We start from the raw sequence: 71706 nt of genomic DNA on the forward strand, positions 1-71706 counted from the left end.
GATAGCGATTACTGATAAGGCGCAAGAAATGCAAAAACCTGAAACGTATCACTTAAATTTAACTACTAAAAATTAATTATACAAATTTATGAGAAATTAAATACGCTTTAAGATAAGGAGTAATGGAAAAATTATGCATGGCGATGAAACTAACATACTTATATCCAACAAAAACAAACAGCAGCAGTAGTAGAAGCATTTCATATACCATATATACTTATAGGTATGTATGTATGTATGTGTATATTCATGTGAGGTAGCATTTAGCCACCTGCTGGGTGGTATTTGCTTTCGCTGAAAAAGTAGCGCTCATTATGCCGTCACACATTTACCATACCATACGAGTGAATAGAAGAAACACTTACCAGTTTGAATAAAGCAACGCAAAACCAACAGATTTTACCCCATATACACATACAAATACCTATGTATGTATGTAATGCGCACTTGCATGTAGCGAACAAATGACCACGAAATTATGAATGACCTACAGTTAGTTAGTGGGGCGAAAATTAATTAAAACATAATGGTCGTTACACACGCACCAACAACAATGACAGAGGTGGCACCTCAAAGGACTGGTTGTTTATATTATGAAGGGTGGATAATAGCAACATTTGATTTGTGGGCGGCCACGGTCAAATCGTCCTATATTTAGTTTGCTTTAAATACTTACATATGTATACTATATGTATGTAGGTATACCAAAGCTAGAAAAAATTCCCTTCACAAATAAAAAAAAGTTTCTATACAAGAGCTTTAATTTGATGGTACAGTTTCTATGGCAGATATTTGTATGGTCCGAACATTTTTGTTCAGAGATTCTATCATTGCCTGGGACAATAATTCTTACCCAAGTTTGTGAAGATATTTTTCAACTAGAAAAGCTTACTATTATGAACAAAAAATAATAATTTTAAATTCTTAATTTATTCTTCCAAATCTCTCTCAAAATATTCCCCCTTGGACTCAAATAGTCTTCCTTGTTGACAATTTGGCCGGTCGAATGGAACTCGTAGTGCACCACAGCTCGGTACTAAAAGAAAATTGTGTACATAACCTTGATTTTTGACCTGTTTTGAGATGATTTTTCAGTTTCGGCTCACCTTTGCCACGATATTCGGCCGATTGATCATTATAATATGTATGTATATAATGTATGTATATAATAATTCTTTATTATATGGACGTGTTGATCAGTAGTTGATGGCCGTTCTGTACGTGTTTTGTCGTCACCGCGTTCTTGACCCTCTTCGAATAATCTGATCCAATCAAAAACCGAAGATCTTTTCCAACGTTTTGAACATTTCTGCACCAGAAATTTGATTTCGCACACCAAATTTAGCGAAACTTGTTTCTTGAATAATTTAACTCATTGTAAATATCGCCGAAGGCACTTTATGTACTTCAGAAAGGTAAACGTATACTAACCACTAATGATTATTTTGATGTGACATTTGGCATAGATCTTCGGTGGTTCCAACAAATGAGCAGCTTTTTGAAGAGAAAAGGAGGTTAGCAAAATTTCAGATCAATATCTCTAAAACTAAGAGACTAGTTCTCTATATACAGATGGTGAGACGGATGGACAGACAAACAGAGAAGCTAAATAGGCTCAGCTCATCAAGACTTACAATATATGTACATATATAATCTTCATGGCATATTTATATTATATTTTTGTTGAAAATAAATTAACACTAAAGAAATGGTTTATTCCTTAAGTTAATGCTAGGGAGAACACTTTAAGCAAATATAAAAGCACTAATAGCGTCATATAATATTTATAAAAATAATTTGTGGAAACACTGCACTTTATATGATTTTAAAAGTAGCCACTTTAATATCTACATATACATATACTTTTCTTATTGACTTATACTATTTGAACTTGTTTATTACAAATTCTGCGGAATTAAATACTTAGTCATCAACTCGAACTTAACAAATATTGTGAAAACTAATGTTAAGCGCATAAAATATTGGTAATATAGCTCTAATTGGTCAATACGGTTCAACAGTATGCAGCTTAGGAGGCGTTACCTTCCCAGCAATCACCAAATACTTAATTACAAGGTTAACAATCTGAAGTGCATTCATAAGACAATTAGAAAATGCGGCAAAAATTAGTTAAAGATAATATGAAAGAAACTGCTTGGCATTTAAATTTGGTATAAAAGCACAAGTCACCAGCGCAGTAAGCACAGTTCACCTAGATCTATCACAGCTGCTAATTTGAATTGAAACAATGGGCTCCAAGGTGAGTGCGATTGATATATGTATTTATCATACATATATTAGAATGGAAAATTTTCAAACTCTCGTTGTTTGATAGATTTTCACTGCACTAGTATGTTGCTTCGCGCTGGTGGTGGTCAGTGCCTTACCGCATGGGCATCATGGACATGGTCATGGGGGTCACGGTGCTTCCAGTCACGCTTCGGTGCATTTAGTCTCACACGACGATCATCACGATGATCACGGTCACCATGGACACGGACATGGACACGACGATGGACATGACTCGCATGCTGAGTATCACTTCAATTATGGCGTTAAGGATACGAAGACGGGTGATATTAAAGAGCAGAGTGAACACCGTGATGGTGATAAGGTATCCGGACATTATGAACTGATTGAAGCGGACGGCCACAAGAGAACTGTGCACTATACGGCTGACAAGCACAGTGGTTTCCATGCGGTGGTACACCGTGAGCCCACACACCATCATGTAGCTGAACATGGACACACCAGCTACCATGGTGGACACGCCGAGGTTGAATCGCACGATGGTGGGGATGGTGGTCATGGCCACGGTCATGATTATGGACATGGTTATGGACATGGTCATGATCATGGTCACGGTCATTCCAGTGGCTTCTCAATCAAACAAGAACATGGTGTTGCGGTTCATCATCATGGTGGACACGATTTCGGCGGACATGGTGGTCACTAAATAATTTAGATAGACATAACGAATGCTTGTTGTTTATATATAAAAAAAATTGTAATCGAATTTAATTACTTTTTGAAATTTTATGTCAAATTAATAAAGTTAGTTGAAATTTAAAAGGTAGTTGTTGAGAAATTATTTGGATTCGGATATATGTATGTATAAAAAAAAAACAAAGGCATAACGCAAATATTTATCAAATATTCAACAAAAAGTGAACTTTGCTTGCGCTGAAGACTGTTAAGACAATACGAGTATGCAAGTGTTCCCGTAAGATTACTAGAAATATCCAAATATTATAAGACTTAAAACAACACTTTCTTCTTCTTAATTGGCGTAAACACCGCTTACGCGATTATAGCCGAGTCAACAACAGCGCGCCAGCCGTTTCTTCTCTTCGCTACGTGGCGCCAATTGGATATTCCAAGCGAGGCCAGGTCCTTCTCCACTTAGTCCTTCCAACGGAGTGGAGGTCTTCCTCTTCCTCTGCTTCCCGCGGCGGGTACAGCGTCGAATACTTCCAGAGCTGGAGTGTTTTCGTCCATTCGGACAACATGACCTAGCCAGCGTAGCCGCTATATTTTAATTAGCTGAACTATGTCAATGTCGTCGTATATCTCGTACAGTTCATCGTTCCATCGAATGCGATATTCGCCGTGGCCAACGCGCAAAGGACCATAAATCTTTCGCAGAACTTTTCTCTCGAAAACTCGCAACGTCGACTCATCAGATGTTGTCATCGTCCAAGTCTCTGCACCATATAGCAGGACGGGTATGACATCAATATCATCGGCATACGCCAGCAGCTGTACACTCTTATAAAAGATTGTACCTGCTCGATTAAGTTCTGCAGCTCGAACTATTTTCTCCAGCAGCAGATTGAAGAAATCGCACGATAGGGAGTCGCCTTGTCTGAAACCTCGTTTGGTATCGAACGGCTCGGAGAGGTCCTTCCCGATCCTGACGGAGCTTTTGGTCCCGCTCAACGTCAGTTTACACAGCCGTGTTAGTTTTGCGGGGATACCAAATTCAGACTCTCGGTATCTATCCCATCCCACACGTGTTGTGGTCGATCGTAACGTTGCGAGGTAGACAGCCTGTTTTCTCTCCGCTGCGACACGGCGCTCCTCGTCGTACAGAACAGCTGTTCTTTTGCACTTTCCGAAAACGAATGGTTTCGGTTGCAGCTGTACGTAAGGAGTTTGAAATGCCGTCCCACAGTTCCCTTATACCGAGTTGTTGACTAGTGCTCTCAGAGGACAGGAGTGCAAGCCGAGCAGAAAATCGATCGGCTGTCTGTTGTGATTGCAGCTTCTCGGCGTCGAACCTTCCTTGTGTTTGTTGGCGTGCGTTTTTTGCTGCACAGAGGCGGGTGCGAATCTTAGCTGCAACAAGATAGTGATCCGAGTCGATGTTAGGACCTCGGAGCGCACGTACATTTAAAATACTGGAGACGTGTCTTCCGTCTATCACAACATGATCGATCTGGTTGGTGGTTTTTCGCTCCGGAGACAGCCAGGTAGCTTGATGAATCTTCTTATGTTGGAATCTAGTACTACAGATAACCATATTTCGGGCCCCGGCGAAGTCGATCAGCCTCAACCCATTTGGAGATGTTTCCTCGTGGAGGCTGAATTTACCGACCGTAGTGCCAAAGATACCTTTTTTGATCACCCTGGCGTTGAAGTCGCCAAGCACGATTTTGACATCGTGGCGGGGGCAGCTCTCATAAGCGAACCCCAAGTGCTCATAAAAGTCATCTTTGGTCACATCGTCCTTCTCTTCCGTCGGGGCGTGGGCGCAAATCAGCGATATGTTGAAGAACCTCGCTTTGATGCGGATTGTGGCTAGACGTTCATTCACCAGTGTGAATGCTAGTGCTCGGCGACGGAGTTTCACTCCCACTGGGAATCCCATAACGAATTTTCACTCCTTTACATGGCCACTGTAGTAAATGCAACAAGGACCTAATCACCTCAATCCTTGTCCCGTTCATCACAATTTTTGGACGGCGGTGATGTCAGCCTTTATTTTCACGAGGACATCAACCAGCTGGGCAGCAGCACCTTCCCAATTAAGTGACCGGACATTCCAGGTGCATGCCCTCAATTCGTAGTCCTTATTTCGTTTTCCATGGTCGTCATCAAAAGGGGGTCTCTCATCCGAGGCTGGTTGTTACTATTCACTGGGGTTGTTTTTTTACGTGGCGGGTCTCAAACCCAGCGCACAACCCTATGTAGGGGATATTTCGCCTTCTCACTTTAGCTCGCCTTCAAACGGATGTTCTTAGGCTACCCAGAGGATACTTGGTCAAAGACCGGAAGTCGTGAGCTGCTTGAGTCATATGTAAAAGAATCGTTTCTGGCCACTCCCAAGTGAATGGCGATCAGAGAACTTTCCTCACTTGCGTGAACTTCTACACATGACTCCAACCTCCACAACACTTTAGGTTTGGCTTTTCCAGTTCCTCAAACAAAATCTTTATTACTAGTTCCAGAAACACCTGAACATATAGTAAATTCTCAACTGAACCGTATCATTATATTGTGGCTTGTTTAAGAAACCTTCGAACTATCTTTGTAAAGACATTCTAGTGTTTGCCGATTTTTGGATGTATAAAATATTGGAATAATTAATTCTATAGTGGATACGAATAAATCTCTGAATACCTTCGATTGGCTTTCGGTAAGGATTTAAAAATCATAGATTATGGAATAGTATTTTAGGACAATGGCAATATGTGGCATAGAGATTAATTTACCATAAATAGAGTACATAATATGTGCTAACTCTAAACTAAAATTGGTCGAAATAATTTATGAATTCTCAAGCCGTCAGATACCAAGTACTCTTATGAGAACCTCAGCGTCTATAGCTGGATTCAGCATCGTATTTTTTTCCTGTTGCTAAGGATAGGTAATTTCGGTTTGGTACTCATTCCAAATTCCATACATCGAATATTATGAATTTCGACCATTGGGTAAATTCTTTGTCGAGTACGTAGGTTAATATGTGATACTATCTATTGGAAATAAAATTACGCTAAATTTCCCTCGCAATATATTCCACATAAAATCTATAAATCGTACGCGAAATAAGAGAGTCACACACCTCCCCAACGACTTCATTTCTAAGGAAGGCCAAATCATTTAAAACACTTTTTCGCATTAATGGCTTTATTTGCTCCAAAGGCACACATACGAGTATACATACGTACTTCAACACACGCGCACGTTCCTATTAAACCCTCCCATTCCATCCACACGATTTATGCACACATGTGAACACCCACGTAGACAACGTGTAAATCCTCTCAGAAGAGAGTGTGTAAACCGCCTGCCAACCAATTTGGCTGTTTGAGTTCGATTGTTTTTATCGGCTTACATTTAAAAATAAAAGCGCAGAGATTAAGCTGTGATTTAGCTTTCATGATGTTGGTGAGGGTATTGGGTGGTGGAAGCAGAGGCAAACACAAAAAGTATGTTAAAATAAGAAATGAAAACAAAAAGAAAGAAAAAAGTTAAAAATAAAATGTTGTTTCCTGGAAATCGAAGACGTATGCATCTTGTGCCCCGGGACGTGGGCCTAAATGTGCGAAAATGTAAGTCGTAAGTAAACGACAACAAACAAAATACCGTGTAGCTTCCTCTACTCCTCGCTATTTAATTTCATTTCTCTTACACAATACAACAACAACTTTTATTGCGCTATGGTTCCCTTTCAGCTTTTGCTTTTATGGCTGTTGGTATATATCCAGCTGTTTTTTAAGCTCTCGCAATATGTTGAAAGAGATTATAATCGTTTTGTTAATCTAAAAGTTATTTGTAATACCTTACGGGGTTCATAGATATCGATGTAAAAATTGAAAATGGACCGCCCACTTTTAGGTGAAATCCTACTCAGCAAATTCTGTATCAATTAGTACGACAACCACGCCTCAAATATTAGATTAATTATGTATTTGATTAATTCACTTTAATGTATATAAATTAATGACAAATTAAGATATCGAAATAAAGGTTGGCACAAATATGGCAGCTATTTCATCTCACGCCTAAAAATTTAAAAACTCGTCTGTGTGTTCCAAACAAATTAACTCAATTTCTTCCCTTAAGCATACGAGTAATATGCTTAGATCTGAATAATGGTTAAATCAGTAGAACCCCAGTCTATGCACAATGTTTCTAATACCTTGTTTCCTTCTGTGGTTGAGCATTTGCATATCTCAAGCTTCATCTAACAATATTATGTCTATCGGTAGTAATAATTATGCTAGAACTTCGCACAGAACTATGTAGTAAGCTGGATATAATCATTCTTCTTAGTTAGATTGATGTATTTCTGAGACACGATGTTCAGAGCATACTGAAGTTATGGAGGGAACACTTCTCCGGCCTGCTAAATGGAAGTGAAAATGTAACAACCGGAGATGGCGAGCCCGATTCACCAATCGATGACAATGCAATAGATGTTCCATGGCCCGACTATGATTGTCGGATAAAAGCATGCCGGACGATTGGAACCTAAGAGTGGTCTGGATAAGGAAGCAAAGCAAATGGGTCTGGCAGTGAAGAAGGGCAAGACGAAATAACTCCTGTCATCAAATAAACAGTCGTTGCATTCGCTACTTAGCTCGCAATCACTGTTGACATTCATAACTTTGAAGTCGTAGATAATTTCGGCCAGAATCAGCAACAACAACTATCAGCATTGAAATCCAACGCATAACCAATCTTGCCAACACATACTACTTTGGACTGAGTAAACAATTGAGAAGTAAAGTTCTCTCTCGACGAACAAAAATGAAACTCTATATGTCCCTCATCATTACCGTCCTGTTATATGGTAGGGAGGTATCCTCGTCTGATGATTCGGCCTTAGGAGTGTTCGAGAAAAAAGTTTTGCATATTAAGATTTATGGTCCTCTTCGTAATGGCATCGGCGGGTACCGCAATCGATTGGAACGATGACTTGTAAGAGATATACGATGACATTGACATAGTCAGCCAATCAACAGACAGGGGTTGCGCTAACAAGGTCGTGCTGCCTGGATGAAGGTTTTCGATTCCATTCCGACCGATAGAATCGGAGGTCGAGGAAGACCTCCTACTTCCTTAAAAAAATAACAAGACGACGATGTGTTTTTTAAGAAAACCTTATTTAAATTTTCTGAATGCATTCTTGATGCCAACTCCCGTTTGCCCACTCCTGGCGTAATGCTTTTACTGCCATTCAGCAGGCTGAAGAAGTGTACCCTGCACAATTTTAGTATGATCTGGGCATCGGTTACTTTATCACCTCTGGGAATTCTACAAAAGTATGCTTCAGTCTACAAACCTTCAGTTAGCCGTCGCATTTTTTCGAAGAGTTTTCAAGCCTTACTTGGCCAGCGTGCCAATCTTCTCATACTCACGCATTTCGGCTTCTCTCTTTTTCAGTAAGCAACTACGTCCCGTACGTGTTATTGTCGATCATAATGTTGCGAGGTAGGCAGTCTGTGTTCTCTCCGTTGCGACACTGCACTTCTCATCGGACCAGCTATTATTTTCTTTCTTTTGCATGGTGAGTATCATGGTAGCAACGAGATAGTGATCCGAGTCGATGTTAGGATCTCTATGATATACTTTGAAAAAGGTTCTCCACCCTACCTTATTTATGACGTGATGTTAAGGAAGTACATATTATCAATTAACTCTGCGAATTAAGCCAAGAGTACGTATTTTTATGAATATTGAGAACCTCAAGAAAACACTTAAGAATAACTAACCTTGGATAAATTGAACCCTCCAAATTTCTCTGACCTAAAAAATGTAGAGAAGGATTGAAGTTACTTCTGAGTTTGAAATGTAGCTCTATGTATTGGCAAAGATTTCAACCAATTTATTTACAGTAAAATTCTATTCGAAACAATCAATTTGCATTTTATAAACAATTCCAAATAAAACATAATCGGGATATGTTAACTTTTAAGTAATTTTAATAATATCAGATCAGTTTTCAACAATCATTTAACTTCGACTAAAGTAAAAATATTCTCTTCATAACAACAATAAAAATCTTTCATAAATTGGTACAGATAAATCATCTAATGTCCACCGTGTCCACCGAAATCATGTCCGCCATGATGATGAACCGCAACACCATGTTCTTGTTTAATTGAGAAGCCGCTGGAATGACCGTGACCATGATCATGACCGTGTCCATAACCATGTCCATAATCATGACCGTAGCCATGACCACCATCCCCACCATCTCCACCATCGTGCGATTCAACCTCGGCGTGTCCACCATGGTAGCTGGTGTGTCCATGATCAGCTACATGATGGTGTGTGGGCTCACGGTGCACGACGGCATGGAAACCACTATGCTTGTCAGCCGTATAGTGTACAGTTCTCTTGTGGCCGTCCGCTTCAATCAGTTCATAATGTCCGGACACCTTATCGCCATCACGGTGTTCACTCTGCTCTTTGATATCACCCGTCTTCGTATCCTTAACGCCATAATTGAATTTGTACTCAGCGTGTGAATCATGACCATCATCGTGTCCATGTCCGTGTCCATGATGACCGTGGTGATCGTGATGATCGTCGTGTGAGACTAAATGCACCGAAGCATGACTGGAAGCACTGTGACCGCCATGACCATGTCCATGATGTCCGTATGGTAAGGCACTGACTACCACCAGTACAAAGCAACATACGAGTGCAGCGAATATCTACCGAAAAGACAGAAAATTTGAGAGTTTTCAGTTCTAATATACATAAGTATAAGATAAATATTTCAATCGAACTCACCTTGGATCCCATAGTTTCAAACTAAATTAACAGCTGTGATAGATCTATGTGAACTGTGATTGGTTTGCTGTTAACCTGCGTCTTTATACTAAATGCGAGTGCTAAGCATTTTCCTTCACATTATCTTTCGCTCAATTCTGCAGTATTTTCGAATTGCCCTACGAACGCACTTCAGATCGCTGACCGTGAAATTGTTTGGTAATTATTAGTAAAGTGACGCCTTCAGATCTAATGTGCGCAGTTGTGTGACTAGCAACTTGCCACATTTATGAGATATATTTGTCTCATTTGCACTGTTTTCATTCGTTTCAGCTTCGTTTTTGTATAGTGTTAATGCGTGGGGTTCCTGGTTTCGAGAGAATAAAACCTCTGTAATGATTGCCATGTGGTCACTACACTGGTCAGGTCTATTATAGAGCCTTTATTTCCTTATTGGTAAGTATTTTTCGTGCCGCTATTCAATATTGTGAGGTTGGCTTGGCTTAGGAATTCTAGAACTAGGCGCGCACGATGGTCTGAACTTCTGCATCTTTTCAAGGTGTCCGAGTATTGGTTAAACCAATACCCGCTCTTAAGCGGGTATCGAAGTGCTGTAACACAACAAACAAATGGACTTTGCGAATTTAACACTGGCTAAAACACGTTATTTTTCATCGATGCTCATTTCATTTGCTCTTTCCCGAACAGCATTCCGACAATGCTTTGGAAAATCTTTTTTAGCCAGTGTTGAATACAGATACGAAAATTATAGACTCTTAAAGACTTTTAAAAAATTTTCCTAAAAATCCACCAAACCATTACTTAAAAGCGGCAACATTCCGACCGATGTTCCGATGGATCAGATTATGCCAATCAAAACTTTTCAGTGATAACCAGGCTTCAACTTACTGAACGGAAAACGTCAAAACTTCGATTGATGACATAAAAATAAATTTCCTAATATACATAATACTCAAATCGACCAGATAAAAGGAATGAAAACAGTGCAAATGAGACAAATATATCATAAATGTGGCAAGTTGCTAGTCACACAACTGCGCACATTAGATTTGAAGGCGTCACTTTGCTAATAATTACCAAACAATTTCACGGTCAGCGATCTGAAGTGCGTTCGTAAGGCAATGCAGAATTGAACGAAAGATAATGTGAAAGAAAATGCTTAGCACTCACATTTAGTATAAAAGCGCAGGTTAACAGCAAACCAATCACAGTTCACATAGATCTATCACAGCTGTTAATTTAGTTTGAAACGTTTGAAACAATGGGATCCAAGGTGAGTTCGATTGATATATTTATCTTATACGATACTTATGTATATTAGAATTGAAAACTCTCAAACTCTCTGTCTTTTCGGTAGATATTCGCTGCACTCGTATGTTGCTTCGCTCTGGTGGTGGTCAGTGCCTTACCGTACGGACATCATGGACATGGTCATGGGGGTCACAGTGCTTCCAGTCATGCTTCGGTGCATTTAGTCTCACACGACGATCATCAAGATCATCACGGTCACCACGGTCATCATGGACACGGACATGGACACGATGATGGTCATGATTCACACGCTGAGTACAAATTCAATTATGGTGTTAAGGATACGAAGACGGGTGATATCAAAGAGCAGAGTGAACACCGTGATGGTGATAAGGTGTCCGGACATTATGAACTGATTGAAGCGGACGGCCACAAGAGAACTGTACACTATACGGCTGACAAGCATAGTGGTTTCCATGCCGTCGTGCACCGTGAGCCCACGCACCATCATGTAGCTGATCATGGACACACCAGCTACCATGGTGGACACGCCGAGGTTGAATCGCACGATGGTGGAGATGGTGGGGATGGTGGTCATGGCTACGGTCATGATTATGGACATGGTCATGGTCATGGTCACGGTCATTCCAGCGGCTTTTCAATCAAACAAGAACATGGTGTTGCGGTTCATCATCATGGCGGACATGATTTCGGTGGACATGGAGGCCATTAGATGATTTATCGATGCAGATTTATGATGGATTTTTATTGTCGTTATGTAGAGAATACTTTTACTTTAGTCGAAATTAAATGATTGTTGAAAACTGCTCTGATATTATTAAAGTTACTTAAAAGTTAACAAGACCCGATTATGTTTTATTTGGAAATGTTTTTAGAATGCAAATTGATTGTCTCGAATAGAATTTTCCTTTAATTAAATGGTGAAGGGATATCAGCTCTTTTCAAATTCTGAAGTAACCGCAATCCTTCTCATCAATTTTTATGTCAGAGAAATAAATCAATCATAAAAATACGTAATCTCGGCTTAACTGGTAGAGTTAAATTAAAATGCGTAGTTCCTTCGTATCATAATAATATTCAAAAAAACAATAAAGATGTGTTGAAAAAAGAGTTGGTTTTGTGTTCCTGCTAGAAGATTCAAACTGCTGATCTAATCATGCCATCCATTTAACCAGTTTTCTCCTTCTTTTAATAATATGAAGATCTTAGAATAAAACGTATGTATGTATACCGGATGTGAGAACTTCTGTGCCTGTCACACATATGAGAAATGGAATCGGCATCTTTTCTTCCGACAATATTGTGATGAGATACTGATAGTTGACAAGAACCGTTCAGTATTTTCCGAAGCCCCATATAGCAATATAATAATTTCTGTTATTATATTTGACTTTATACCACATACCATATCGGTCAGCACCTAATATATTTTACTACAATTCAAACATACATAAGTTAATGGCTAATAGTTCCCAGCGGGATATGGTAGACATTTGTAAACGAGCGAAGTAAACGTTGCAGCATGATAGTATCGCTTACTCCGATCAAAGAAAACTTACATGACGATGTCTTAGGAAAAGTAACACTTCACCCCTTTCGCTTACCATAGCGAGGAAGGGTTCTTCGATGCCAAAGTCAATAGCAGAATAGAAAAAATTGCTTATTAAAAAAATCGACTGCTACAATTTTATGGAGTGATTTTTCGATTCCATTGTGACCAGGTTTTGAATTATGGATAACTGCAATAAAAAAATGCTTGATCGTGGTAACTGATCTTATAGATCCTTCCTGTGAATAATCGGCAGAGTAATACAAATTGGTTATTGTAAGGCAGGCACATTAATTTGTACAAAATAAGTTGAACATCATAAATTTGCCCGGTTCTTCGGTGTCAATGTTAGCAATGAAAACGCTCCGGTCTACCATCGATTTCAAAGGTTCCGTAAATAGACTACAGCAGTCTTTCATAACTTTTCCATGCGTATAAACATCATCCTCTTTTTCGAGAAATGTTTCTCGTCGAAAAACTGCGAAATGTAATTTTCACAGGCTTCTCTTGAAGCAAACTTTACTCAATCAAAGGAGTTCTGCATTGACCGAAACAAATGGTAGTTCGATGGTCAGGGATATATGTTGCATTCATCACAACTTCCCAGCCAAGCTCTCCCTATTTTTGCCGAGTCATCAAAGATATGTGCGGTTTAGCGTTTTCTTGATGGAAAACGAAGCCCCTTCTGTTGATCACTTCTAGTGGTTTTTTTCGATTCCTTGCTTCAATCTCATTAGTGGTTGACGGTAAAATGAAAACTCATTCATTCGACTAGGCTGGAGTAGCTGATAACGAAAGATTTCTTTACCATTACATCTAACACTCGGCGTAACCTTTCGAGACGTCAATCCTGGCTTTGTGACCATTTGTTGAGTTTCACCACCCTTGGTCCATGCTCTCTTTCGCACATTATTGTCCTATTTGATCCATTTTTCGAACTGATACAGCATCGTCTTCGTAAACTTCACATTCGAGTATTTCATTGATGGCTTGTATACAAAAATTTCAAAAATAAGGGACTCTCTTCATTATTTTTACTAATTTTTGAACAGCTCTAACTTTTTTTCAATTTCCCCGAATTTAATTTTTTGGTAAGCGCCTTTCTAACATTATATGATATGACACAATGTAATTGGTAACACTGGAGATATACGACTGCAACGACATCTACTTGTATTGACGAAGTACGAAAAGACTTTTTCGACTACCCAATACATCGTATAAAATGTACTGGAAGTTTGAAATCTTTGATATTTGTCTCCACTTTAACTATTCTCGGCACATATATGGACAGTTCTTATGGAAAGACCCGCTCTGACTTCCATTAATATAACTTTATAGTCCGCCATTTTTAGGTAAGAAATGGCACCGTACTGTACAGTGAAGAATCAGATCAGTCTGGAATTAGGTGGGTTGATGAACATTTTCACAGAGTAACTTACGATTCTTCAGTCTTATGCACCAAATTCAATTAATATTCTTCTATTAGCTCATGAGGTATTAAATTTCTCTTAAAAGTGACAAAACTAGAAGAAATCGGTTTTAAGTATATAACGTCTTTCATCTTACCGATTGATTTTCGTTGAATATGACAATATGACAGATGTTATACAAGTATACTGAATTAAAAACAAACACATTTTTTTGATCTCAATCGGAGGTAATAGAATTAAATTCTCCAAATATTCTTAACATCATTGAATTATCAAGAAGTCGATAAATCGAACAAGATACCGCACACCACGTTAACGCGTGTCAAGAAGCAGAACTAGAGCCCTTCGTATTGATAAAAAGATCGAAGCCATGAGCATAACGTTCTTCGACAACTGACCAGTCATTGTAATGTAACATTAGTTGCGAATAACTTTTTTCATCGTTAGACCCTTGCATTACGAACAATATCGTATCGTCGGGTTTAGAATACGTGGATAGGGTAAATAAAAAAAATGTTTTTTTCTGAAACTCAAACGTGTTTTTCAAATTCGAAAAATCCGAGTTTTTTATTACGAAGCCTCATAGCAAAAGCACTTTAACGAGAAGATTCAACAACCACAATTTTCACTTCAGAATAAGCATCCAATGTTTTCGGTCATTTGATAAAATAACGTAATGAACCCTGGGCTCCTCAGTATGGGAGGAGTTCAGCAACGTTTTGATTCTGGTAAGTTTCATCCTAAAAAATAGCAAACCAAAAAATTAGATAGCCCTTTTTTACCACAAAATCCAGTATTGGATCACGTAACAGTGAAAACCTTCTGATTGAAGTGACGATAAAGTAGAGCAGACTGTTTACAGATCCATATCTGTGATCAGCCACCAGCGTATTGATAAATGCTTCGAAAAAATAAAAATTCATAAGCAAAATGAAAATTGAGAATGTAAGAATAGTCTAACCGAGTAGACATAGAAAATTTTTGGCAATAGTTAGTTCATCAATTAAATACTTGTACATTAGATTTGAAACCGTTATCACATTTGTTAATACGGATTATAACAAGGTCAGCGATTTGCGCTGCATTCATAAGGCAATTCGAAAATACTGCAGAATTTAACGAAAGATAGTGTGAAATAAAATGTGTGGCACTCAAATTTGGTATAAAAGCGTAGATTAACAGCAAACTAAGCACAGTTCACCCAGATCCATCACAGCTGCTAATTTGAATAGAAACAATGGGCTCTAAGGTGAGTTCAATTGATATACTTATCCTACACATATATATATTATAATGAAAATTCTCAAATTCTATCTTTTTTCGGTAGATTTTTGCTGCACTCGTATATTGTGTCGCACTGGTGTTAGTCAGTGCCTCACCATACGGCCATCATGGACATGATCATGAGGGTCACAGTGCTTCCAGTCACGCTTCAGTGCATTTAGTCTCACATGACGATCATCACGGTCACGACGGACATGGACATGGACATGATGATGGTCATGACTCACACGCTGAGTATTACTTTAGTTACGGTGTTAAGGATACGAAGACGGGTGATATCAAAGAGCAGAGTGAACACCGTAAAGGTGATAAGGTATCCGGACATTATGAACTGATTGAAGCGGACGGCCACAAGAGAACTGTGCACTACACGGCTGACAAGCACAGTGGTTTCCATGCGGTGGTACACCGTGAACCCACACACCATCATGTAGCTGATCATGGACACACCAGCTACCATGGTGGACACGCTGAGGTTGAATCCCACGATGGTGGGGATGCTGGTCATGGCCACGGTCATGATTCTGGACATGGTTATAAACATGGGCACGAAGGACACACTAGCTACCATGGTGGGCATGCCGAGGTTGAATCGCATGATGGTGGGGATGCTGGCCACGGTCATGGTTATGGACATGGTCATGATTATGAATATGGTCATGATCACGATCATTCTAGTGGCTTTTCAATCAAACAAGAACATGGTGTTGCAGTTCATCATCATGGTGGACATGATTTCGGTGGACACAGTGGACATTAGATGATTTATCTGTACAAACTAATAATGGATGTTTATTTTTGTTATGTAGAAAATACTTTTATTTTAGTCGAATTGAAATGATTGTTAAACATTTATCTGATATTATTAAAGTTACTTAAGAGTTAAAAAAACCGAAAATGTCTTGTTTTGAAAATGTTCATAGAATGCAAATTGATTGTCTCAAGGGATCGAGATCTAGTATTAATAGTTGAAAACAACCACCAACTACTTTCCGAAGCCCCGTATACCAATATAATGATTTCTGTTATTACATTTGTACCATATACATCGGGCAGTAAGATAACTCAATTTAATTCAAAATGACAATTTAGTATAGATTTAGTTTCTATATTTAACTTCATGTTCGGAGTAATTGTACTGAGTTGAACCTATTTTACTCGAATAGAGTACGTATATAGATACTATTGTAATATAAATTGAACCAAAGCGACGAAATATCTAATACTGTTGAATTATGGGTTGGCATTTAGACCAAGTTCATTTATATTCGACCACTGATTAGGAAAAAACATCAATTTCCTTAAAATATCGCACATTTTGATCTAAATAAGATGTTTAAGGTCAACAGGAAAGTTTGAAATCACAATACTAGTTTTATGGGGGCTAGGGATAACATTGACCAGAGTTTATTTATTCTTAGTAGTAAAAAAAACCGTTTAGTTTCATTAAGATATCTCGCAACTTGTGCAACATACATATATTGTATAAGATGTACTGGAAGTATGAAAACTTTTATATTTCTTCCGACTATGGCCATTTGCGGTATAAATGTGAACAGTTATCATGGAAAGACGACCTCTGAATTTCATTAATATTATATAACTTTATAGTCGGTGAATTTTAGATAAAAAAATTACATATCTAGAAGAGCACTGTCTGTGCAAAGTATTGTTCCTGTAACTTCATTGGACCTAGATCCTAGGTAGTGTCTATTTCTGATACTGTATATTATTCAGTTTTGTAAAAATATATACTTTAAGGGGTTATGTACAGTTAGAATTTTCAACAAAACGATTTTTTATTTTATTTCATTTTATTAATGTGCATATATTTTAGAATACATACAGAAATTTCATATCGCTGCGGTGAATATTTTCGAAGCTACACGCAAATTTGAAAAGGCGTTTCAGAGTGTTTGAAAGTATAAGGCCAGACTTTAAACGCATTTTTCCCAAAATGGTATTTTCAATGTCAGTGACAAACACTACTCCAAAGCAACTTAATCGATTAGTCTCAAATTTTATCACGAGCTTCTAAAATATATTGTTAAGTAATCGCAGATTTTTTCTGACCAATACATATTTTTTTAAAAACAATTTGAGGCCGAAATTTTTCATTTGAAAAAGTATGGGCACTAGCTGTCTGCTATAATATTATTGATTATTCAGGTGTCGAAAAATATTGAGCACTTAGTTTATTTTTTACGATCGGGAATACAAAAAGTCATTCGGTGCCAAGTCAGGACTATACGGATGATGACTCATCAAATCGATGTTTTGAGTCTATACCAATTAAAATTTTTTTTTTTTTATTCAAATGTGCGTGTCACCAGCCACTTGCTTCTCATATTCCTATATTTTAAATTCGACTTTCTTCTTTCACCTTGAATTATACAAATCAAAAAGTAATTAATACAACGAGATACAATTTTGCACTAATAATTCCTCTGAAGAATGCCACCATAGTTTACTTTTGACCAATAATATCTGTCAAAGAGAATTCTTTCCTGACAATAGCAATTATGTGTCTCAAAAGTTGTTTGAATCAGGGCAATACTTTCTTGAGCCCCCGTAAACCTAATATAAATACTTCCAACTTTCAAGTGACTTGGTGCTGGATATAGCTTCCAATATTTGAGTTATCTCAACGAAAATTACAGAAAGAAATGTTTTATTCATAACAATATATCTTTGTGCTTCAAAAAATAGACACAATTGGGAAGAAAACTCAAGGGGGAGTAAGGTATTTTGTTTTTTTTTTACATTTTTTTAATTTTATATTTTATCCAATATCTTAAGATTGTTCTGTGAAAATTTGAGAGCAATTAAAGCAAAATTGACGGAGATATACACTTGTAAGCTTCGCCCCCCTCCGATTTGATTGTGAGTGTCTGTGAAACTTTAACGTGTTTTTCCTACAACTCACGTTTTCAAAGTCGGTGCCCTCATAACTTCAAAAACTACTGCACCGATCCTATTACACTATTTCTGTACATATTTTACGAGGTTAACGCTGGAGAGTTTGTTTGTTCATAATTTTTTATTTCGCAATAACAACCAACTAGCGATTTTGAATTTTTTTTAATTATTTTTTTCCCAAAAAATTGTGTGTTTTCACTTCAAATTCTCGAAAAAATTCAAAAATTGGAATTTCAAAAAAACCCTTACATATTGATAGCACCAAATTTGTAGAAACAAAACTAAAAGTTTTGAAGAAATTTAGATTTTCGGCACTTTGAGATTTTTAATGAATTTAGCTCAAAGATATAGGATCACGTAACAGTGGCAATCTTCCGATTAAAGTGCCGATAAAGTAGAGCAGACTGTTTACAAATCCATATCTGTGATCAGCCACCAGCTCTTTGATAAATGCTTCGAAAAAAGAAAAATTCAATTCAACACACAGGCAAAATTAAAATTAAGAATGTAAGAATAGTCTAACCGAGTAGACATAGAAAATTCGTGGCAATTGTTAGTTCGTCAATTAAATACATTAGATTTAAAACCGTTACCTTATTTATAACATAATTACGAAATAATAACAAGGTCAGCGATCTGAAGTGCGTTCGTAAGGCAATTAGAAAATATATGCAGAATTGAACGAAAGATAGTGTGAAAGAAAATGTGTGGCACTCAAATTTGGTATAAAAGGGCAGATTAGCAGCATACTAAGCATAGTTCCCCCAGATCCATCACAGCTATCATTGAATTGAAACAATGGGCTCGAAGGTGAGTTCGATTAATAAACTTATATTACACTTATGTATATTAGTATGGAAATGTTCAAATTCTCTGTTTTTCGGTAGGTTTTCGCTGCACTCGTATGTTGTATCGCACTGGTGTTGGTCAGTGCCTCACCGTATGGTCATCATGGACATGATCATGGGGGTCACAGTGCTTCCAGTCACGCTTCAGTGCATTTAGTCTCACACGACGATCAACACGATCATCATGGTCACCATGGAGACGGACATGGCCACGACGATGGACATGACTCACACGCTGAGTATCACTTTAGTTACGGCGTTAAGGATACGAAGACGGGTGATATCAAAGAGCAGAGTGAACACCGTGATGGTGATAAGGTGTCCGGACATTATGAACTGATTGAAGCGGATGGTCACAAGAGAACTGTGCACTATACGGCTGACAAGCATAGTGGTTTCCACGCGGTGGTACATCGTGAACCCACACACCATCACGTACCAGATCATGGACACACCAGCTACCATGGTGGACACGCCGAGGTTGAATCGCACGATGGTGGAGATGGTGGAGATGATGCTCATGGCTACGGTCATGATTATGGACATGGTTATGGACATGGTCATGATCATGGTCACGGTCATTCCAGCGGCTTTTCAATCAAACAAGAACATGGTGTCGCGGTTCATCATCATGGTGGTCATGATTTCGGTGGACATGGTGGTCATTAGATGATTTTTCTGTACAAATTTATGATAGATGCTGCTTGTTTTTATGTAAAATTATTATATTATTATAATCGAAATTAAAATACTTGTTGAAAATTGATCTGATATTAATAAAGTTACCTGAAAATTAACAAAAACAGATAATGTAGAATTGTCCTTCAAAAAACTTGATTGAAATCCGCACTTTAAATTCAAAACTAACCTCAATCACTCTACTAATTCTTCTGAGGGGAAAACCAAATGCAATTTGATGAGACTTATGTTTAAAATTCTTCACCATGTACGAATAAATGAACAGAATGCTTTAACAAATTCTCATTTGCATCTATCGAAATAGAGCTGTACTTACAGGAACTATACAATAAGGCTCAGTGGCAGTATGAAATCATATACATACTCCAGTAAATAAAGATATGGGGTTACATAAATATAATTCGTTAGCATAAAAAATTATCTTTTTCAGGCTCATAAATCAGTTATTTTTGTTTAGATCACTAGCAGAGACCAACTTTTTTGCTCATTACAATTTCCTTTCACTATGTTAATCCCCGGTCTATCGTATTAAAACACAATTTTTTGGCAAAATTCGTGTTTTTTTATTCAACATAGTTCCCTTCGAGCGTCCTTTGCTTAAAAGTAGGCCCAAGATTCGGCGATCAGCTCTTCATTCGTGGAAAATTTCTTTCCAGCGAGCATTCTTTTAAGATCCGAAAAATATGGTGGATGCGAAAGTGATTTGAAGCCCAATTCATGGCTCTTTGCAATGGTTTTCATTAACTTGTGACCACGGTGCCATTGTCTTGATGAAGCAGCACTTCAAATGCGATTTCAGTGTTTTTATCAGAAAAAAAAAAGTGAACTAGTGCGGCACCCACTTTGCGCAGAGCTTTCTCCTACCCAAACATTCGGGAAAGATATCACGTTCAGTTGATATGTTTAGAGTGCCTGCTAGCTCGAACAAAAATATTGTTTAGTCAACCCTTTTATAGGCGTCCACAACGTTCAAAGCCTGCGCTGCTCAATTCTCCACGTCTCATTTAGCATCCCAAACCTTGGTGATTGATTTTCCTTGACCAGTGTTCGGAACTCATCAGCGAACCAAATTTTTGCTTCAAGAGTATATTTGCCCTTCAAAAGTCAACACGCGAATTTTTTTTTATCCTTTTTATCTATTTTATAAAATTAAATTAACATATTTTCGGGTATTTTATTGTAGAAAATGAATCAAGAGATCACGGCCCCGACCTAGCCCCATTATACTAAATGTTGTAATTTTCTGTATTCTAGTTCACTTAATGCCAAATATATTGGACATTTTTTGGACTATTTTAATAAAATTGTGTTAAAATATTTTTTCAGCAAACTTTAATGCGCAAAATAGAAAACCGGTTAAGTCCCTCCCTTAATTCCATTAGAATACGAGTATATTGGATTCCATTAGAACACATTAGATGAATTTCTATAAAAAGCTCTTTTGGTCCACGGACGTTATTTGCCATTTCTTATTATCCCTCGCAACATGGCTTTCTCAGAAAGTCTATAAATCGTACGCGAAATAAGAGAGCCACACGCCACGCCAACGGCTTCATTTCTAAGAAACGCCAAATCATTTAAAATACTTTTTCGCATTAATGGCTTTATTTGCTCCAAAGACATACACACAAGTACATTTACCACACACGCGCACGTTCCTATTATGCCCTACCATTCCATCCACACGATTTATGCACACATGTGTACACCCACGTAGACAACGTGTAAATCCTCTCAGAAGAGAGTGTGTAAACCGCCTGCCAACCAATTTGGCTGTTTGAGTTCGATTGTTTTTATCGGCTTACATTTAAAAATAAAAGCGCAGAGATTTAGCTGTGATTTAGCTTCCGAGATGTTGGTGAGGGTATTGAGTGGTGGAAGCAAAGGCAAACACAAAATGTATGTTAAAATAAGAAATGAAAACAAAATGAAATGGAAAAGGTAAAAATAAAACGTTGTTTCCTGGAAATCGAAGTCTTATGCGTCTTATGCCCTGGGAGGAGGGCCTAAATGTGGCGAAAAAGTAAGTCGTAAGTAAACGTTGGAAAATACAACAAACAATATACTGTGAACTTTCCTCCTCCCTTCGGCACTTAGTATATGGTTTCATTTCTCTAACGCAATACAAAAACCACTGTTGTTGTGGCATTGTTACTTTTTAGCTTCGGTTTTTATTGCTTTTGTTTTATTTCAAATGTTTTCTTTCCCTTTTTTCTGAACATGCACAATAATCCATACAAAAACGCCTATTTGAGTGGCTTGTTTTCTTACAACAAAAGGTGGGAACTTAGTCTACGATAAATATCTTTAGAAAACTTTGCTCATTTAGGTGCTTAAGAGGCGCTATAAAACGAATATACCCCCCACTATTGGGCATTAGGCTCAGTTGTATTAAGTTCGTATTGTGGGCGACGCAAACTTCCGGCGAAGTCGGCGTCGATAATGTGCTCAGACACTTTGCTGAAGTACAGAAAATGGATATTATTTTAAGAATGCATAGTTCTCTAGGTAGTCAAACACCTTTTATCAGGATCTTTATAGTGAGAAGCATAGAATTTGTATTGGTGTAAATTGCTTAACACTTATGCAAAGTACTGTTTATATGCCCTTTGGATAATGTCGCGTGAAAGGAGTAGAATAGCACAGAAGAACTCTTGTTAGGGAGCAATGGAACAAAGCTGTGATGTTTGTTCAAAAGAACCCCCGATTTTGCCTTATCTGGTTTAGTCGGAGCTTTGTTGATGACCGCCTTCTGGGTTAGTTAATAATTGATCATTTGGTTAATCAGTTTCAGAGTTAAGCCCAACTAGTGAACTATCAGTTGCTCCTTATCAGTTCTTCGCGGCCGTATTTGAATATCTCTACTGACAATCCATCGGCCCCCGCTGCTTTGTTGTTCTTCAGACGGGAAATTATTATTCGAACAACTTTATGGTCGGGCAATGGAACGTCTGCTCCATCATCATCGGTGATGATGAATTTTCTTATGCTAGGATCTAGTACTATAGGAAATCATATTTCGGGCCACGGCGAAGTCGATCCGCCTCAACCCATTTTGGGATGTTACACCGCGGAGGCTAAATTTTTCAATTGTTGTGCCAAAGATACCTTCTTTGCTTACCCTGTCGTTAAAGTCGCCGAGTATGATTTTGACACCGTGGCGGGGCAGCTTTTCGTACTTTCTGGGGATTGCATTACCGATATGTTGCAGAACTTCGCTTTGATGCGGATTATGGCTAGACGTTCATCCACCGGGGTGAATGTGAAAGACTCGGCGACGGAGTTTCTCTCGTTTACATGTACACTTTATAGGATCTTCGACGTTTCTTTTACATGTTTGAAACATCATGGTAACTTAATATACCATGTTGAAGGTAAAAAAAAGCTCTGAAAATAACTGCGACCTTCAGAAGAGTTAGCAAAACCGGTTCAGAAATGTAACAAACGTCCTAATGTTTAAAACATCATTATCTCTGTAACTTAACTTCCACATATGCCTTCATCTTCCACCACTTAAAGAAACCCAGAGAGTATTTAATTACAATGTAGCATATTATTATCGATTGAGGATAATTTAATATAATTTTCGATTTTATCGAATAATGAAGTTGATCCATTCGAGTCCGAAGTTTTCGGTGTCATCCGCACTTACTCCATTTACTAGAAGATAAGAGTGGAGAAAATGGTGGCAATGTCACCTTATAAAAGGTAAACAGTTATATACTTTAATGAGAAGGTAGACTAAGACTTTGTCTTATCGAAATCATAATACATAGTCAACGTTCAACTCCGTATAAGTAACAGAATCAATGTTGCAAACGTTAGGTCGTAAATTATGTACATTAAGTCTAAAGGTGTTACCTTACTTATAAGTACACTACTTAACAAATCTGTAAGATAAATGTGCGACTGATGTGTTAAGAGATCTGCGGAGTATTTGAGGTGTTCTGATTACATATATTTTAGTTCAAAATATTTCCTTCACGTAAAGCTTTTGTCATTTAGTTAATGGTGGTGATTCATACCCAACACCCCTTGAGTGCAACACAAAAAAATCCCACGTTGGGAAATGTTAACATCAAGTCTGGTTTTAGCAACCCAAAATTAACAAGGAACAGCCTCTAATATCACAATCGCAAAATGACTGCAAACAAGTGTTACCAAATTATTTCAAGGTCAGCGGTCTGAAGTGCATTAGTGCGGCAATTAGAAAATGCTGCAGCAATGAGCGAAAGATAATGTGAAAGAAAAATTTCAAATTTGGTATAAAAGCGCTGGTTAACAGCAAACTAATCACAGTTCACCTAAATCCATCAAAGCAGCTAATTTAGCTAGAAACAATGGGCTCCAAGGTGAGTTCGATTGTTATTTATTTTATACATATATTATTATAGAATTTTACAAATTCTCTATCTTTTCGGTAGATTTTCGCTGCACTCGTATGTTGTTTCGCACTGGTGGTGGTCAGTGCCTTACCGTATGGACATCATGGAGATGGTCATGGGGGTCACAGTGCTTCCAGTCACGCTTCGGTGCATATAGTCTCACACGACAATCATCACGATCACCACGGTCATCATGGACACGGACATGGACACGATGATGGACATGACTCACACGCTGAGTATCACTTCAATTATGGCGTTAAGGATTCGAAGACGGGTGATATCAAAGAGCAGAGTGAACATCGTCATGGTGATAAGGTATCCGGACATTATGAACTGATTGAGGCGGATGGCCACAAGAGAACTGTGCACTATACGGCCGACAAGCATAGTGGTTTCCACGCGGTGGTACATCGTGAACCCACACACCATCATGTAGCTGATCAAGGACACACCAGCTACCATGGTGGATACGCCGAGGTTGAATCGCACGATGGCGGAGATGGTGGAAATGATGGTCATGGCCACGGTCATGATTATGGTCTCGGTCATTCCAGCGGCTTCTCAATCAAACAAGAACATGGTGTTGCGGTTCATCATCATGGTGGACATGATTTCGGTGGACATGCTGGTCATTAGATGATTTATCTGTAAAAACTAATAATGGATTTTTATTGTTGTTATGAAGGGAATATTTTTAGTTTAATTGAAAATGAAATGATTGTTGAAAACTGATCTAATATTATTAAAGTTACTTAAAAGTTAACAAAAACGGATAATGTCTTGTTTTGAAAATGTTTTTAGAATGCAAATTGATTATCTCGAATTGAATATCCAACTAAATTAATTTGCTTACGCTTATGCAAATACATAGAGCTACATTTCACACTCAGAAGTAACCGCAATCCTTTTCTAAAATGCAACCAGTTTTCCCCTTCTACCAAGAATATGAAGATCTTAGAATAAAACATATACCGTGAGGATTTCCGTGCCTGTCATACTTATGAGAAATATGTAGAATCAACATCTTTTCTTTTGGCAATATTGTGATCATATATGTATATACTAATTGTTGAAAACAAGTGTTTAGCACTTTCCGAAGCCCATATGTACCATTATAATGATTTCTGTTATTACATTTGACTTAATATCATATACCATATTACTGACCGATATGGTATGTGGCGTTAAGATGACTGAATACGAGTATAATTCAAAGTGACAAGTTAATGACTAATACTTATCGAATGGAGCCTAACATCTTTTACTCTTGCTATTTTCAAGTGTCAAAAGCGAGGGCATATATACAGTTCTTTTAGATAGATTAAGTATGTTTAAAATAATAAGCAACATACGTTAAAGGTTATAGACTGACCAATTTTCTACATTTTGCTTAATGTTCTCGAATAAGACTATATGTCTTCAAGGTATGGCACATTCACCGTTGCGCAGTAAAAATACAAAAGAAATGTAAATTATACTTTATTCTAATTCTGTATGTTCACACATTCGTCTAAATGTACATAATAATTGACAATAATTTATTTAACGAGTGGTCTATTGGACCCATTGATTATTTTCCTGTATCATTCAATGCGAGTAGGTCCTTGTGGCATTTACTACAGTGGTCATACAAAGGAGCGCAAATTCGGTGTGAGATTCATGGTGGGAGAGAGACTCCTTCTCCGAGTACTATCTTTCACCACGGTGGATGAACATCTAGCCACAATCCGCAACAAAGCGAAGTCTTCAACATATCGCTGATTTGCGCCCACGCCCCGACAGAAGAAAAGAACAATGTGACCAAAGATGCCTTCAAAATCGTACTTGGCGACTTTAGCGCCAGGGTTGGCAAGGAAGGTATCTTTGACACAACAGTCGGTAAATTCAGCCTCCACGAGAAAACATCCCTAAATGGATTGAGGCTGATCGACATTGCCGGGGCCCGAAATATGGTTGTCTGTAGTACTATATTCCTGCATGGAAAAATTCGGCAAGCTACCTGACTGGCGCTTAATCGAAATACCACCAACCAGATCGATCACATTGTAATAGACGGAAGACAGGTTTCCAGTGTTTCAGACGTGCGTACGCTCCGAGATTCTAACATCGACTCGGACCACTATATTGTTGCAGCCAAGACTCGCATCCGCCTCTGTGCAAGTTTGACGTCGAGAAGCTGAAATCACAACTCATTAAGGACTCGGTATAAGGAAACTGTGGTGCGGCATTTCAAGCTCGTTACGTACAGCAAACGAAACCATTGGTTTTCGGAAAATGCAAAAGAACAGCTGGCACGGCAAGAAATGCCATGACGGCTGATGGGATAGATACCGATAGTTCAAGAGGGGAGGGAGACGCATTTGCAGACAGAAAAAGAGAGATGCCGAATTGCGTGAGTAGGAAGAGTTTAAGGAGCTGGCCGACAAGGGTAATGAAGCGACTAACAGAAGATTTTAAGACCGGAGAATATTCGTGTAGAACCCTCAGAGGTGACTAATAAGGCTGTGTAAACTGACGTTCAGCAATACCAAAAGCTCCGTTAAGATCGTGAAGGACGCACCGAATCTTTTGATACCAAACGACTCCCTTTCGTGTGACTTCTTCAATCTGCTGCTGGAGAAAATGATTCGAGCTGCAGAACTTCATCAAGCAGGTACAATCTTCTACAAGAGTGTACAGCTGCTGACCTATGTCGATGATACTAATATCATTAGCCTCAACACCCGCGCCTTTAGTTCTGCTTTCTCCAAACTGGATAAGGCAGCGAAGCAAATGAGTCTGGTGGTGAACGAGGGCCAGACGAAATATCTCCTGTCATCAAACAAATAGTCGTCGCACTCATGACTAGGCTCCAACGTCACTGTTGACAGTCATAACTTCGAAGTTGTAGATAGTTTCGTCTGTCTTGGAACCATCATTAAAAGCAACAAGAAAGTCAGCTTCGAAATCCAACACAGAATAACTTTTGCCAACAAAACCAAAGTCCTCTCTCGACAAACAAAAACCAAACTCTATATGTCACTCGTTATTCCCGTTCTGCTATAAGGTGCGGAGGCATGGACGTTGACAACCTTAGGAGTTTTCGAGAGAAAAGTTCTGCGAAAGATTTATAGTCTTTTGTGCATTGGCCACGGTGAATATCGCAGTCGATGGAACGACGAGCTGTACGAGATATATGACAGCATTGACTAGTTCAGCAAAATAAGGGACTGTGGCTACGCTGCTCAGATCATGTCCACCGATTGGATGAAAACACTTCCGCACTGAAAGTATTTGACGCAATACCCGCCGGGCGAAGCAGAGTAAGGGGAAGACCTTTACTACGTTGGTGGAGAGGGCCAAGTTTTGCTTGGCATCTCCAATTGGCACCACCTTGCGATAGAAGAAGCGACTGGCGCGTTGTTGTTAACTCAGCTATAATGGCATAAGCTCTGTTTACGCCAGTAAAGAAAAAGAAGAAGATAATTTAAAACCTATAAGCGCGAGATATGTATGACTGCCTTAATAGTTGTAAGTTGAAACCAACCAATCTTTCAAATATTTGATGATTTATTTCCAAACCTTTTAGAGGCGAAAATAAAATCCTGAATATTTATTTGAAGACTTTCATATTTTCCCGAAGTTACTTAACAATAAGGAGAAAAACGCCTGAAACCGTTTTATGGTCATAATGTATGATTTCCTTGGAAACCATAAGGCTGATAATATGACTAGCTGATTACTGACATGATTACAAATTTCTCCAATGTGAAATATGAGATGTTGGAAAAGAAGCACCTTTCGTTATTGGATATACGGTTTTGTGAAATCTTACGAAGTCTGATTTGCGTAGAATACATTATCGACTGAGTTTTTCAGTTCTCTTTAGAACCCGGCTCATAGCAAATGAGAAGAGCCAACAACCACATTTTTTCCTCATAACTTTCAAACGCTACGACTTCAGAATATGTATCTAATGTTTTTGGTAATTTAATAAAATATCGTAATGAACACTTGGCTCCTCAGTATGGAAGTTCAACAACCTATTGATACTGATCGACTGGTAACTTCCACCATAAAAAATTACATACCACTCTGTTTATCTCAAAATCCAGTATAGGATCATGTAATACTTGCAACCTTCCGACTTAAGTGACAATAGAGTCGAGATATACGCAAATTGTTTACCAAACCATATTTTCAAAAGTGACCAAGATACTGATATTTGCTTCAAAAAAATAAAAATTCAATTCAACACATAGGAAAAAACAAAATTCCTAAAAGAATATAAGACTAATTAAACCGAGTAGACATAGAAAATATGTGCCAATTAAATACGTTAGATTTAAAACCGTTATCATATTTGTTAATACGGATTATAACAAGGTCAGCGATTTGCGCTGCATTCGTAAGGCAATTCGAAAATACTGCAGAATTGAACGAAAGATAGTGTAAAAGAAAATGTGCGGCACTCAAATTTGGTATAAAAGCGTAGATTAACAGCAAACTAATCACAGTTCACATAGATCCATCACAGCTGCTAATTTGAATTGAAACAATGGGCTCTAAGGTGAGATCGGTTGTTATTTATTTTATACATATGTACATGATAATAGAATTTTTCAAAATCTCTGTTTTTCGGTAGGTTTTCGCTGTACTCGTATGTTGCTCCGCGCTGATGGTAGTCAGTGCCTTACCGTACGGTCATCATGGACATGATCATGGGGGTCACAGTGCTTCCAGTCATGCTTCGGTGCATTTAGTCTCACACGACGATCACCACGATCATCACGGTCACCACGGTCATCATGGACACGGACATGGACACGACGACGGTCATGATTCACATGCTGAGTATCACTTCAACTATGGCGTTAAGGATACGAAGACGGGTGATATTAAAGAGCAGAGTGAACACCGTGATGGTGATAAGGTGTCCGGACATTATGAACTGATTGAGGCGGATGGCCACAAGAGTACTGTGCACTATACGGCTGACAAGCATAGTGGTTTCCACGCGGTGGTACACCGTGAGCCCACACACCATCATGTAGCTGAGCATGGACACACCAGCTATCATGGTGGACACGCCGAGGTTGAATCGCACGATGGTGGAGATGGTGGGGATGGTGGTCATGGCTACGGTCATGATTATGGACATGGTTATGGACATGGTCATGATCACGGTCACGGTCGTTCTAGTGGATTTTCAATCAAACAAGAACATGGTGTTACTATCCATCATCATGGTGGTCATGATTTCGGAGGACATGGTGGTCATTAAAAATTTTGGCAAACAAAATTTATTTAAATTTTAACAATATTTCTTGTTGTTTTATATAAAAAATATTTTTGTTGGTATTGAAATTTAAATCTTTGTTGGAAATTGTTCTGATATTAATAAAGTTAATTAAAAGTTAAAAACAATGGATCCTGTTTTTAAATATAAGAAGCGTTCCAAAGTAAATCGGACTATAAAAAACAAAACAGAACAATTATTTTTCGGCAGAATTAATTTATTTTATTCAAAATAGTATCCTCCTGCTTCAGTACAGCGTTTTGCACGGTCCAAAAGCATGTCAAAGGAGTGATTTAGCTCGTTGGGCGGTATGGCCGCCAGTATGCCGGTGCAAGCCTTTTCAACGTCTGCATAACGCTTTCCTTTCATGGGCAAATGCATTTTTCCGAAAAGGAAGAAGTCGCGCGGTGCCATATCAGGTGAATACGGGGAGTGGTTAATGGTTAAAATGTGATTTTTGATCAAATAATCGTCCTTCGAATGTTGGATTCTGAGCAATTTTTGGTCGTCAGTCAAGACGCACCGATAGACAAACATACTGACACATAAAATGCAACAACTTCACTTCCAATCCATGAAAAGAAATTCTCGCTGGTCAATCGATGAAGTTTTAACGCACCAATCGACATATAGATGGCGCCACCAGGGGGCGCTAGTTTCAAAAAGTTTACTTTGGAACGCTCCTTGTATACTACGTACAGAACAGAAAATATATCGGTCGAAGTATTAAAGAACTTCAAACTCCACAGTTAGACGGAAAGAATCATAATGGTTATCGACTTATTATATTACTATTTATAATTGTCAGGTGACCTCTTTTTTAGTTTTAGTTCTGTTTTTATTCTTTTTCAATGTTCAAATACAATTACGAGTATGTTTCAATATTACAAAAATAATAATGTAATAAATATATAATAAGGTGTTTATCCCACCGACGCCACTCGACGACTCTTTTTGTGTCGATGCCACCTCTTGACTATTGCTGCTTTGTAGACAGGTTGCCAGTATTTCTTCCAGACACTTTTTGATTTAAGGTTTATAAGTTTTGGACTTAAGTGGCAACGTTTATGATCCAATCTTTGGGATGATGAAGTGTTCAAAAACCTGAAACTTAAATGAGGCGATCCGCACATTTTTTGAGAACCCTCACACGAATTTTGAGCTCCCTGGCATTATGAAATTTCCTCAATATCTGCTTGGCAGCCAGTCAGTTAAGTTCTGGTAAAAAAAAGTAGTTTTGGTTAAGTCAACCAGAACCAGAACCTACCCGACAGATGGCTGCTAACCAACATTGAAGGCATTTATTTATTAAGTCATTAAACTATTTGTATCTTTAAATACATTTAGTTTTTGTTATTGGAAGTATGCTAAAAGCTCTCCAATAGTTCTATAGCAAAACTAGAATTTTTGTTTGTGTTTCCGGAGATAATAACTATTCATGAGAGAAAATGAAACTGTTGGTTATTACTGGCTGTAACTATGGGTGAACTTTTAGCAAGATATTACCAATCAACGCGAAATTGATAGATCTCGTCATTACAACAATTATACCCTGAACAGGATATATCAAATTTGCCACCAAATATGTAACTGCCAGAATAAAAAATCGGAGACCTTATCAAATATTGTATATACAAATGAGCATCATGATGAGATGAATTGATTTGGCCATGCCCATGTTGAATAAGAACTGTCGCATTTAATATGAAAAGAAGACGCTAAACTTATGATATGTTTTAAGAAACTAAACTTTCCAATTTCGCTGTCTTCATTTCGTTACTCTCCAGCGAATCGATGAAACCATACCAGATACACTAACATGCCAGATATTCTTCACCGAAATCTTTTTAAAATCTAGTAAAAGAACGGATATCCCCAACGTTTTAAATCTCCACCTAGTCAAGCTTAAAGGCATCTGTCGAACTGATATGAGCCCTTTCCACGTGCAGAGCATCCTTTGAGGTAATTGTGGGTTGGTGGATTATACGTTTCAGTGAATTCCATAGATGATATTTATGTTTTAGAGTAACTATAGCTGTATGCTTCGGTTGTTACCCAGTAGAAAATAGTTGTCCTTCCAAGACCCAATTCTTTCGTTCTTCGCTTCATATTTATATGTAAGATAATTATATATGGACTCTATAACTTCCATTCGGCCCACATTATTACTAGCTATACACCCTCATAGGATGACTTTTTTCTTCTTCATCACAGTGTTTAACAGTATATGTACATCTGGATTTTCTTATCAAATGCCTTGCTCTTTCCAGAGTGTAGAGATTTCTTTACATTTTGAGCGATTTTGAATGCAGTTAGTCGGGGGTTTTGCTCCACAATTTCTGCCATATGGTAGGAGTCTTACGCTCCGCTAGTATTATTGGCAGCCCTGGACGCCTCACGATCCAAAAACAGCGGTATTTTTGTATTTTTTTGTTGCTCTTTGTATGGAAGATTCTGTTCTTGCAACAATTGGACCGATTTTGCGTTATAGTTTTCCTTCTTCGCAAAGTTTAACCATTATTTCCCTTTCAGAGATTTTCCCTTTATTCGAGCTACGATATTCTAAATTTAAAAACAAACTGAATAAATGAATAATCAACAATAATTTTCTATACTTTTACTCCGGGTTATTACTTGAGGAATCTTCGTTTTATTACTTCTATGCAGACTTTTTCTGCACTGCAAAATGATTATTTCTCAGATGGTCCACCCGTTGAGTCCAATTTTCGATGAATCGTTCGAGCATTTCAATTGATAACTGGCGAATGACACGCGTAATACTTTGGTTCAAGATCTGAATCGAAGCGGGATTTCCCGCATAAACTTTAGATTTTACATATCTCAACAGGAAAAATTCTAAAGGTGTGATATCTCACGATCTTGGTGACCAATCAACCAGCCCAATACGTGAAATTATCTGCTCACCGAAACTTTCTCTCAATAAATCCATTGATTGTTGCGATGTGTGGAAGTGGCGTCGTCTTGCTGATACCAAATGTCGCCGAGATCTCGAGCTTCCATTTCAGGCATCAAACAGATAATTTCGTCGCCTTACAAACCACACAAAACCCTTGTTTTTTGGATGAAATGGCAGCTCTTGAATCTCTTAACGTTACCCATTTAGTCCGAATAAGTGACACGACTCACGCGTGATTTGCCAAAAAAAAGCTTATTTCAAAAAGTACCTCTACTTGGATCGTTATGCAAACTTTTTTATTTGTAAAGGGTATTCTAGCTTCGGTGCAACCGAAATTAACTTTTTTTCTTCTTGTAATTACTATTTAATGATTTCCACCGATCGTAATAGTCAAAATATCGGGAACAATTATAAATAGCAATAATTTCAATTAATTGGGCCTCAACAATGCTACTTATATATGTACATAATTATAATTATAATTATATTAGATATAGATCTAGTCCACTATTTCTAGTTTATTAGACATCCAGCTGACTACAGTTTGCATTGATCTCAAAATGTGTGTACAATTCGGAAGTTTTTTAGCTAAAAACTATGAACGTCGGAAATTAGGAATATCATTTTTCATTTGGCTTCTTATTATACTTATGCAGACCAAAGTAGCGAACAACGTTTGTATCTAATAAAACATCATAAAACCGATATTTGAAATATTTTTATAAATATTTTCAGGAAAAAATCCTTAAAATTACGAATATCGAATGTAAAACAATCGATCCGAAATATGTCTTTATAAAACAGTGTAAAATGAAGGCTTATCGCAATGACGTCACTGCAATAACAGTGCAAGTTATGTTGTTGCAAGGGGCCGTAAATAATATTTCGGTATGTTCCGATGTAGTATTTTTATATACATACATATGCACCTACTGCTTGCTAACTGTAAAACATTCAATTCGACAGCTTAAAAGCAGCGTACGAAAACGGGGCGTAGAAACTGGCACTCCGATATCGCAATTCACTGTTGATTTTTGCGCATTTTTACGTAATAAGCGGCGAAATCTTTGGGCGGAATTGGTTTATCGAGTAATGGGTTTGGAAAAGTGGAGTAATCTGAATCACACCTGTCCTATTGATGTAAGTACCTACATAAACACATACATATATTTAATGTGGTTTTGAGTTTTGAATTTGCTGTCGGTTTCTCTCGTTTTGACAGCATGACGTATTGCTGGATGGCTACCGGTTCGAAAACAAGAAAATTGGCAAATTAATTCCATTCCCTAATGGGCATTACACTTTTACTAACTGGTGGTACACTTATAATGTTTTGCGCATGAGCATTACCGCACATTATCAACTCTATGACAACTGAGTTGTTGGACAAAATATAACTACATATATGGTGTATGTACACAAAAATCTTCATTGATTATACCTTACTTTCCTATTCTTTTAATTGCAACAAAAAATATACTCGAAGGACCTGCACACTGTATGACATATTGGTGATAAAGCTTGCTAGAAAAATCATTTCTGTAGAATGTATACGGTAGTGGAAGTATTGCTCAAATGTTTCCTATAGGAACTGGCCATCACATACCCGGTAACGGGTCAAAAGATGGCCGATTTTAAGCACACCATTCGGGCAAAGTTTTATTCCGAAACTGTTGGCGAAACTCCTCATAGCTATATCCTCCTACCGGGTGCCGACTGGGCAATGAACGGCGCTGCTGGCATCATCACAGCTCGGCATCTAGACTAGTTTCTAGAGCAAGTCTGGGTGGTGCGAAAGGGGGGCGTCTAACTACTCACCTCTTCCTGAGTTACCTGAGTTACCTCCTCTTCCTGAGGTACCTAGCGGTAGATATAAAATGCTAGGAGTAGAGGTTCCTTGAAAAATAAACTCAACATGGAGAAGTAAATGATGGAAAGATGCTGGGATATCAACCCAAACGTCGCTGGGAGAAGTGGCTGTAAATAAAAATGAAGAGAAAGCTCTGCTACGTTCTACAGGAGAGGCTAAAGGTGCTTTGTCGGCGAAAAAGACTAAGCCGAGGGCTAATACCACCAAGGACGAGTTGAAAGCAAAATCGACCTAAACAGTCCCTCTTTATTTGAAAGAATACAGGTCAGTAAGTTTAACCTCATTCCGTCTGAAGACCTTGGAAAAAATTCTAAACGCCTATATAAGAGGAAAGCTTTTATGGGCCAACACGTCAAAAGCACAGCACGCCTATACGAAGGGTAGACTAGCTAACCCTAACTACAGCATAAGGAATATGCTCTGGGTGTATTTTGTGTCATAAGTGAAGCATTTAACAACGTCGAAATCGTCAATAGCCGGGTAGAGCCTGTCACTATAGCATGAATAAAAGTGTTACTGAGCTGTAAAAAGATTAATGCAGAATGGAAGGAAGAGAGATTGCTTAGATTAACACAAACGGAAACTCCGCTGGGTGATATATTTCCACCAATCCTATGGTCACTTGTAGCTAATGAGCTTTTGGAAAAATTTTAAAGGAAAGCACAAGCTCGGCGGCAATATCAGCTGCAATATTGGCGGCTTTAGGTTAATTATCTATCTAAAGATCTTCGGGAATAGCTCAATAAACAGGGGTTGAGGGAAAAATTTGACCACACACCCACACGCTTTATTTGGAAGAGAAGATTCTAAGTCTCACTAAAAGAGGAAGCAGAAGCCTGCGACACACCAGCGGAACTTACATCTACATATATGGATCAAAAATGATTAAAGAAATAATTTGAAATCGCTTACGTCAGAGAATGTCCTTAGAGCACATCTGCTGCTAAATGTAGTGACTGCCGGAAAGCGGCTGGGTTCGGGAAACGAAACAGCTGACGAGATTGCCAAAAGTGTTATCCATCTAGCTACCGAACAAGTAAAGAAAATGCGGAAGTCAATAAGAACGATATAAAACGAAATTTTCGAAAGGGCTGACGGGTGGATCCGGCCGCGATGGAATGCCTTAAGCACATGCCATATCGTCAAGATTATGTGTAAGAGCCCCTAAGGAAAGCTTGCTTGCTTCTTCGAAAAAACTGCCGGCTGTTGGCCTCTTAACAAGTAACAACCTACTGGAATTACATGCGAGCTGGATAACGACACATACTGAAGCAGCACTATCTAAAACTCGTCTCAAGTATCTAGGAGCTTCGAAGCTCAAAGGACTGGATGAACTATCAAACGTAGATATCAACTCGCTCTTAAAGTTCGCAAAAAACGTTGACGTCCTTTAAGACGGATACTTCACCTCAATCTAAATTGAACCTCCATCGGGCATTACTAAGGATCAGTAGGTCTATGCAATGAGTGATAGGGGGCCATTATAATCTAACCTAACCTTTATTCCGAAACATTCATTGGTACTTGATTTGTATACTGGAAAGTGAAAGAATCAGCAAGAATTTAAATTTTTGTTAAATGAGAAGTACTCGTGTTTGTAGTCCGATTTCGCTCATTGTAGCTCTGGTACATACATAAACTTTTTTCCACAACTGCAACTGTCACTATGTATATCTCAAGGTCTAAGCAGCCGATTCACTTGGATTTGGTATAAATATTGGGTAGTCGAAAAACTCTTTTCGTATTTTTTCAATAGATGTCGTTGCAGTCGTATATCTCCATGTTGGTAGCACCTACCAATCAAATTTCATCATTGTCCTACAATATAGCATTGGAAAGGTGAGATTTTCATTTAACCAAAAAAAAATTAATAAAGTTGAAAAAAGGTTACAGCTGTTCAAAAATGAGTGAAAATAATGAATTTTTCTATAAAAAATATAGTTTAAAAAAACTAAAAAACACGCTTTTAAAGCATATCAAACTAAAAAGTGAAAAATAATTCTTTGTATAAACTAACAATAATAATGAAGGAAAAATTCCTGCATTATTGTGAAAATAGCGTGGAATGCTCGATATATGAAAAATATGTCACAAAGCACCCCACGCTTTTCTCACAATAATGCAGGAATTTTTCCTTCATTATTATTGTTAGTTTATACAAAGAATTATTTTTCACTTTTTAGTTTGATATGCTTTAAAAGCGTGTTTTTTAGTTTTTTTAAACTATATTTATTTTTAATTTTTTAGTTTTTCTTCTATGAGATTTGCCAATATTGTGAAATATAAACGAATATAACTTAAATCGTATTCTCCGCCATTAGATTCGGTGACAATTTTTAAAAAGCTCACATCGACGTGGCAGCCAAAGTTAAAAAAAGGAGTTTTCTACTACAGTTGCTTCTCGGAGGCATTTTGAAAACTAGTATCTGAATTTTTTTTTTACTACAAAAATTTTATTATAAGTATTAATTTTTTTATTACCTAAAAGTCACATGTTTTGCATTATTAATTTGATATTATTTCTTCTGGTGCGCGGTTATCTTATATATGTACTGCTTAAACTTACTGTCGCCTTCCTACAGTGTCTCTCAAATATTCTACGATTCAGTACCACATAAAAAAGTTACAAACATACATACATACATACATACATACGCCTTCCTACAGTGTCGCTCAAATATTCTATGTTTCAGTACCACTTAAAAAAGTTACAAACATACATACATACATACATACATACATACATACATACATACATACATACATATATACATACATACATACATACAAGTGAAGCTAATAAAAGCGTATTAAAAAGGGAAGAATGTTACACAAGTTTCTTCTTCTTTACTGGCGTTGACACCGCTTACGCGATTATAGCCGAGTCAACAACAGCGCGCCAGTCGTTTCTTCTTTTCGCTACGTGGCGTCAATTGGATATTTCATTTTCTCCACCTGGTCCTTCCAACGGAGTGGAGGTCTTCCTCTTTCTCTGCTTCCACCGGCGGATACTGCGTCCAATTTCCAATTTCATTCAGAGCTGGAGTGTTTTCGTCCATTCGGACGTGTTGCGTGTTGTTAGAATAAGAAACTCTTCTTAATTACTTTGTTCTCTGTTTGTAAGACACTGTAGTGGCCTGGTAGTCGGAATGCGATTCCGGTGTCATTTTGCTGAAAAAACACCTCCTCCAATTATCTAGTTTGAACTCATCTGTATCCCTGTTGCTCTTTCCACCTCACCCCCTCCTCCACTTCTCTATGAAGGAAGGAATACTGGAAACAAATTTAAGTATAATTCTACCGGATTTCCGAAACCGGTATATTGGGTAGAAACTAGAATTTACTAAGTATCTGAAAATACTCCTTATTACAGAACTAATAGAGAGGATTCCCTTAGTCAAACTACTAGTTGCTTGCAGAACTGTGAAGACCGTTACTACCTCAATTTTGTGTGGCTAAAACCGAAAATAATAGTAAATATTTCCTGTCACGTAGGATTTTTTGTTTTGAAGTTAAGGAGTATAGGGGCCAAAGCACCACCGTTTACTAAAATAATAAATATTGGTGTACGCGATAATTTTTAAACTGAAATACATAATCAGCACATCACAAATACCCCACAGACCGCTTAGCACATCAATGTAATTGGAGTTATTTAATATAATATGAGGTTATTTTCTGATTTTTTCAATTAAAACAAAATTATCGATATCATCTACAAACGTGCGCATTTTCGAACCACACCTAAATAATTCTAATCATTTAGTAGGACTTGTAACAAAAATGAGTGCAGACTGGAAGTGTTATTTTCCAAATTACGGTCGGAAAAATACAACACGAAGATTTGTGTTCACATTATTCGTATTACTCGTTATACAAGTGAAACTGACGGCGAATGTTTGTATATAAAAAAACAACAATTTAGAAATTATTTCTAATATATTTACCGTTGCAGGAAAAGCGGATGAGACTTACGAATATGCATTGCAAGTCCGTAAGCAAATATTTCAGTATATCGCAATGTAAATTTAAAGCTTTGCGTCGTGGAATCACCGAAGTAACTGTCGAAATTACTGTACTGCGTAAGCCTATCAATAATGCAACGGTATGTATTGCTGATTTACAACGATTATGATTAGATTAAATACCCTAACTTCTTTCACACCGTAAAAAAAATCGGCAGGTGCGTGGTGAAGTTCGCAAACGTGGCGTAGAAACCGGCAAACCTTTGATGGATTTTCAAATTGACGCCTGTGCTTTTCAGCGTAATAAGAATCGAAATGTTATAGCAAACTTGGTATACCAATTCATGGGCTTGGAGAAATGGAGTAATATGAATCACACGTGCCCCTATAATGTATGTATCAATTCGGCTCAAAAACTAACGGAACACTTTGAAAATTTACTTACTTATTTCGTATTACCAGCATGACTTATTGTTGAAGCAGTATCCTTTCAACGGCTGGACAATGGGGAAATTGGTGCCTTTACCTTTGGGTCATTACACAGTAACTACCTTCTGGGCGAGCTATAATATGGATGGTGTTCAGGTTGATGTATATTTTGAGCTGTATGAAAAATAAATTTTAAATAAAAATATGATCCCTTCCCGCGTTGATCGATAATATTGTTCAGAGAATAATTTTCTTAGTTGATCAGATGTGCAGTGATCTGCAAAACAATCGATTATTGGATATATTCGAGTACCATAGCTTCGTGACGAGTTGTGCCAGAAATGTCTCTTTTTTCAGAAGTTTGTCTCCAAAATCGATTTATTAGCAATCAATTTCAAAATTGAGTTTATTGAAAACATCATTATCATTGTTTATATAACTGATGCTATTAACGGTCAAAATCGCATCTTCGAAAGATATAAATTTTGTGTATATAAAAAATACTGGACGTATTTTGAAACCTTTGAAACGAGAGATAATGTGACAGGAGATGGCTGACACAGTAGCATTATCAAAAAAAACGAGTAGATCATATTTTGCTTTGATTATTGGATATGAGAGAGTTGTCGCAGCGATGGGTACCAGATTTGCTCCGTCAGGAACAACAATTGCAACCGTGAAACCACTATATACTTAATTTTTAATGCTATTTATGCTCAGTTCGAAGAACTTCTGCGTGGCTTCGTGATCGTCGACTCGACATGAATACACTTGTAATTTGGAAATCACTAGAATAATTTTAACTGAATTGGAGAAAAAACTCTTTGGCGAATATACAAGTGTTTTTCCCTCCAAGACAACGTACTGGCTCTCATTTTCGATATCCCATAGCCAATTTCGTCGAATAATAGCACGAACTGCTCACTCGCCGCGAAAAAGCTTAAAGGAGGAAGTTATCGCTGGCAGGAGCATACTATGAAGACCTTCGAAAAGCGTATGTATTATGTAACGGGTGATTTTTTTGAGGTTAGGATTTTCATGCATTAGTATTTGACAGATCCTATCGCCACTTCAGACAAATTGTCAAAGAGAAGATGCTCAGTAAAAAATAATCTGAATCAAGATTTTACTAACGAGCAACGCTTGCAAATCATTGAATTTTATTACCAAAATCAGTGTTCGGTTCGAAATGTGTTTATCGACAAATTTTGTTCAGCGATGAGGCTCATTTCTGGTTGAATGGCTACGTAAATAAGCAAAATTGCCGCATTTGGGGTGAAGAGCAACCAGAAGCCGTTCAAGAACTGCCCATGCATCCCGAAAAATGCACTGTTTGGTGTGGTTTGTACGCTGGTGGAATCATTGGACCGTATTTTTTCAAAGATGCTGTTGGACGCAACGTTACGGTGAATGGCGATCGCTATCGTTCGATGCTAACAAACTTTTTGTTGCCAAAAATGGAAGAACTGAACTTGGTTGACATGTGGTTTCAACAAGATGGCGCTACATGCCACACAGCTCGCGATTCTATGGCCATTTTGAGGGAAAACTTCGGACAACAATTCATCTCAAGAAATGGACCCGTAAGTTGGCCACCAAGATCATGCGATTTAACGCCTTTAGACTATTTTTTGTGGGGCTACGTCAAGTCTAAAGTCTACAGAAATAAGCCAGCAACTATTCCAGCTTTGGAAGACAACATTTCCGAAGAAATTCGGGCTATTCCGGCCGAAATGCTCGAAAAAGTTGCCCAAAATTGGACTTTCCGAATGGACCACCTAAGACTCAGCCGCGGTCAACATTTAAATGAAATTATCTTCAAAAAGTAAATGTCATGAACCAATCTAACGTTTCAAATAAAGAACCGATGAGATTTTGCAAATTTTATGCGTTTTTTTTTAAAAAAAAGTTATCAAGCTCTTAAAAAATCACCCTTTATATAAAACGATTTGAAGGAGTTGTAGTAGCGTATTGAGATAAAAGGTGGAACTGTGCCTTCCGCAATTTTTAACATAACCTATCGCCACTTAGCGGAACAAATTTTCCATTGGGAATATTTAACTCCAATAAAAAATAATCTGCATCAAGATTTTATAAAAGTAGACAACAAGTTTTCGAAATCGAATGAATAATAATCAAAAATCGGAATGAATATTGTTATCTCTAAGAATAATTGGGATATAATAATTTCTATAGCTAGAGGTATTACACTTTCTCACTTTTGGACGGAATAGTAGTAATGTGAGTTTCAAGTCTCCATACGATGTATTTACGCTGAAGCGAAAGCGTTAGGTTAACTTAGGAATAGCTTAGTTTTTTCTCTTCAAAAATACATATATCAAGTCGTGAATGATAACGCTTTGATGCTTCTAAGAATGTAGGAATGATGCTTATATTGTATCTCCCGCTGTTTGGATTATAAAGCGAGAGCTTTTGTCTCTGGTGGAACCATCGATAGCATGAATCACTTTATAGTATATGTGGTACTAGAGGACCCGTCCACGCTTCACTGTGGCTGATACATATATAATCTTACTACCATTTATATGATTTCTATTAGTTGGATTATAACTATTAGTTAATGCGATATAGCAGTTTTGTGAGGCAACTTGTGTCAGTTTACAAAACAATGGATCAAAAAGCATTTCGTGTGTTAAAAGAGCCCTGCCTTTTGGGGGAAAATACTGTTGAATTTGGGCTCAGGGCAATATCACCGTTGAAAAGATCTTTGCTAAGCTGGAAACAGGCGATATGTGCACCGAGGACAATGATGCTCTAAGAGGCGAAAATTCTATTCAAAGTGGGTTCCTCGCAAGTTCATAATCCAACAAAAACAACGAATAACTGATTCTGAAAAGTGTTTGAGTGCTCTTTAATTGTAATAAAACAGAAATCTTACATCGGTGTGTGACAATAGAAACATAGTTCCATCATTTCCCACTGAAGTCCAACGACAGTCATTCTGGTGGATTGCACATGATGAACCGGTGCTCAAGGGTGGAAACCATTTAACTGCGTATTTGGTTGCAGTTCTTTTCTACTATTCCAAGTACTTAGCTTGTATTATTTTTGAGAAAGAACCTGTTAAAAATTGTACGCATATATTCAAATGACTCCTACAAACATAAATTTTGAACAAATGCTTATTGTTTGAAATATAATTTTTTAAATTATGAATTGTATTGGATTCTATCATAGAGATGAAAAGTATCTTATGTCCTTAACTTGGTTCTAAGCTACCTCTCCACTAATTTTTAGCCAAATCGGTTCAGCCGTTTTTGAGTTATAAATGGTGTACCTAACACAACTTTCTTTTATATATACTTGTATAAGATGTACGAGGTGTGTTCGAAAAGTTTTGCGAATTTTGTGTTTTTTTCAAAAATAATTTATTTATTCATGAATATCTATTTTGTCCCCTTCAAAGTAATCCCCATGAGATATTATACACCTGTGCCAACGGTTTTTCCAATCTTCGAAGCACTTCAAAAAATCATTTTTTTATCTTCTTCAGCTTCTCCTTCGATGCCGTCTTTATCTCGTCAAGAGAAGCGTAACGTCGTCCTTTCATGAGCCCCTTCAGTTTAGGGAACAAGAAAAAGTCACAGGGGGCAGATCTGGGGAATACGGTGGCTGCGGCATCATTAGTGTGTTGTTTTTAGCCAATCTGGCGGATTGCTTCACCCAAATTGCGCATAACTTGCAGGTAATATTCCTGCCTACCTCGCAACGTTACAATCGACCACAAAACGTGCGGGATGGGATAAATACTAAGAGTTGAAGAGAGAAGTGAGACGCATTTGCAAAAAACAGATATAGAGGCAGAAATGCGTGAGACGAACCTGCTGGCCGTCAGCTAACCCTCAGAGATGATCTAGTGACTAATGTCCAGAGTATACTGAAATTATAGAGGGAACATTTCTTCTTCCTCTGCTGAATGGTAGTGAAAGCTTAACACCAGGAGATGTTGTACCCGATTCCTCAATTGACGACGGCAGAGCAGACATTCCATTGCTCGACCGAAGAAGACGTTCGAATAACAATTAGCTATCTGAAGAACAACAAAACGGCGGGAGCCGATGGATTAACGGCCGAGCTATTGAAATTCGGCAGCGAAGAACTGATAAAGAGCATGCATCAGCTTCTTTGTGGAGTATGGTCGGACGAAAGCGTGCCTGACGATTGGAATTTAATTGTGCTCAGTCCAAAGGGAGACCTCTTAATCTGCGCCAACTACCGTGGGATAAGTCTCCCCAACATCGCATATAAAGTAAAGATTAAAGCCCACCGTCAACAAACTGATTGGTCCTTATCAGTGTGGTTTTAGGCCTGGAAAACCAAAAACTGTTCAGATTTTCACCATGCGCCAAATCTTGGGAAAGACCCGGGAACAGCCTTTCAGCCGCTATGTTTGAATTTGGTATCCGGCAAATCGAATCCGGCTATGTAAACTGACGTTGAGCAATACCAAAAGCTCCAAAGGATTTCTCAGAACCGTTCGATATCAAACGAGGTTTCAGACAAAGCGACTGCTTATCGTGGGACTTCTTTAATCTACTCCTGGAGACAATAATTCGAGCTGCAGATCCAAATTGAGAAGGTACAAGTGTATAATTGTTGCGTAAGCCGATGGCATCGATATCATTGGCCATAACATTGGTTTGGTAGTAAACGAAGGCAAGACAGAATATGTTTTAAATATATCTCTTGTTTATAATTTTACAAATTTAATTCAAGAAAACTCAACAATTATCTATCGAAAACGATAAATCGTATTTTAACAATAGCCTTTAAATCATTATAAGTGAGCCATTTGGTGACGAAAGTAAATTCACCATTGCCAAATGGAATTATTTTTCCGATTGCTCTACCATTGAAAGCATAGCGATCAACTAGGATATCGTGCTAAAAAAAAAAAATTAGCAAAGTATTCGTATATATAATCGGTGTTCACAAATTACATTCGCAAAAGTCGATAACAAAAGGAATACAGATTTATAAAAATTTACACTTTTCACTCAAATGGAATACCTCTTTACAATTTTTCTTCGATGATCTATTAAATTACTCAAATACTTCAAAATTCTCCAGAATCGAGTTTAGCTTTTATAGCTTGTGAACACACTTATAGAGCTCTCAACTCACATCGTAAGGGCAGCTGTGATTCAAATTGCTATACTTGTCCAGACCCATAGCTTTATGGGCGAAAGCCGCTAAAAAATTACGTCGTTTATTACGAAAGAAGGCACAACCATCAATCGTGTAGTCCACTATGGGTGCGCGATCCTCGTAACCACGTTTGATCAATAGCGCTGAGAGCTTTTAGAAAACGCATTTTAATTTATAATATTGTATAATATTTTTTCTTTTAGCCTTACCGACGCATTATTTATAGGTCTTTGTAAGAGTGTTACCGCCACGGATACTTCCGCCATGTCATGCGGCATTTGCTTCAAAGTGCAAACTGTAATATTTAAAGACGTGGGTTGCACACACTCACATGTGATTGCAAGTAATTTCACGATTTTTTCCTTAAACGATTTAAGAACAAATATTTAATGTCCAAACTTTGAATAAAAGTGACATAAAAAGTGAATATCTACATTTTGCACGACTTGCAATTGCACGCAAGCGATCAAAACGAACGTCAACCTTCTACACAATCGAAACATTTGGGCAAGACTAACGTTGATTCAATCCGGCTTCAATTACCAAAGAATTTAATCGGAAGCTCAAATGCGAGTCTGCATATCAGAATTACTTATTATTGGGCCAACTAGATGAGGTTTCATCAACACAATAATAATCTGTATGTAATGAGCTCAAATCACTTTTTAATTGATTTTAATCTCTACATTTTCTAATTTTTTTTATTGAAAATTACATAAATATGTATATATATATATATATATATGTATGTATGTTTCATTATATAATTTCCTAATCATAATTCCATTTTTGTGAAATCCATTCACTTATTGAAAAATATATAGTTTCAAACAATGGCGGTCGGAAGTTTCATTAAATTTTGTGTGCGGAATCAAATTTCTGGTGTTCAATGATACTTGTTTGTCGCGCGCGCGCAAGTGCTTTTGATTGGTACAACTGATTCAAAGAGGGTCGAGAACGACAACGACTCACACCCAAGACGACCATCAACATCAACAAATGATCAACACGTCTATAACATAAAAGAACCTGTGCTTGAGAATCGACGATTAACAATCTGAGAACTTACTGGCGTCGTTGGAATATCAAAGGGATCAGTGAAAACCTAAGAAAATTGGAAGCTCAAAATGGTTTCAAAATCACAAAACTATTTAGAAAAAGAGCATCTCCTTAACGTCTTATCGACCACCAGGATGTTATGAAACGTATAATTACTGGCGATGAGTAAGGAAACAACGGAAAAACCAACGTCAAAGCTGATGAAAAATCGAGGTTATGTTGGCAGTTTTCTTCGATATCGAGGTGTTCGAATTCCTTCACACCGGGCAGACCGTCAGAAAGGAATACTAATTAAATGTTTGCGCGACGTTATTCGTAAAAAGAGGCCATAATTACGGACAACTCTGGATTTTTGCACCCCGATAATGCACCGTTGCATACTGCATAGTATCTTCGTGGCTTTTTTGCCAAATTCTCAGACAATTTCGTGCCGCAACCAACATATTCGCCCGACTTACATAGTTCCGTGTGACTTCTGGCTATTCTGAAAACTCAAACGTCCGCTTCGAGTCAATTGAAGACATTAAACGTAAATTGCCACTGATATCGCATTGAAGGCTATTTCAGAAATTGACATTAATAACTATTTCTCAGAATGGAAAATATGCTGGCATAAGTGTATTGGGGCAAAGGGGGATTACTTTGAGGGGGACGTCATAGATTTTAAAGAATAAATGAAGAATTTTAAAATTATAAACAAAGTCTTACTGTTTTTTGCTCATAAGTAGTATCACTTCCTAGACGGATACTGTCGGAATTTCAGCCTAACGGACGTGTGGTTTTGTTTTGACCGCATAAAGAAATCGAAGAACACTTGAATGTCGCACACAACGACTCTAGAGTCCGAGACCGAGCTTCAAATAAAGTGACAAGTAGCAAGTCCACAAGATATGTCAAATAGCTGAAATGGTGCATTTAAGAAGGTCACGTGGGTAATATCCTGCCCGAATTGTTGGGTATGAGCAAGCTGTTGTGGCAATGGTTACCTCGAGCAACCATTGGATCCATTGGAACACACCGGTAAACTTGCCCCATGACATAGAATATTCTACCGCACGAAAAGTTAACGATCACCGTTTTGTGAGATTCGTAAAGTGTGATCTGCATCGATTATTTGGCAAATACGGTTGTACATAAGCTACATAAGCATCGGGTCCCAAAACTTCAAACGCGTTTGACTCAAAAGGCAGTTTTCAGAGCCGCTAAAGAAATTCACAAAATGACTGGACCGATGGACTTTTCACACCACCTTCTAAAATTATTGCTCAGGTAATGATAGAGGGAATAAGATTTTTAATAATAATTACATTTAAAATGTTTCACAATAAAACGCTTTTTTTAGATAAATAAATGAGGGTTGCACCGCGACATAAGGTCTATTTTGCCCTCTCCTAAGTCACAACGACTCATTTAGCTCCAGCGTATTGGTGAATTCCAATATATGTGACCTGGTCTACGAAAAGGGAGCTAACGTGCGAAAACTAGTTTTATGGGAAACAGCTGTTAAAAATAAACAACTCGTTTCGTCAGTTTCTCGTTATCTCACCTTTTTTGACACCTAAGCCCCCTTTCCGTAGACCAGGTCACATATGATAAATTCCTATGTGTTAAGTGGCTCAATACCAAAGTAGTTTCAGATCTTTTACCAATTTCGACCGTTTCGCTTTGATAACGATAAAGTTTTATTTTATTGAGATTATATGACAGCATGAGGTTCATATCAAACTTTTGATTCTTGACTTTCTTTTACCAATTTACAAGTCTTACTGATTACGGTGCACTGTCGCAGCCATTCCTGGAGAATGTAAGGAAATCAACAACCGAAAATAGTGCTATATGGGTATTAAAAGGAAAGTATCTTGAAGGCTGTCAATTTGGATGTGTTTTTGGGTAGAGTTGCTGATTCTCGATTCACTTAATGTGTGTTTCAGACGAAGTGATCAATTACAGATTGAATTTTTTTACGAAGCCACGAAGAGGTCGCCCTAATATCGGTCGGCGTTCTTTTTGCCATCAAGCCACATGAACGAGTACTCCCAGGATGCGATGACATACGTGCAGAATTATGGATCGCGGTCAATCAGCAAGCGATCGGCGCGATATCACAGCACGACTTTTCAAACAACACTTACGACATTTGATGGACGTAATCTTGAAGCAACGTATATGTGGTGCTGTCAGATGCTAGTTGTACTCTGCTGAGTGGAAAAAGAGAGGTTTGCCGCACGCATACATTCTTCTTTGGATGGTAGATGGTGGTACCACCAGATCAAATTGATGAAATCATTTCTGCGGAAATTCCTGATGCAGGGAAAAATCCAGTATTATACGAAGTGATGAACACCAATATGGTTTATGGAACTTGCGGACACCACAATCCCACTTCGGTTTGTATGTCTGACAATAAAGCACGAAACAGTATCCACGCGCTTTTCTTTCGGAAACGCATTGGAAATGATGGATATCCACTCTATCGTCGTAGTCATCAGACGACAATGGCAGAATGATGAGGAGTGCCGTGGCGTAGTGGAGGGAAAACAGACTGCCTACCTCGCAACGTAACAATTGACCACAAAACGTGCGGAATGAGATACTAGATACCGAGAGCTGAAGAGAGAAGTGAGAGACATTTGCAAACAAAACAGAAAGAGGCCAAAATGCGTGAGTAGGAAGTGCATAACAGCTGGCCGTCAGGTAACCCTCAGAGATGACCTAGTGATTAATGTCCAGAGCATACTGAAGTTATAGAGGGAACACTTCTTCTTCTTCTGCTGAATGGTAGTGAAAGTAAAACACCAGGAGATGTTGAACCCCATTCCTCATTCGATGACGGCAGAGAAGACTTTTCATTGCTCGACCGAAGAAGACGTTCAACATCGCATATGAAGTTTTATCGAGCGTACTGTGTTAATTATTAAATTCCATTGTAAACAAACTCATTATAAGTGTGGTTTTAGGCCTGGGAAATCATAAACTGTCCAGACATTCACCATGCACCAAATTTTGGAAAATACCCGTGAAAAGCCTTTCAGCCTGAATTTGGTATCCCCGCAAATCTAATCCGGCTGTGTAAAATAGCGCTGGGCAATACCAAAAGCTCCGCCAGGAGCGGGAAGGACTTCCCTAAGCCATTCGATACCACACAAGGTTTCAGATAAGGCGACTCCCTATCGTACGACTTCTTCAATCTACTCCTGGAGACAATAATTCTAGCTGCAGAAGTGAATAGATGTGGTACAACCTTCTACAAGAATGTACAACTTCTAAAGTACGCAGATGACATCGATATCAACCAATAGCAACCGCGCCGTTAGTTCTGCTTTCTCTAGGGCGGACAAAAGAGGGAAGTGAATGGATCTGGTAGTGAACGAGGGCAAGATCTCCTTTCATCAAACGAACAGTCGTCGAACTTTCGACTTGGCTCCCACGTCACTGTTGACAGTCATATCTTCGAAGTCGTAGATAATTTCATCTATCTTGGATCCAGCATTAACACTAACAGGTGCTACTTCGGGCTGAGTAGGCAATTAAAAAGTTCTCTCTCGACAAACAAAGACCAAATTCTACAAGTCACTTACCATCCTCATCCTGCTATATGAGAGGCATGGACGATGACATCATCTGAGTCCTTAAGAGTGTTCGAGAGCAAAGTTCGGCGGAAGATTTATGGTCCTTTGCGCATTGACAACGATGAATTTCGCAGTCGATGGAGCAATGAGCTGTACGAATATAAGTCGATATTGACATAGTTCAGCGAAGTAAGAGACAGCGACTACGCTAGCTAAGTCATGTCGCCCGAATGAACGAAAACACTCCAGCTCGGAAGGTTTTCGACGCAGTACTCATCGAAAGAGGTAGACCTTCACTCTGTTTGAAAAACCAGGTGGAGAAGGACGAGTCTGCACTTGGAAGCTCCAGTTGGTTGGCGCCAAATAGCGAAAAGGAAGAACGACTGTCGTGCTGTTATAAATTCGGCAATAAGCGTGTAAGCGGTGTCTACGCTAATAAAGAAGAAGAAGATTTGTTTTAAATATATTATATCTCTTGTATTTTATTATTTCGGAAATTTAGTTCAAGACAACACAACAATTATCTATCGAAAACGATAAATCGTATTTTAACAATAGCCTTTAAATCATTATAAGCGAGCCATTTGGTGACGAAAGTAAATTCACCATTGCCAAATGGAATTATTTTTCCGATTGCTCTACCATTGAAAGCATAGCGATCAACTAGTATATCGTGCTAAAAAAAAAATAAGAAAATTAGCAAAGTATTCGTATATATAGTCGGTGTTCACAAATTACATTCGCAAAAGTCGATAACAAAAGGAATACAGTTCAATAAAAATTTATTTTCACTCAAATGGAGCAACTTGGTAGAATTCTCCAGAATCGAGTTTAGCTTTTATAGCTTGTGAACACACTTATATACCTCTTAACTCACATCGTAAGGGCAGCTGTGATTCAAATTGCTATACTTGTCCAGACCCATAGCTTTATAGGCGAAAGTCGCTAGAAAATTACGATGTTTTTTACGAAAGAAGGCACAACCATCAATCGTGTAGTCCACCATGGGTGCGCGATCCTCGTAACCACGTTTGATCAATAGCGCTGAGAGCTTTTAGGAAACGAATTATAATTTATAATATGATATTTTTTTTAGTCTTACCGACGCATTATTTATAGGTCTTTGTAAGAGTGTTACCGCCACGGATACTTCCGCCATGTCATGTGGCATTTGCTTCAAAGTGCAAACTGTTATATTTAAAGTCTTTGGTTGCACACACTCACATGTGATTGCAAGTAATTTCACGATTTTTTCCTTAAACGATTTAAGAACAAATATTTAATTTCCAAACTTTGAATAAAAGTGAATACCTACATTTTGCACAACTTGCAATTGCACGCAAGCGATCAAAACGAACGTCAACCTTCTACACAATCGAAACATTTGGCCAAGACTAATGTTAATTCAAATCGGGTTTCAATTACCAAAGAATTTAATCGGAAACTCAAATGCGAGTCTGCATATCAGAATTATTTATTATTGGGCCAACTAGATGAGGTTTCATCAACACAATAATAATCTGTATGTAATGAGCTAAAATCACTTTTTAATTGATTTTAATCTCTATATTATCTAGATTTTTCTTACTGAAAATTACGTAAAAATATATATATATACATGTATGTTTCATTTCATAATTTCCTAATCATAATTACCATTTTTGAGAAATCTATTCACTTGTTGAAAAATACTCGTATATATGTAGTTTCATACAAAGGCGGTCGAAAGTTCTGGTGTTTAGTGATACAAGTTTGAGAGCAAGTGCTTTTGATTGGTACAAATTATTCAAAGACTGCCGAGAACGCGGTAACGACGAACCATGTCAAAAACAGCCATCAACATCAACTGATGATCAACGCGTCAATAAAATAAAGGAATTAGTGCTTGAGAATCGACAATTAACAGTCAGAGATCTTACTGACATCTTTGGAATATCAGAAGGATCAGTGAAAACCATTTTGAAATACATAATAAATACCGAAGGAAAAAAAAATAAATTCTACGAGAAAGAACATGTGCAAAGTGAATTAGTTTTTTGTAAAAATTAATTTATTGATTTTTTTTAAAGGTTAAAAAAAAATAAAATTGTTCAAAACATTTTCTTTCCGCTCAAGAATATTATAATAATTTTCTATGAACGAAAATTCGCGGAAACATGTCTGATATGCCCAGCAGTACTTCATGTTCAAGATGTGAAGTTGACATTCGGACAAATTAGGTGAGGAGAATGTGACTATCGAAATAGATGAAGCAGAAATGGAAAAACGGAAATACAATCTTGGCAGACTGATTGAAGGACATTGGTTTTTTGGAGGTTTTGAGGGCGAAAGGAAGCAACTTTTTGTTGTGGCTGTGGAAAACCGGTAAAAAAAACCCTTCTTAAAAAAATTCAAGAAAAAATTTTACACGGTATGACCATAATGTCCGATTGTTGGAAGACGTATGATTGTCTGAATAAAAATAAAAATTCATATTCAGATATTCCCTACAAAATTGGTCCATGTTTCCAGAAAAGCCACTCTGCTGAAGAGTAACCGTTTTATAATTTCAGATGATTCAGTTCAGAGATATAGTAGTCACCGCAAAACTTGAGACGATGCTGTATCAGTTCGTGTAGCACAACAATGGTTAGCTCGCTTTCATTCTGTAAACTTTGATGTGAAAGATGCTCCTCGCTCTGATTGACTTATCGTTGAAAAAGTCGGTGAAATTATGGAAAAGATTGACCATGACCGTTACATAAACAGCGATGGCATCGCTAAGGAACATCACATTTATTATTAAACGGTTTTGAACCATTTAAAAAAGACTGGCTACAAAAAAAAGCTAGATGTTTGGAATTGTCTGAAAAATTTAATAGACCGAATTAACATCTGCGTTTCTTTGCTGGAATGACATAAAATCGAACCATTTCTGAAGCGAATGGTAACAGGAGACGAAAAGTGATTCAAATGCGATAATAATGTGTGAAAAACATCATGGTCCAAGCGTGGTGAAGCTCAACAAATAGTCGCAGGATTGACGCCTCAAAAAGTTGAGTTTTTGGTGAGATTGGAAAGGAATCTTCCACTATGAGCTGCTCCAGCCTGGTCAAACGATTGTTTCTACAGTTTACTGTCAACAACTGATGAGATTGAAGCAAGCAATCGAAAAAAAACGTCCACTACTGATCTACAAAAAAGGCTTCGCTATATTCCATCGGGAACGCTAGACCACATATATCTTTGATGACTCGGCATCAACTGGGAGAGATTGGTTGTGAAGTTTTGATGCATCCACCATATAGCCCTGACCTCACACCATCGTACTACGTTTTTTTTCGGTCAATGCAGAAATCCCTTAATGGAGTTAAGTTGGTTTCAAGAGTAGCCTGTGGAGCCCGAAAAACCAGGAAAGTTTTATACTGAGGGAATAATGTCTCTAGCGAAAAAATGGCAAAAAGTGGTCGACCAAAAATACCATAATATGTATACAAACTTTTTATCGCATTGATTTGTGAACAAAATAAACAAGAATTTTAATTAAAAGAACAAATTTAACAGTATTCATATATGTATATGGATTTTTTTACTAGGTGGCGTTACCATAGGCTTAGTCAAGTAAGTACCCATGCAGTTAATAGCAGGTTAAGCACTTACCGCATGGCCAATTGCCCCTCCAGTACTGCAGAGCAACAACCACTTCAGAACTGTTCTCAAATATGCTGCATAGTTTTAGGCTGCAACTGTACTCATTTTTAGTTTATGCTCACACACTTTACTGTTACTCTCACTGTTATTTGCTTCAGGTTAACAGCGGAATGCTAAAATTAGCTGTTATCACTGAATAGAGCAATAACTATGAGTAACAGCTTTGCCGGCGAAAAAGTAGGTGGCGCCGTGGCTTAGTTGGTTAAAGCGCCTGTCTAGTAAACAGGAGATCGTGAGTTCGAATCTCGCCGGGGCCTTTCGTTCAATGACGGAACGGATTTCTTTTTTTTTTAATTTGAGAAATTTTGAAATAAACATAAATATAAATTCAAGCACGCCCCTTCTTTTCGTTTTACGCACCTCTAATCGTTTATAATTTATTTTTCACTTAATGTCTGTTACATTATCTTTCGTTTCCAATGAGTTTCATCCTACTATAATTTTTTTTTTTTGTTTTCAAAAATTATCTATTCTGACTGTGAGTGAATGTATGTATCTACATTTGGTACAAATGTTGAGTAGGAAATTATATGCTATTCGTACTCATGTTGTTCAGCAAAATAAGATAAGGTAATCGGGTAAAAGAGTATCGTACAAAAATAATTTACAACACACAAACAGGCAATGATTTATAATTCTGCCTTAATGCAGCGTGACGCTAATATTATATTTTAGGGGAAAAATATATGAAACTACATATATACAATAATTGACAAGTCTAAGTGGTTTGCTAAATTTCGTATAGGCCATACGGGCAACAAAATCGAAGAGTCTATACTATGTCCAAAAGGATTGTTGTGGATATTATTACAAACGACTGGAAAATTAAGTCAGTAAAGATATCTGACGTTCCAAAAATAGCAAGGGAATATATTGGACATATTGTTCATGAATATTTGATCGCAGAGAACTTTTCTCATTCTTAAGCCGCAGGGGAATGTTTGATGGAAACTAATTTAGATAAACAGCTCTTAAATAACGGCAACATTGAATACTATTCAACGCTATATTATAAGTACGCATGAGCATGCAACAACCATTTATCATCTCCTCTCGACGCCATGACAGTAACATGACATTACGTCTGCCTTATAAGATCGTAAGTAAGTATATACGCACAAAATGTTAACTAAGGCCTGACACCGCCGATGCATAGATACATACATACATATAAGTATGCATGTAAGTATGTGTGTATTTGTGACAGCCATTTGCCATTTAACATCTCACAATGCAAACCGAATATCTAGAATTTCTTGAAATAGCAAAATAATTGCCCTGTAATGACAAATCCGAGACAAAAAAAATACAAATAAGCGAAATGTCAACAAGTTGTACTCATTTACGCGCCTAAACGCCGATCATTATATACATAATGAGGTGCGTGTATGAGTAGAGGAGGATTAGAAGAGAATGCAAAGGATTGGCGAGATGTACTAAGGGCAATGCACTTTGATGTAAAATGTACATACATATGTTGTTGTTAAATGTATACATCAAACGCCTCTGGTGTTAAACACCTCTGGTTGAAGAGAACCCACGCTTAAAACGGTATTGTAATATCAAGGTAGATCTTTAATGCGACATTAGTTCAAAATAATACAATTCACAGTGCGAAAAAGGTGAAAGACTTGGAATGATGCCTACCGGCTTAAGTTTCGATGAAGCGTTCTTCTCAGATATAATATTTACATACATTTTGCCTATAGCGAGCTCTTAGTGGTTGCTAAGTGTGTGATCAAACAGAATGTTTCGTCGAGAATATTTTATATGAGCTTTACTGATCCCTGAGCCAAACATGAATTTAACTCTGAAGCTGGTCACCACCGAAACGATGGACGAGTGAGTCAAAGTATTCAACTCGGCGTGTAAAACTGCGCTGGAGAGCTGTTGCTCACTGAAAACACGAAAGGGCAGAGAGAAACGTCTCACGTGGACTATAGAACTTTCGGAAATCAAAGTGTTCTGCTGAGGTTTATTCAACAAAGTTTGTAGAAGTGGGTCAACTGACGACTGGGTATTGTATAAAACAGCACTTGCAATATATAAGTCCGAGTTAAGAACGGCAAAGAGGACTTCGTCCTGCCGAAAGCAGTCGTAACTGCTCTGCGCAGTCTCGGGGTTGAATCAAACTTCAAACACCTCATCGTGCACGTCGAAACAAATTAGGCAGTCGGAAGTGATCTCGACTTCAACTCAAATAAAATCGATAGCGATACCAGAAGATACAAGATCCCAAGCGACGCTCATCAGCATGTGTGGTGCACTAAGGTCCACTCCAGCCATGGTACGTAACGCCATCTTTCACATAATGCCCGTCGTGAAGGTGTATGACTGCGAAAATTGCTATCAGGCTTAGAGAATCTGGGTTCCTAAATGAATACGTGTCTGAACACACGAAAGCCCTCACACACTTTGACTTCATAACTGATCGCTTCAACTTGGAGTCGCCAAGCTGAACTCTGGCGGCTCCTTCCCACATACAGGCGAGGGAGTTGTGGGTGGGAAGAAGCCGTTGGAAGAGAAGTGTAGTGAGCTTCTTTACGGATGGGTCAAAGCTTGGAAGGAAGGATTGTGGAGGGGCTTACTGCCAGGAGCTCTTTTTCAACTCTTCTTGATTATTGCAGTGTTTTCCAAGCCGAGCAGGCCCGTAGCCAGCTTTTCATTTCGGGGGGGGGCTGAAGTAAAAACATATATAAACTTTGAATTTTCTGTTTATTAAAAAAAAAACAATATAAATTCATATACATATTACTTAAATTATTTGGTAGTTGTAACTTAAATAAGTAATATTTTTCTTTTCTTCTTGTTTGCCATATCATTAACTACTTCATCTGGATCTATTTTAATATCCCAGTGCACTGCAATAACAGCAAGTGCACTCAGCCGCTCATTGCCCATCACACTGCGTGGTAAAGTTTTTATTCTTTTTAAGGTTGAAAAAGGTTTTTTCAACGGAAGCGGTCGTCACTGGAAGAGTTGCTAAAATTGTAAGCAGGTAGTGAATATTTTTAAAATACGTTGCATCGCAATGTTGCAGTAATTTCAACACTTCTATGGTTGGATCTATTGTTGATAAGCTGGCACACCACAATCGATACTCCGATTTTAATGCTGTCATTGATATTTGCTCCTCGAAGTAAATAGTTAAATTTTTTAATTCTTCGGCATTATCAATTGCAGCAAAACCTGGGAGTAGAATTTGAAATGACGAGAGTATATCCTCATTCACTAATAAACGTTCTGTCATGTTTTGAATCAGAGCATCAACGCATGGAATAAATATTGTAACTCTGAAGTGGCTTTCAGGGGTTGTGCAAGGTGGATTAGCACGAGTAGTTTGACGCGAAGTCACTCTAGGCACTACAAGATCTATGTCATAAAAATCTTTAGACATTTGTGATGCTGTTTGGAAAATATCGTTGAAAAAACCATCCGCTGTTTCTCTTATCTGGTGCAGAGTTCTTATTAATTCTTTGGCTCGGTTCATTGCTGATACAAAATCCATAGATTTTTCTTGGAGTTGCACAGACAGTGGCAGCGTTAAGCTGAACAATTGCTCACAGACTCACAGACAACAGACTAAGCAAAAAATCGCTTTTCTCTACCGCTGCTAAGAAGGCTGATGCTTTAGACGAAATGGACCATGTCTTACTCGAAATTATTTCCAAACTTAGTACAATGAATTTGAAAAGCTCCACAAAGCTTATAATGCTTTCATGCCTTTCTATAAACCTTGTTTCACAAAGGCGAACAAGTCGTCTTTTTTTGCTTTCTGGTGCGTGCTTCTATATAACGTCCTGGAAAGTTGTGTTTGCATTTGAATGGTTTCTAAATAAATTTGCTATTTCACTGACAATACCAAGGCAGTTCCGTATTGAAGGTAATGACATAGTATTAGAAAGCGCAAGGTTCAATCGGTGACTAGCGCAATGAACATATCGTGCTTTTGGATACAGTTGTCTTATCCTGGTTTGCACTCCACTTAAATGCCCTGATATGTTCGCTGCTCCGTCATATCCCTGGCCAACCAACTTCGCCATATCAAGATGGAGATCTGTACAACGCTTAAGTATGACTTTTGATAAGTTTTCAGTCACCGTCTAGTGTAGTTGCGTACGACTGTTATATGTTTGAGCTGAGTTGTGTATAAGAGTTTCAAAAGATTCAGTCAGTGACATATCTTTTTTATTTGCGATTTATTTAAAAAATTTCCTTATTTCGGGGGGGGCTTCAGCCCTCTAGCCCCCCCCCTGGCTACGTGCCTGAAGCCGAGGTTGAATATTTTCAGAGCTGGTCACCCTAATTACTTTAGATCTCAGCCTTTTCGCCATCGGCTTTTCCCCAAAAATATTAACCGATAACACCTGGGTACTTTGACAGATATTCCACCGACAGAGAGGTGATATCAACGGCTATCAGACAAATTTTGGACCATCTCTAGATTCGTGGCTCAATAACCTTTTCATGGGACTTAAAACAAGGGACCCAACTCCAATCAATTTCTCTAATGCGTTGTTAAAAGATGACCGATACTCGACAGATCCTGTTAAGATTTAGAAAATTTAGACAACACAAAACGATTGAAGAAAAATAATCTTGGCCAAAATCGAAAGTTAGTATATCTAATATAGGGCCAGTGCGTTTCAATCCCGTAGACATATTGCTTTTAGTACTGCTTGCACATAAGTACGTATTTTTCTCAAAATACATACATACAAGTAGATCTATACTTTCTTATCCATAAATACTAAGCACCTACGTTAGGCTGAGCTCACACCGAAAGCATTTTTCTATTTCTACTAATTAACTCAAAAATACGCCTTGGCATTTGAACGAATGCACTTCACTCGTATGATGAACAACAACAACACCAATTGTGTCAGACGATCCTGTTTTCCCGCCGGAGTACGCATGCGTGCACAGCATGTGGGCTAACTGAACTGCAGATTGGACGTGCTGGCGGTCGCTGTCATTGTCGTCAGTTAGTAGTCAGTCACTTAGACACTCACGCAAACATACAATTACTTGCTGAGCACTTATAGTCTAGCAGCTAGTCCGCTGGTGAGGCTGCCAGACAACATTGTGTTCGTTGTCCCGCCTCATCAAACTTCCTCAAAGCGTGCAGTATCTTCACTTTTCTTATCATCCATTCCGCGTTGATGTCACCAGAGAGATCTGCACACGCCATGACAATATCAAAAGCAACACTGGGAGCGTAACAACCGTAAACGTCAGCCAGAAGAGGAGTAAGTAGCTTAGGTGCGTCATAAAGTAGCCAAGTTTATTTTGCCATTGCATGATTTCTTTCGATTTCGCTCAATATGGACACAGCAATTGAAGATATTGCAGAGGCAACAAGAAACAAGAGAAACGGAGAGTTTAATCAAAATAATTAAAAAGAAATAATTGCAACGAGTAGATAAAATTGAAAGAGATAAAATCAATTTGTGTGTAGCTTCGCAATGAAATTGTTGCTCAGCATTGGTGAAGGAGGTAAGGGAATGTTTGGATGGTGCCGTGACCACTTGCTCCTTCAATTATGTTTTGAAATCGATGTTGATTTGCAACTGATTGAAGTGAATTGCATTTAATACACGGAATTTGGCGACATTCAAAATTTTGCAACTTTTTGTTGTTTCAAATTCAACTGTAAAATCAATTTCACTTCAATTTGTAAAAGTTTGGTGTTCGAATTTTTTGCCTAAATATTAAAAACAAAGTATGTAAAATAATTCATAATACAAAAATATGTACATATTCATAAGAGTACCTTTGACATGCAATCATTTCAATCAACCCAAAGGGTTTTAGGTACCATGAGTGCTTTCAATGAACTCCGCTTCTGGAAACGTTCCACAAGCTCAGCAAACATACACCACAAGAAAGAGCAACATAGCAAGACCCACTAAGGCACTAACGAACAGATACTCAATACAGTAAGGGTTCATTTACTATGATAGTAAGGAAACATTATCGGTATCGGAAAGAAAAGTTTGGTATTGCATCGTGGGTCAGTGGGGTGATCTTCAAGATCACGTAAAATTACTAAATATACGGCTCTAAATTGTAGTGTAGGCAGTAGTCTTCTGGCTCTACGACATCATTACGTTTCATGGGCTCTTTAACGTATAAAAGAGGTTGAGTGAGCTCCTTCGCGGATGGGTCAAAGCCTGGAGGAAAGATGTCCGTAAATATCTATCAACTTCAGGTTGAAACTTCCAGACTATTGCAATGTTTTTTCGAGATTGCCGGAATGCTCCTCCTTCAGATAAGTGACTAATCACTCTAATACTCGTAGTAGGAAGGCGATACTGGCCCTTGAAGTAAACTTCAGCCGAAACTTCACTTCTTATCTGTAAGTCTGACCATGCTCGTCAGAAATTTAACCCCAATACCCAATCAATTTCAACACTTTTTAGATTACAAAGCTTCACGCGACAGCCTTGAGGTAATGATCTTTTTGGATTTGTGGTGCCGGACTAAAACTACACTAATCACATACTTATTATTGATACTGATCCTATTATTTTACACCACACTGTATACCATTACAATTTGTATTTTTGCAATGAACTTCAATTCAATTTAAGCTGACATTAATGCTCGTAATACGCAGCTTTTAATTAATTCACTGACAATTACAACTCTAATTCGAATTATTTCACAGTTCTACACGTCCATAAATCTATTTGTCACATTTCAAGGCAGGCAGCTATTCAATGTTGCTGCATTTCAAAATAAAAAATAATAATATACATAACTCATATAAATATATTTATACTTGTATATGTAAGCAGAAATAGTACTAATTTCCACTGGGTACACATGTTCCCTGCTCGACAGCAACGCCCACGGACCAAATACGCCTGCAGGCCACGCACCGCCAATCAAACGACCTGAACAACAATTAATATTTAAATTTGCACATAAAATCAGTGCAAAGCCATAAAAAAGGTGTAGCAACACTTGTAATGTTTTACTAAATGACTTCTAATTGGATATTCGTATATTAAAATTATTTTGCCTTACTTCCTGATTTATTGGCCTTGGCCAATGAATACCATCTAATATATTCATACATATGTACATACATATTTACATAACATTTGAAGAGCAAAATTTTAGAGTATTCTGCAAAGATTTTTATATCTCGCATATTAAAAGTCAATCGGACGTAAGTTCCTTCCCAACCTCAGCGATGGGTTGCAATTACTAGTCAATAGACTTGGAACAACTATTACATATAGGTCACAAGCTTTCTCTATTGAATTATATTGGGTATTAGAGCTATATCAGTCACTATCCATTGGTATCGAACCAAACCATTTTTTCTGATAAATAACAAAAAAAGAAAGTTCTCGAAGTTCCGAAATATTTGCCTTCTAAGTTCAAGGTTTCAAACGTCATAATTAATTTTAGTAATATGTATTTTGGTATGTAAGGTTATTAAAAAAGCAACAAGGAAACAGGCTTATAAAACAGATATTAAAAGGTGATCCATTTCAATGTTTCTTACTTTTATAAAGAAAAAACACAGGAACTTCTACTTTTAGGGGGAATGTTTATTTTGATTCGAAAGAACATTCTTTGGCATTTATTTTTTGAAGATTATCTCTTTCATATGTTAGCCGTTAGTTTATCCGTTGAGTCCAATTTTTGATGACTCCTTCGAACATTTCGACTGGTATCTAACGAATGACACGCTTGATGTTTGCCTCCAAGGCTTGAATCGAAGCGGAATTGTCCACATAACTTTTAGAGTTTTCATACCCTAACAGAAAAAAGTCTAATGGTGTGATATTTTGATGGCTCGATGATTCCAGCGGTCCAAAAACCACATCAAACCGTTATTTTTTCTTTCGTCCCAAATGCGGTAATTACATACCCATTGAGCGAAAAATGGACCTCATCGCGGAACAAAATTTGGATCAATATCGTCGGATCTCCTTGGAATTTTTCAGGAGCCCATAGAGTGAAGCGATGTCGCTTGGGAAGGTCGAGTGGTTTCAGTTATTGCAAAAGCTGTATATTGTACGCTTTCAATATAAGATCTCTCCGTCAAATGCGCCAAGCCGTTCCATACGTCAGTCAGAGTTGCTGCGAAGGGCGCGGAGTTGACTCTCCACGATCTGCGTGTACACTTCTGCTACGGCTGCTATATTTTCTTCACTGCCTACTGGCCGTGGGTCTCAAGATGGGTGATGGCGTTGCGAATAGTACGCTCAGTAGATCGATTATGTTAACCACATTCGTTACAGAACGCGAATATTCATAAAAAAAGTTAAACGATTTGCAAACGTTGTTCAAGTGTAAGTCTTTCCATGATGAAATGCCAAACAATACTTAATAAAAATAACATGACAGCTTGACACGACTCAAGCGTGATCTGTCAGAAACAGGCTATTGAAACAAAGTATCTCTACTTGGATCATCCGTCAAAGATTGACTTTACGGAAAACCAAACTTTTGAGAGAGTCCTAATTACCGAAATAGTAAACATTTCTGAGTCACGCTCATCTCAAGCCTCTTTACTATTAGTGACTTATCAATTTATCAATTACACTGTACAAACTTCAAGACTTGTTCGGCGATCGTAGTTGAAGCTTGTAAAAATTACTTTGGTTACATCAGCTGGAATCATTCCTAAAGATATAATGAGCTTTTTCTTAAACCAGGGAGCTGTTTACCCCAAAAGTTTCAAAAGTTGGTTCAAAAAAGATAAAAGACGAACGATAGATAATACCATTAATGGAAGGATCAAAATTTACGGTTACTATGGCTTGGAATAACGAGCAATTTCAAAGACCTGGGAGCACTTCGAATAATGAAGTATTTTCAAAAATTGGAATAAGATATGAACAATAAGTTCCAATTTCTTAACAACCATCGGTACTACTCCAATCGTGAGGATCTAAATGAAAAACAGGTCGACCGGTTCTACCTCGACAGATGGAAGAACAAAAAATTCAAATGCTCATGGAAGTTTTGGCTGACTACCGTTCACGAGATTGAGTGAAATATTCGTGAAGTATGGTGTTTATTTTGAGGGTAAATGCTCTTAAACAAACACATAAATTAGAAAGACTTATGAACGAATAAAATAATCAGAATCAATTTACATAGCAATCGAAAACCCGCTTTGCTCAGTCTAGGTTTTCAGCTTGAAATATACAAAGAGTTTGTCTGATTAATTCTAATCCCAGACAAAAATCATCCCAGGACATCCAAGAGAACATTCTTACATTACGTAGCCGACATAGAACATATTACCGATCAGACAACGAACGAAACTATTATCTCCTTCCTTAAATTCTTCTCAGTGAATAGCGTCCTTAGAGTTCAAACACTATCCCTTACAGAAGAAGAACTCGGGTTGCCTCGTTCAGATCTAGTGACACTCGCTCAACTTCGTTCTGGATACCTTGGCAGGTTAAACTCGAAGGAATTAACTTTCATTACAGCTACAGAATATTATTTTCTGTAGTTGAAATCCTCACATCAATTGGTAGTGACGTTTCTATTAACAAATACGACACGACTTTCAAGTTGTCGAACCAGTTCTGACACTTTTCCAAAAAAAAAAAAACAAAAAAATAATATAAGCATACAAAAAGATAAAGCCAAGTCCTTCAAGCGATATTCAGAGAAAACAGAACTATATTTTTCCCACAAAATAATAACAAATACGAAGTACTAAGGCCGCCATACATGAAAATAGCAATTCAAAAGACTTTAATTAAAAAACAACATAAATACAAATTACTTTCAGCATAATTCACCTTAGACTAGTTTCTCGCGTATTACACAAACTTGTTAAAGAATTTGCTTGACACCTTTTTTAACGGTAATAAACCGCATTTATTCGGATGCATTCGAGCGCAGTTGCCGCCAGACGCCCACTCCCAGTTCTAGAGCGCGCGCCGATGCAAGAAACCTGTCATCACAGCATCAAACAACTATAGGTGTTCGCTTGTAAAATGCTTTGTCGCCTCGGCTAAATGCAAATGCAGACAGGTTGCTACAGTTTGCCTTAATGATGACTGTTATTATTTAAATGGCGTTACGATTCCTTATCGTTCACTCAACGTAGAGTTAATTCTTGATTCTTTTTATTTTCCTCTTGATTAACTAGTTCCATAGAATGAAACGTTTTTGTTTGCTACTAATAGCTACGCGGACAAATTGCCGGTTTTGTTTAATGGCTGGAAGGTGATAATGTGTTGAATTAAAGCTTGATTTGAGAGATCGAGTTTTTCATCTTGGGTTTCACGCTATTGGCTGTTGGTTTTGATGTCGTAAGTAAATATTGAATAATTTTTATTAACTTTAAGATCTAGAATATGAAGTGATTTGATGTTAGCTACTTTCCTATAGCCTATATACAGATACGATAAATTTAAAGCAACCTTGAAGTGATTGACACATTTTTGAGAAAATGCTTGTATTTCTATCGCTACTTTTACATATTACTATTTTCTTGCTATGGATATTTTAAAAACGTTTAGGTCAGTTGAGGATTTTCAACAAATCTAATTTTCTTGGATTAAAGTATACTCTATGGCCCTAAAAACCTCATTCACTTGGTTGAATACTAAAAAGAGTATCCCTGATTGCAAATTTTTTTGCAGTAATCGGGGCCGCATGTCAGCAATACGTACACATAACACGCTGAATATTTTATTTCAAACTGTCAGTTGTCTATTTCTCAACTACTTAGGCTAGCTACATCACATAACCCTACAAAATAGTCCAGTGTTATTAAATCATACGTTCTCGGAGGATCAGTGGGCATCTCCTTTTGGGTTCATTCCTCGAGCGTGCGACGAGCTTGACGGTCGTTTTGTCGATTTGCAAACCTTGTTTCGGAGTAAGTATAGTAGCGTATAGTGGTAAAATCTCCTGCTAAACCCTCCCCGAGGATGCTGACTGGTAATAGATTCCTCAGTATACCGACGAAGACGGGCTGGTAACAGTTCGCCTCTGTTGCAGTTGGGGGGTATCTAGCTAAATTCTGACTTCTCATCTAGATATTCGTTGTTCCTGAATAGCACAGAATTCTAATGACGAGTCTTACTGTGATTCGGTATACAAAAAAGGACTGAATCATGGTGTCATGCGACCCATGCCGAGAATCAATCTTTAAACGATTTACGGAATCTTATCAGAAAGCTTTAGAGGTAGTTTGGCTAAAAACACGTAGTAGGGGAAAAACTAGCTCCCATGGTGGCCTCCCGAACTAAAATGGTACAATTGGTGCATAGCAATAGATTCCTTCAGAAGCCAGACCATAACTGGATGGTATTCAATGAGGAGTTTCAGTCTTTGTAATAGAAACCCAGGTAGTTATGAAACCCATACGGTTGAACATATACAACATATTAGAAATTAAGCTGAGTTGCACAACAAGCCGGCAAATCTGTCAATGATACAGGGGCCGTACATGCCGACTATTAAAATCAAAATGAAAAAAATGATTGGCATTTCATTATAGAAAGACTTACGCCTGAACAACGTTTAGAAATCGTTCAACTTTTTACGAAAATTGACGTTCTGTAAAGAAGGTATTTCGCGCGTTTCACCCAACTTATGGTCAACATAATCGGCCTACTGAACGTACTATTCGAAATACCATCTCCCATCTTGAGATCCAGCATTCATTATTGGATAATATTCGATCGAATAGACTACGCCAAGCACGCAGTGAAGAAAATATGTCAGCCGTCGCTGAGAGTGTACAAGACGTCCGTGTAGAGTTGATTCGGCTTCGTACGCAGCAACTCGGACTGACGTATGGAACGACTTGGCGCATTTTACGTCGATATCTTAAATTGAAAGCGTACAAAATACAGCTTGTGCAAGAACTGAGGTCGCTCGACCTTCCCTAGCAACCTGAAGAGATTTAGAGATCGATCCGCACTTCTTCAAAAATTATGTTGGTGAGAACTACTTTGCGCCTGGAATTGAAGGTCGTGATCATTTGGTTTAACAAGACGACCCAACTTCCCTTACATCATATTAATCAATGGATTTATTGAGTCTAAATGTATATGCGGACAACCTCGCTTCGATTCAGGCTTTGCAAAACATGACACGAGTTACCAGTCGAAATGCTCGAGCGAATTATCGAAATTGAGCTTAAAGGTTGAACAATCTGGGACGTAGCGTAGCGGCCAACATTTGAAAAAGATAAAAATATAAATACCATAGAATGTTCTTTCGAATGATAATAAACATTCCCCATTAAATTTAAATTTTTTTGTTTTTTCCCTAAAAACGTAGGGAACGTCGAAATGGATCACCCTTAGTATCTAAAACTTATTACCATGACTTTATGCAAATTTTTTTTTATTACGAAGAATAAAAAAAGAAGAAGTATAGTATACCCTAATGTATATATGTAAATATTTAATAGATGAAGAAGTACTTGAAGTAAAAAGTGTATATACTAATATAGTTTCCTGAGATATGTATATTCTTCATTCTCTGTGTATCGCACAATCATTATCAGCAGTTTGTACATTCCTCTTTGTATTACTATCATATGGCTTCCTACTAATTTATTCAAGGAATAACTACGAATCCACGAATATTCTTAGACATGCCTATCAAATATACAGAAGAACAATAAAACAAGACTGACATTCAATTGTAAGTGACTTTGCTTTTAAATTAATTGATATGCTTGCCTGAGCCAGACAGAAGAAACATGAGATGCGCTTTGTACATAGTAATTGAATGTGCTTATTAGAGAAGGACGTAACTCAAATAAAAAATCTGGGATTCACTTTCAAGCAAGCATCCATGCTTGAAGTATTGTGTTAAAACACGCCTCTACTAGTCATTTTGACCAAATTTGAATTATACATTTTGGTTTACAGGGTTACTATAACCTTATACCTAATTAGAAAAAATCTGAAGAAAAGAAAATTTTGTTTCCAACGTTTGTTATGGCAAATCCGCAGCAGTCTAATCAATGGTCAATGTATCGCTTTGCGTGAAACATAATGTATATGTACGTCCAATCTACCGTTCGCTGAATACTTATGAACTTTACGTCGAGATCTTAAATTAAAAGCTTTGGCTCATGAAAATTTCCAAGAAGAACCGATGCTTTCGTGACAAGTTTTGTTCAGCGATGAAACCCATTTCTGGTTCAATGGGTATGTAACCTAGTAAAATTCCCGCATTTGGAATCAAGAGCAACCTGCAGATGTTCAAGAGTTGCCATATCATCTGGAAAAAAAACGGTTTGGTGTGGTTTGTGAGCCGGTGTAATCATCGGTCCCTATTTTTTTCAAAAATGATGTCGGTGAGAACATAATCGTTAATGGCGACCATTACTGTGCCATTATAACCGACTATTTGATGCCTGAAATTGAAGCTCGTGATCTCGGCGACGTTTAGTTTCAACAAAACGGCACCACTTCCCAAACATCGCATCAATCAATGGATTTATTGAAACAAGACTTCGGTGAGCAGATAATTTCACGTTTTGAGATGGTCGATTTACCACCAAGATCGTATGATACCACATTGTTAGACTTTTTCCCTTGAGAATATGTAAAGTCTATGCGAAGAACTCTGCTTCGATTTCGGGAATGAGGCAAAAAATCACGAGTGTCATTCTCTAGTTACTAGTCGAATTACTCGAACGAGTCATCGAAAATTGGATTCAACGGTTAAACCATCCGAGTCGTAACCGCAGACAACATATGAAAGATATATGTATGTAATCTTCAAGAAATAAATGCCAGAGATACCCATTAAATTTTGAAGTTTCTGTGTTTTTTTCTTTTAGAAGAAGATAGCCTCGAAATGGGTCACTTTATACATGGAAGAAAAATTCTTTAACAATTTTTTGTTAAGAAATAAACCGAACAAATAATGATTTTCAGGAAATTCTCTTGATATTTATCAAAAATTTAAAGTTCCTCAGAAAATTTCACGAGTATTGTTAGAAATTTTTAAAGAAATCAATTCAATCAATCAATCAGTCTGCTTTGAGTATATTTTAAGACTAGACAATTATATGGAATGTCTTGCTTTCTCAGTTGATCCACCTTAATGCGTAAATATAGTATATCTAAATGCATCTCTATTATATATTTATGATTTTATCATTTCTTTTTGCTGACATGGGTAAAAATTTTGATGTATAAATAAAGCAATCAGCTGTTGTTGTGTATATTCTTGGATACTCTCACATGCATAGATATGCATATATGTATCTAGCTACTGTTTATTGCCCGCACTATGTACAATAATTGACGACGCCGCCGGTCGCTATAGAATTGGCGTTTTGACAATGATTCAGTTTGAAAACGAAATCTATCGAGGGTGTGTCGCGCAGCAAAGAACTTAAGTTTGAGGAGAAAAAAATTATTTAACATAACAATATAATAACAAAATTATTATTGGCATAGCGAGAAAATGCCGATTTTCTCAAAATACGCGTTGCTAAGAGGTGTGTGGCCTTTGCATATATTATGTGAACGTTTATGATAAAAATATGTGAAACTTGTGGATATAAGAAAACAAATCTCAAGAGAACATACTGTTTAAAAAAATATAACTTTGCGATGTGTATTGAAAATAAAAATTGTGAATAGAAATTAAAAACACCGCACTCAATGCATTTGAACTTTCACAGAATATCCTTTTTGTAAAAGTTACGATTATGAAAAGGGATTTATTTTCTGGTAGTTTTTCGTAAACAATTCGAATTAATCATAGTAGAAATAAGAATCGGATGGTATTACCTTCGAAAATAACCCATGCCAAATTTGGTGAAGACAACTCGTGAAAGGAAAAAGTTGTCTATACAAATACTTGATTCCGAATCCTTCAGTTTGAATTTCAATTATATTCTAAAGAAGTCCGATATCATCGGTTCCGACAAATGAGTAGCTTTTTGGTGCAAAAAGGTCGTTTGCAATATTTCAGATAGATATCTCAACAACTAAGGGACGAATCGACTTAGCTAGTCACGCTGTCTATTTATATATACCAACACATAACTTCGTGGCAAACCGAATAGGGTATATTCAGGGTATAAAATTTTTTTAATTTTCCTACATTTTCGATCCACCCTAATGAAAAAAATGTAGAATATGCAGACACATTTTTACAAAAAGACAATATACACATGCTCACGCACATACATACACGTGCCGCTTCCATTTCTATTTATATGGCCGAAGAGCAACGAAGAACGAGGAATAAATGAATTTTAATAAACAACATTTGTAGACGAAGACGCACAAGTGCCCTAGCGAAAACAAAAAAATGCATTGCGTTTGCACAAAATATGCTGAAATTTACACAAACTTCTTTCTTATTTTCAATTTAAATAATATGCATTTCGAATAATTTACAGGCGCTGACAGCGTTCGACGCCAGAGTCAACGGCTCTTCGCCTTGTCCAACGCCCACGCCTCGGCTTCGGCCTCGGCCGCCGCTCGTCCAGCATTGAGCCAGTTTCGTGATATACTGAGCAAGCAAATTACAGGCATTAAGGATGCGGGCACCTATAAAATGGAGCGCATTATCACCTCTTCACAGAGCACAGAGATCACGGTGGAGGGCACACAGAAACGAATCTTGAATTTTTGCGCAAATAATTATCTCGGTTTGGCGGTATGTATGGTCCATGATATTTTCTTTCTCTATAAGTACTCCATCCCTATTTGATAATGCTGGTCTATTTGTTTTATACCAGCTGTTTGTTCGATTCGCTACTCTTCAAGCATTGTCGATACTAAGAGAGCTTAATGAGATCGAATGAAATTGGAGCCGCCTATGTGGTTGTGGAAAATTCCAGTATCTCCTTCTTGAGACGTCACAGTTTCGAGAAAAACGCGTTTAACCTTGAGCGCAATATTTTAGAGGTGTTGTAGAATTTAATAAGACTATAAAAAAGTCGATTTTTTAAACCCGAAAAAGAATTTATTTGTGTCTTCAATTCTCAAATCTTTTATTTTTCCTTTTACATAAACCTGAAGATCTCAGATTATGTAGATTAACCTGTTTTGGGCCCTACTTCTTGCTTTTCTCATAAAAATCGAGTATTTAGCAGTAACCGCCTAAAATGTAGTTTTCTATAATGTTTTATTAAACCCCTTTTCATTTTTACAGAACAATCCCGAAGTGGTGAACTACAGCAAAGAGCTTCTGGATAAATATGGTGCCGGTCTTAGCTCGGTACGTTTCATTTGCGGCACACAAACGATACATAAGCAGCTGGAAAAGAAAATTGCCCAGTTCCATGGGCGTGAAGATGCCATTTTGTATGCGTCTTGCTTCGATGCAAACGCCGGTTTATTCGAGGCAATCCTCACACCTGACGACGCTGTCTTCTCCGATGAACTGAATCACGCGTCCATTATTGATGGCATACGTTTGTGTAAGGCGCAGAAGCAGCGCTATAAGCATCGTGATATGAGCGGTAATTACTAATTTCTATACTCTAAGTGTATTAAACTTTCTTCATAAATATTTTTGCCTTCTTCTCCAAATACAGATCTCGAAAAGCAACTGCAATCTTCAACGGCGCGTCTCAAGCTGATTGTCACCGATGGCGTCTTCTCAATGGATGGCAATATCGCGCCTTTGCCGAAGATTGTCGATCTCGCTGCCAAATATGATGCGCTGGTCTTTATTGATGAATGCCATGCAACGGGTTTCTTTGGCGCCACCGGACGTGGTACTGAGGAATATCACAATCTCTTGGGTCGCGTTGATATTATCAATTCCACCTTGGGCAAAGCACTTGGCGGTGCTGCTGGCGGTTATACGACTGGTCCGAAAGAATTGATTACGCTACTGCGTCAAAAGTCACGCCCTTATCTCTTCTCGAACTCCCTACCACCACCAGTAGTGGCGACCGGCATTAAAGTTATGGATATGCTAATGCACTCCGATCAGTTATCGCAGCGCGTACAAAGCAATACAAAACGTTTTCGCGATGCAATGACTAAGGCGGGCTTTATAATCGCCGGCGAAAATCATCCAATTTGCCCGGTGATGTTGGGCGATGCTCGTCTCGCCTCAATTTTCGCAGATCAAATGCTTTGTAAGTAGAATTATTATTCCACTCTGTGTTGCTCTCTCTTCTCAATTGTCATTATTGAAATTTTCATTACGCAGCGCGTGGCATTTATGTCATTGGCTTTAGCTATCCAGTGGTTCCCAAAGGCAAGGCGCGTATTCGTGTACAAATATCGGCGGCGCATACTACGGACGACGTCGATCATGCCGTGGCCGCATTTATCGATGTCGGCAGGTCGCTCAAGGTTATTAAGTAAAAAAAGGATGACTTCAGCGGAAGAAATGAACAAGTCTCGAAGAAAACTTACGGTTTATGCCACAAAAAGCGACAGGTCTTTGCATTTATTATATGTATATGTATTACATATGTTATATAATAAGGAATAAAAGGAAAATGCATACATAGATTTTCGTATGTATGTTTTAATAGTCTAATATTATACTTTAGTTGTTTATTTTTGTAATTTCTGCGAAAAAATATGAAATTTTAATTGAGGCCATGCTTTGAAGAATGCAGATATTTCTATATAATAAACTATCAAGATGAGCTAGTAAGTATAAAGTAAAAGACGCTTTTTTTTATTCAGGGATGATTTTTAATCGCCTATCGCGGCTCATAAGAATAGCCCTTGACATCTCCGCCCAGTTGAGCTTAATTTTCAATCCGAAAAAACAGAAATTTGTCTTTTCACAAGAAAGAAACAATTTTCACTTTTCAAATTCTTTTCTTTATAGGGTAGAACTATTTCTTTCTCGAGCTAAATAACTCTTAGTTCCTCTTCTTTACTGGCGTAGGAACCGTCTTTGCGGTCATAGCCGATTTAAAAACATTGCTCCAGTCGTTTCGCCTTTTCGCAAGGTGGCGCCAATTGCAGAATCCAAACGAAGCCAGGTCCTTCTCCACCTGAACCTTCCAACGAAGTGTAGGTCTTCCTCTGCATCCACCCGCCGATACTGCGTCAGAGTTGAAGTGTTTTCGTCCAAGGGACGACATGATCCGGCTAGTGTAGCCGCTGTCATCAATCCATCGAATCCATCATCCTTAGTATTCGCCGTGGCCAGCGCGCAAAGGACAATAAATCTTCGCAGAACTTTTCACTCGAAAACTCGCAACATCGACTCATCAGATGTCATCTTCCATGCCTCTGCACAACATAGCAAGATGGGAATAATGAGTGACAGAGCAGAACAGACCTCCTTCCAAGGTCCGACTGTGAACTCGATTGCTGAATTGAATAAAGGAAAGTTCAGAGGTGTGCAAATGCAATGAATAAGAGGTTTTTGGCTAAGAGCGTTGGTGATAAATCTTGCCCCTCATATGAACTCAGCATATCATCGGACATTATGTTATACTATGCTTAGCATCCGCACTACTAAAGTTTAAAATTACAAACTGTATTTTGATAATTAGTTCACTTATCGATCTAAAAAATGGGAATTTATTAAAACTGAATACGAAGCTAATCTTGGCATTGCTGCAGTGCGCTGGCTGGATAACAATACAGTTCAGTTCGGGACATGGAAGCGTTGGATTAGGAAAGAAACAAAAATGTTGAAGTTTCGAGACCAGCTATTGTTTCAAAAACAACAAACACATGGAAGGAGTTGATCTTGCCGACAAGCTTATGGCGCTCCAATAAATGGTACATGAAAATATTTCACTGGACCCTAAGCACTGTAGTTATACATATTAATTCTTGGCTCCTGTATCGGAGATATCTCAAAATCGTTAATCCAACCATCAAGCAGGTGCCACTTATAAAATTCCAGATGGATATCGAAACCGAGCCGTTAAACGCTACGACGGTGTTTTCTGGTTCTACTCAAAACAAGAGGCGACAACCTTGTGCTATGGAAAGTATAGATACCGACTCAACTCCGGCTTCACTTTCTTCTTCTTCATAGGCGTCTAGTTCGGAGCGCCGTCATGTTGTTGAAGAACCAAGAATCCCCAACTCTAAGCGATGTGATGAAAATGATCATTGGATAGTTTGGGGAGAGAAAGAACGATGCCGTTTTTGTAAAACCAAAACAACTCTGTCAAAATGAGTAAAATATGGTGTTCATCTGTGCCGCAATACGCAGAAGAACCTATTTTTTATCTTCTCACACATAAAATTCAAAACAAGAAAAAACGTTAACTTCGGCTGCACCGAAGCTAATATACCCTCCACAGGTGCATTTCTTTTAGTAACTATGTATCCAGTTTGTATGGAAGCTATATGATGTAGTCATCCGATCTGAACAATTTCTTCTTCGTATATTACATTATTATATTTTCTTAGAAAATAACCTGTGCCAACTTTTGTGAAGATACATTGTAAAATGTGAAAGTTTTCCATACAAGAACTTGTTTCCGATCATTCAGTTTGTATGACAGCTATATGTTATAGTGGTCCGATATCGGCAGTTCCGACAAATGAGCAGCTTCTTAAAAAGAAAATGTCGTTTGCAAAATTTCAAAATGATATCTTGAATACTGAGAGACCAGTTTGTATATATACAGACAGACGGATATGGCTAAATCGACTCAGCTCAACATACTGATCATTTATACATATATATTCTTTAT

At 37.8% G+C, this 71706-nt stretch overlaps 8 protein-coding genes, 1 non-coding gene and 1 pseudogene across 12 annotated transcripts; 7 read left to right on the forward strand and 3 right to left on the reverse strand.

Annotated features, from left to right (window-relative positions):
* The first annotated feature begins 2201 nt into the window (after window positions 1-2201).
* On the forward strand, window positions 2202-2966 carry LOC105224648 (histidine-rich glycoprotein). The gene is made up of 2 exons (XM_011202801.2): window positions 2202-2260; window positions 2336-2966. The coding sequence occupies exons 1-2, from the start codon at window positions 2249-2251 to the stop codon at window positions 2954-2956; spliced, it is 633 nt and encodes a 210-aa protein (XP_011201103.2). The 5' UTR covers window positions 2202-2248; the 3' UTR covers window positions 2957-2966.
* A 5927-nt stretch (window positions 2967-8893) lies between these two features.
* Window positions 8894-9759, reverse strand: LOC125777632 (histidine-rich glycoprotein-like; annotated as a pseudogene).
* A 1191-nt stretch (window positions 9760-10950) lies between these two features.
* Window positions 10951-16111, forward strand: LOC109579207 (histidine-rich glycoprotein). Of its 4 annotated transcripts, none has more exons than XM_049452428.1 (3): window positions 10951-11020; window positions 11105-11554; window positions 15761-16111. In XM_049452428.1, the coding sequence occupies exons 1-3, from the start codon at window positions 11009-11011 to the stop codon at window positions 16043-16045; spliced, it is 747 nt and encodes a 248-aa protein (XP_049308385.1). In that variant the 5' UTR covers window positions 10951-11008; the 3' UTR covers window positions 16046-16111. The 4 variants fall into 4 exon arrangements, with proteins under 4 accessions (XP_049308385.1, XP_049308386.1, XP_019845230.1 ...); XM_049452429.1 differs by having other exon boundaries at window positions 11105-11384; window positions 15591-16111; XM_019989671.3 differs by lacking the exon at window positions 15761-16111 and having other exon boundaries at window positions 11105-11848.
* A 2856-nt stretch (window positions 16112-18967) lies between these two features.
* LOC105224650 (histidine-rich glycoprotein-like) lies at window positions 18968-24906 on the forward strand. Its single transcript, XM_049452436.1, has 3 exons — window positions 18968-19014; window positions 19092-19370; window positions 24455-24906. The coding sequence occupies exons 1-3, from the start codon at window positions 19003-19005 to the stop codon at window positions 24773-24775; spliced, it is 612 nt and encodes a 203-aa protein (XP_049308393.1). The 5' UTR covers window positions 18968-19002; the 3' UTR covers window positions 24776-24906.
* A 3770-nt stretch (window positions 24907-28676) lies between these two features.
* On the forward strand, window positions 28677-29402 carry LOC125777633 (histidine-rich glycoprotein-like). The gene is made up of 2 exons (XM_049452721.1): window positions 28677-28688; window positions 28764-29402. Exons 1-2 carry the CDS (start codon window positions 28677-28679, stop codon window positions 29400-29402), a joined length of 651 nt encoding a protein of 216 aa, XP_049308678.1.
* An 8781-nt stretch (window positions 29403-38183) lies between these two features.
* Window positions 38184-38787, forward strand: LOC125777634 (uncharacterized). Its single transcript, XM_049452722.1, has 3 exons — window positions 38184-38309; window positions 38388-38561; window positions 38632-38787. The coding sequence occupies exons 1-3, from the start codon at window positions 38184-38186 to the stop codon at window positions 38785-38787; spliced, it is 456 nt and encodes a 151-aa protein (XP_049308679.1).
* Window positions 38788-43347: 4560 nt separating this feature from the next.
* On the reverse strand, window positions 43348-44270 carry LOC105224665 (uncharacterized). The gene is made up of 4 exons (XM_049452439.1): window positions 44202-44270; window positions 43977-44129; window positions 43744-43917; window positions 43348-43503 (listed from the first exon to the last, which is right to left on the reverse strand). Exons 1-4 carry the CDS (start codon window positions 44268-44270, stop codon window positions 43348-43350), a joined length of 552 nt encoding a protein of 183 aa, XP_049308396.1.
* Window positions 44271-48908: 4638 nt separating this feature from the next.
* Window positions 48909-49779, reverse strand: LOC125777455 (uncharacterized). The gene is made up of 4 exons (XM_049452440.1): window positions 49711-49779; window positions 49498-49650; window positions 49273-49446; window positions 48909-49071 (listed from the first exon to the last, which is right to left on the reverse strand). Exons 1-4 carry the CDS (start codon window positions 49777-49779, stop codon window positions 48916-48918), a joined length of 552 nt encoding a protein of 183 aa, XP_049308397.1. The 3' UTR covers window positions 48909-48915.
* Window positions 49780-52268: 2489 nt separating this feature from the next.
* On the forward strand, window positions 52269-52342 carry Trnat-agu (transfer RNA threonine (anticodon AGU)). Its single transcript has one exon. It is a non-coding gene; the product is annotated as a tRNA-Thr (tRNA).
* A 14051-nt stretch (window positions 52343-66393) lies between these two features.
* On the forward strand, window positions 66394-69529 carry LOC105224652 (2-amino-3-ketobutyrate coenzyme A ligase, mitochondrial). Its single transcript, XM_049452425.1, has 5 exons — window positions 66394-66552; window positions 67465-67724; window positions 68223-68532; window positions 68608-69159; window positions 69234-69529. The coding sequence occupies exons 1-5, from the start codon at window positions 66519-66521 to the stop codon at window positions 69389-69391; spliced, it is 1314 nt and encodes a 437-aa protein (XP_049308382.1). The 5' UTR covers window positions 66394-66518; the 3' UTR covers window positions 69392-69529.
* Window positions 69530-71706: the final 2177 nt, after the last annotated feature.

This window comes from Bactrocera dorsalis, chromosome 3 (assembly GCF_023373825.1).
Source record: "Bactrocera dorsalis isolate Fly_Bdor chromosome 3, ASM2337382v1, whole genome shotgun sequence".
Lineage (NCBI taxonomy): Eukaryota > Metazoa > Arthropoda > Insecta > Diptera > Tephritidae > Bactrocera > Bactrocera dorsalis.

What these genes read in the sequence shown, in the direction of transcription:
- LOC109579207 (XM_049452428.1), top strand. An exon ending in ACCATGGTGGACACGCCGAG is followed by an intron (nt 11,555 to 15,760) that starts GTTGAATCGCAC and finishes GGACACGCTGAG; the next exon opens with GTTGAATCCCACGATGGTGG.
- LOC105224650 (XM_049452436.1), top strand. An exon ending in AACACCGTGATGGTGATAAG is followed by an intron (nt 19,371 to 24,454) that starts GTGTCCGGACAT and finishes CATGGTGATAAG; the next exon opens with GTATCCGGACATTATGAACT.
- LOC125777634 (XM_049452722.1), top strand. Translation starts at nt 38,184, where the DNA reads ATGCATTGCAAGTCCGTAAGCAAATATTTCAGTATATCGCAATGTAAA. An exon ending in AGCCTATCAATAATGCAACG is followed by an intron (nt 38,310 to 38,387) that starts GTATGTATTGCT and finishes AAAAATCGGCAG; the next exon opens with GTGCGTGGTGAAGTTCGCAA. An exon ending in ATCACACGTGCCCCTATAAT is followed by an intron (nt 38,562 to 38,631) that starts GTATGTATCAAT and finishes TCGTATTACCAG; the next exon opens with CATGACTTATTGTTGAAGCA.
- LOC105224665 (XM_049452439.1), bottom strand. Translation starts at nt 44,270, where the DNA reads ATGTTTCGATTGTGTAGAAGGTTGACGTTCGTTTTGATCGCTTGCGTG. An exon ending in GACCTATAAATAATGCGTCG is followed by an intron (nt 43,918 to 43,976) that starts GTAAGGCTAAAA and finishes GTTTTCTAAAAG; the next exon opens with CTCTCAGCGCTATTGATCAA. An exon ending in ATCACAGCTGCCCTTACGAT is followed by an intron (nt 43,504 to 43,743) that starts GTGAGTTGAGAG and finishes TTTTTTTTTTAG; the next exon opens with CACGATATCCTAGTTGATCG.
- LOC125777455 (XM_049452440.1), bottom strand. Translation starts at nt 49,779, where the DNA reads ATGTTTCGATTGTGTAGAAGGTTGACGTTCGTTTTGATCGCTTGCGTG. An exon ending in GACCTATAAATAATGCGTCG is followed by an intron (nt 49,447 to 49,497) that starts GTAAGACTAAAA and finishes GTTTCCTAAAAG; the next exon opens with CTCTCAGCGCTATTGATCAA. An exon ending in ATCACAGCTGCCCTTACGAT is followed by an intron (nt 49,072 to 49,272) that starts GTGAGTTAAGAG and finishes TTTTTTTTTTAG; the next exon opens with CACGATATACTAGTTGATCG.
- LOC105224652 (XM_049452425.1), top strand. Translation starts at nt 66,519, where the DNA reads ATGCCGATTTTCTCAAAATACGCGTTGCTAAGAG. An exon ending in AAAATACGCGTTGCTAAGAG is followed by an intron (nt 66,553 to 67,464) that starts GTGTGTGGCCTT and finishes AATAATTTACAG; the next exon opens with GCGCTGACAGCGTTCGACGC. An exon ending in ATAATTATCTCGGTTTGGCG is followed by an intron (nt 67,725 to 68,222) that starts GTATGTATGGTC and finishes TCATTTTTACAG; the next exon opens with AACAATCCCGAAGTGGTGAA.